The 72,089-nt window shown below is 37.5% G+C and overlaps 5 protein-coding genes across 5 annotated transcripts; 2 read left to right on the forward strand and 3 right to left on the reverse strand.

The window, feature by feature from the left end:
• Positions 1-9,927: 9,927 nt before the first annotated feature.
• On the reverse strand, positions 9,928-11,480 carry LOC109206689 (the record flags this gene model as incomplete). Its single annotated transcript, XM_019369539.1, has 4 exons — positions 11,204-11,480; positions 10,474-11,075; positions 10,146-10,243; positions 9,928-10,075 (listed from the first exon to the last, which is right to left on the reverse strand). Coding segments are annotated over exons 1-4 (1,125 nt in total), but the record flags the coding sequence as incomplete, so codon positions are not given.
• Positions 11,481-13,574, reverse strand: LOC109206690. Its single transcript, XM_019369540.1, has 3 exons — positions 13,433-13,574; positions 11,870-12,513; positions 11,481-11,795 (listed from the first exon to the last, which is right to left on the reverse strand). Exons 1-3 carry the CDS (start codon positions 13,572-13,574, stop codon positions 11,481-11,483), a joined length of 1,101 nt encoding a protein of 366 aa, XP_019225085.1.
• Positions 13,575-15,910: 2,336 nt separating this feature from the next.
• LOC109206692 (heavy metal-associated isoprenylated plant protein 26-like) lies at positions 15,911-19,145 on the forward strand. The gene is made up of 2 exons (XM_019369542.1): positions 15,911-16,205; positions 18,647-19,145. Exons 1-2 carry the CDS (start codon positions 16,122-16,124, stop codon positions 19,028-19,030), a joined length of 468 nt encoding a protein of 155 aa, XP_019225087.1. The 5' UTR covers positions 15,911-16,121; the 3' UTR covers positions 19,031-19,145.
• Positions 19,146-23,178: 4,033 nt separating this feature from the next.
• On the forward strand, positions 23,179-27,160 carry LOC109206693 (WD-40 repeat-containing protein MSI2-like). Its single transcript, XM_019369543.1, has 6 exons — positions 23,179-23,538; positions 24,061-24,384; positions 24,517-24,660; positions 25,720-25,844; positions 26,449-26,544; positions 26,688-27,160. The coding sequence occupies exons 1-6, from the start codon at positions 23,227-23,229 to the stop codon at positions 26,896-26,898; spliced, it is 1,212 nt and encodes a 403-aa protein (XP_019225088.1). The 5' UTR covers positions 23,179-23,226; the 3' UTR covers positions 26,899-27,160.
• Positions 27,161-28,455: 1,295 nt separating this feature from the next.
• Positions 28,456-32,660, reverse strand: LOC109206694 (basic leucine zipper 23-like). The gene is made up of 3 exons (XM_019369544.1): positions 32,416-32,660; positions 30,289-31,126; positions 28,456-28,961 (listed from the first exon to the last, which is right to left on the reverse strand). The coding sequence occupies exons 2-3, from the start codon at positions 31,088-31,090 to the stop codon at positions 28,933-28,935; spliced, it is 831 nt and encodes a 276-aa protein (XP_019225089.1). The 5' UTR covers positions 31,091-31,126; positions 32,416-32,660; the 3' UTR covers positions 28,456-28,932.
• Between the last annotated feature and the right edge of the window lie 39,429 nt (positions 32,661-72,089).

The raw sequence follows: 72,089 nt of genomic DNA on the forward strand, positions 1-72,089 counted from the left end.
TTTCACCGTGAGTGTAATGAATTGCTTTGGTTTCACACATCAATTGTGTGTGATTGTTGATTTTGAGCATAACGGCTTGAGGTGCTTGAGGTGTAACAGTGTTGGGACAGGATCGCGCATTGTAGTGAGGCTCCGGGAGTTATGACCTTTCGGGGTAGATTCAGGAATTTTATTTCTATGATGTGAGACGGGGTCTCAGCCTTGTGTAGTGATGGTATTGTTGAGCTTGAGGTACAGCTCTTTCGTTTGAGTTATTTTTCATGATTTGAGTATGTTCAGACCGTCTCTTATCGGTGCGTGTATTACGCAAGTTGTGGCTTAGGCCTGTATTGAGGTGTCATATCACCAGAGTGGTGTGTTGGATTCGAGGTGATCGTTGGAGTCATTAATGAATACGAACAGATTTGATTTCAGCTTGTTAGAAGGATAATATCGAGGTTTGGCCCGGAAATCTGTTGTGGTATTAGTCAAAAGGGAAACGGTTTCATGAGTGGTTGATATGAGAAATGATTACGGTTTATAGCGTGTCTCATTTGTTGTTGGCAATATATGGAAGTGTTGGGATAAGCCTTTAGCTAATAAAAAGTTTTCTATCGGTATTTGGTTATTGTGGGCAGCTGCTGCGAATAGAAGTTATCGTTTCGAGTGTTTGAGCTATATAGTATATCATGTGATTGAGGGTTATTACAGCTGGTTCGGGCTTATTCGGGATATAGAGGTGAGGTTCTGATCTTGTGTATGATTTCGGAAAGTGCAATGTGGTTCTACGGTTTATGATTTAGATGGACTGTGAAATTTAAGCTATATTGTGTTATCGGACCTATGCGAGGTAGGGTGACGAGGGATCACCCCGGGTTTATGCTTGGTAAAGTTATTCAGCTGTTGGTTAGCTTCTAGGACAACTCTGGGTACGCTCGAGGACGAGCGTTTGTTTAAGTTGGGGAGGATGTGACGACCCGACCCGTCGTCTAATGTGTTACTGCTCCGTTTTCCCCGTTTATTGCTTCTTCATGTTTCGTTATCGGTATGTGGTGTGTGAGAGTTGATTTGGATTAGTTTTGATAAGAAATGAGACACTTAGTCTCTTTAAGGAAGGCTTGTTTTGGAAAAAGTCAACCGGACGTTGACTTACGAGTTAGAAGGTTCGGATGTGATTTTCGGTGATTCGGTTAGCTTCGGGAAGTGATTTAATTTGTGACTTAGGAGTGTGATCGGAATTGATTTTGGAGGTCCGGTGTAGAATTAGGCTTGAATTAGTGGAGTTAGTATTTTGGCGAATTCCGGGTGATACATGAGGTTGGTCCCCTGACTTAAATACATGAGGTTATGATAGATGTAACATGGAAATTGGTTGAAATTCATTAAAAAGGGGTAAAACTAGGGCTTGAGTTTTTGATATTCCAAATTGGGATTTGATAGATCATTTGAGCTCGGATTTGGGAGTTCTTGGTATGTATGGACTCGTGGCGAGACGAGAATCCAGTAATGTGAGTTTTGTAATTTTTCGAGAAGCGGGCCCGGGGCTCGGGTTTTGCTAGTTTCGAGATTTCTGTTATTTCTTGGTTGTTTTCGATTGGGTATTGTTCCCTGGGCATATTGTAATGTATTCGCTCTGATTTTGGTTAGATTCGACGCGCGTGGAGGCTGATTCGAGGGGCAAAGGCGTCGCGGGCTAGAGATTTCGCCGGTTCGAGGTGAGTAATGATTGTAAATGATATCCTGAGGGTTTGAAACCCCGGATTTGCACCCATGGTGCTATATTGAGGTGACTTGCACGCTAGACAGAGAGCGTGGGGTAGAGCACCATTGGGGATTGGGACTTGGTCCGTCCCGGTTGTTGATTTTACCGCGTATTTCGCTATGACTTGTTGTTTTTCACTAGGACTTGGGCTTATTGCCATATTTGGGGCTTATTGTCGACTGTTTGAACTCCCTTTGAGCTATCATCACTGTTTTCCTCACTATTTGAAATATTATTTGAACTCAGTCCATTGTCATTACACTGTTTCATGAACGCAGCTATATTTTCACTCAACCTCGAGTTTTAACTGATATTTGAACTACTGTTTGAGCTGGGCATTTTTGTTTCTTTACTGATCCCGAGGGGCTTATGATTATTTTTGGACTGATTGAGGCTGAGGGCCATATGTGAGGATATGCTGAGTGATGTGAGGAGGCTTTCAGGCCTCGAGTGTATTGTGAGGAGGCTTTCAGGCCTCATGTTGATATGTACAGGCTTTCAGGCCTTATGTTGATATAGCGCTTGGGCTGTAGGAGCCCCTCCGGAGTCTGCACACCCACAGTGAGCGCGGGTACCCATTTAGAATTGGACAGTGGTAACAATGACACTGTCATTCGTGTTTTGGTCAGGTAACAATGGCTGACCAGTCAGGTAACAATGGCTGACCAGTGGTAACAATGGCACTGAAACACGCGTTGGGTCAGGTAACANAGATAGTTTTATTTAAATCTGATCTTGATTAAGGGCCGTCGGATGGAGGTAAAAGAATGGCCAAGATCACCTTTTAACTTTTAAACTCGAAACGACGTAGTTTGGCTACGGTACTACGTTGTTTCAATTGCCTCCTGGTGTGACGACCGGACCCGTCGTCTCAGGTGTTACTGCTTCATTTCTCCCATTTTATGTTTCCTTATGTTTCGTTATCGGTATGTGGTGTGTTAGAGTTAATTTGGATTGGTTTTGATAAGAAGTGAGACACTTAGTCTCTTTAAGGAAGGCTTAAGTTGGAAAAGTCAACCGGACGTTGACTTATGAGTTAGAAGGCTTGGATGTGATTTCTGGTGATTCGGTTAGCTTCGGGAAATGATTTGTGACTTGGGAGTGCGATCAGAATTGATTTTGGAGGTCCGGTGTAGAATTAGGCTTGAATTGGCGAAGTTAGTATTTTGGCGAATACCGGTTGATAGGTGAGATTTCGATCCGAGGGTCGGAATGGAATTCCGAGAGTTGCTGTAGCTTCGTTAGGTGATTTTGGATATGTGTGCAAAATTTCAGGTCATCCGGAGGTGTTTTGGTCGGGTTTTTGATCGAATGCGTAATTCGGAAGTTTTTAAGAAACTTAGGCTTGAATCCGATGTGATTTGATGGTTTGAGCGCTGTTTGAAGTGTTTGAGGATTGGAACAAGTTTGAATAAGGTATTAGGATTTGTTGGTGTTTTTGGTTGAGGTCCCGGGGGCCTCGGGGTGAATTCGGGTGGTTAAACGGAAGGTTTTTGGAGTTAATTGCAGGTTCAACCTTGCTGGTATCTGTTGGTTTCGCACCTGCGGTTATGAGACCACAGGTGCGGTCTCGCTGAAGCGATTGGAAGATGCGCAGAAGTGGAAGTCTTGGCCCTTGCCAGATTCCGCAGGAGCGGAAGGAGGACCGCATAGGCGGCCTCGCAGAAGCGAGCTAGACCTCGCAGGAGCGGAATTCGGAACCCTGGTCAGGTCCCGCAGAAGCGGAGCATTGGATCGCTTAAGCGGTCCTGCAGATGCGATTGGGTACCGCAGAAGCGGAAGGTTGCCTTAAGTGAAAGGTCCGCAAAAGTGGACGATGACCGCATAAGCGGAAGCCGCAAAAGCGGTACTGGATCCGCAGAAGCGAAATGCCTGGCAGTTAAGTGAAATTAATCATCTTCACGAATTTTTGAAAGAACAACATTTTGGACTTCAGACTAAGGAGATTTTGGGTGATTTTCGAAGAGGGTTTCGAGGGCTATCATCAGGTATGGATTATTAGACTTAGATTATGATATTATTGTGTATAAACATGAATTAACATTGAAAACCCAAGGAATTAAAGGGTAAAAATGGGGTAAGTTAGGGTTTGAGAAATTAGGATGTAAAAATGGAATTTGGAGGGTTAAACGAACTCCGATTTTGGTGAATTTTATATGTATGGACTCGTGGCGAGACGAGGAATCCGGTGATGTGAATTTCATAATTTTTCGAGAAGCGGGCCCGGGGCTTGGGTTTTGCTAGTTTCGAGATTCTTGCTAATTTTCGATTGTTTTCGATTGGGTATTGTTCCCTCAGCATATTGTGATGTATTCGCTCTGATTTTGGTTAGATTCGACGCGCGTGGAGCCGATTCGAGGGGCAAAGGCGTCGCGAGCTAGGGATTTCACCGGTTCGAGGTAAGTAATACTTGTAAATGATATCCTGAGGGTTTGAAACCCCGGATTTGCACATCATAGTGCTGTATTGTGGTGACTTGCACGCCATGTATGAGCGTGGGGTAGAGCACCGTTGGGGATTGTGACTTAGTCCGTCCCGGTAGATGAATATACTGCGTATTTGACTGAAACTACTTGTTATCATCATTATTTGGGTTGATTACTATATTTGGGCTTCGTGCCAATTATTTGAATCTTTTAGGGATCATTATCACTGTTTTCATGACACTTTGCATATTAAATGATTTCAGTCCTGAGTCAAACCCTTTTTTGAAATGTGCAGTCATATTGCTAAAGCTTAAAGACTTTAATTGCATTTTTCTGATGTTTTGAGTTAAAAGCTATTACTTGACATTGCCCGAGTGGCTCATTTGCATGTTCTGGACTGAGGATGGATCGGGCTGCACGCCGCAGCGATACTATGATGATATTGCGCTTGGGCTGTAGGAGCCCCTCCGGAGTCTGAACCCCCACAGTGAGCGCGGGTACCCAAATGGATCGGGCAGCACGCCGGTCATATGCATTGCATTGCATTCATGCATTGGTTCCTGTTTGTACTACGTGTCATGACATTTAGCACTCTCATATCATTGGCATCCATGCTATTGCTTGTACTGTTTACCAGACGCCCTGGTGTTAACTGTTTGCGGAGTGCTGTGCCCGAAGGGCTGTCTTATGTGCGGACTTGCACTATCTGATTACGCGTTCATTTGCTTGACTGTTGGAAAAGGATGTTTTCAAAAGAGGTTTTAAACTGAGCCAGATATTTTCTAAAGGATTTTCACGGTTTTACTGTTTTCTCAAAGAGTGGTACTGTCCTATATAGCATGATGGAGTGCTCTTACGTGATTTCTTACCTCGCAGTTATTATTTACTCTTATTACTCACTGAGTTGGAAGTACTCACTTTACTCCCTGCACTTTGCGTGCAGTTGCAGGTATTGTTCACCCGGTAGCGGGTTATTAGCTGATTGAAGGTATGGCTATTGTAGCTGAGTAAGGTGACCGCCAGCGTTCGCGGCACCGGATGTTGTCTTTTGATTTCCAGGATTTTTCCTTACATATTATTATTGGCCCTGTAGTTGTGTTGAGGTTTCTTAGATGCTCGTGACTTGTGACACCCCGGTCGGGTTGTGTTGGGTTGTACATACTGGTTATTATTGTCGTTAAGCTATATTTATCTATACATTTATGTTTAATAATTGTTAAAGAAACGGATTGGGTTAGTTGGCTGGCCTTGTCTTCACGAGAGGCGCCATCACGACCGGGTATGGAAATTGGGTCATGACAGTACTGATTTGGTTGGAATCCGGTAGGTCTTGAAATCAACCAAAACTAATGTTAATCGATTGTTCTTTGTCAAGAGCAATCGATTGGCATAAGCTTTGGCTCAAATCGATCCATCGAACCCGTAGAAACCAGATTAGGAACGGATTGGGGTTTTCAGTTTTCTTCGGAATCTCAGATTTGAGAATTGACAGTGTTAAGGGTGATTTGAGAGGAACTGGTAGTGGATTTGGGAAGAAAGGGCGGTGAGGATCCCCTGGTATGAATTTGGGGTAATTTGGAGGAGTTAGGGTTTTTTGGTTTGATTTCGATCTAAAATTCGAACAAATCGGCAGGGATTTGAGGGAAGCAAATTGGAGATTTTGAAGGGGGAGGTCATGGGGGTTTCAGGGTGTAAAGGTGGTGGTGTTTGGAGTACCAGTGCTGCCGTGGGCGATTTTTGGCGGGCGGAGCCGGTGGGGGAATCCTACGCGGCTAGGGTTTGAATTATTGAGAGAGACGAGTGGGAAATGCGGGGGTAATGGGGGTCTAGGGGGTCCATTCGGACAGTTATAAGGGAGGGGAAGGGTTAGTTCCCAGCCGTTGGATCATGGGAGATCAACGGCTGAGATTAGAGGGCAATAAAACGGTGCCGTTTTGGCCAGTGGGAGTTTGGACCGGGTATATCAATTATTTGGGATTGGGTTTGGGTGATTTGGGAACGGGGCTGGGCCGGATTTAGGTGTAAAATTGACCCATTTTCAAAAAACAAACCCCTTTTTCTTCAATTCTTTCTTTTATTTCTAATTTTTTTCGTTTTCCTTTTAATCTAAAATTTTAAAATTAAAAATACTAAATTGTCAAAAGATGTAAAATTAAACTAATTAACTAATTATAAAAATTATAAACATCACTTAATTCTAAATTAACAGAGAAAAATCAATAAATTAAAAATTAAAAGAAAAAAGATGTAAAATGAGCTATTTTGTGGTTTTTAAATTTCTATCAAACAAATAATCATTGATTAATCCTAAAAATATAAAAATAAAGCCTAAATGCAATGCATGATATTTTTGGTATTTTTCATGATTTAATAAAATTAAACATGCACAAAAATGCAAACAATTAAATAAAAATTTTACAAAATTCCTAAAATGGCAAATAATTAACAAAAAATCTATTTTCTTGGATTCTGTAGGAGTAATTCATATAGGGCAAAAATCACATGCTCACAGCCGCCCCTCTTTGCTCGAAAACACGAAGGGTTTTCGTGCAAAGATAAAATGAGCAATTACGAGGGATTTTTGCCCGTTCGAAACTCCATGAGAAGCATCTTTTTGAAAAAGCCTGACCGAACCTTGCTTCGGAGGTTGCCTACATATCCTTGGCTATAAAGGAATCGGGTCAGTGTAGTTCTGGAAGTTTTGGTAGCTGGGACTACCGGGAAACTGTGATTTCACTGTTGTTGCTACTGTTTCTGCTTGCTGAACTCCTTATTACACCAAAATGAAAAAATAAAAAGCTAAGCTAGCTAAGCCTATCAACTACGAGTTACAAGATTCCTATTTATAAACCTTCTAAAGCTCGATCTTGAGTCTTGGATGGTTCTTCCTGCAGACTCTTATCTGAATCTTGATGTTCGTTAGCTGCAAACGCTGGTTCATTCTTCAGCTTTTCGGATCAAGGCGGGATATGCAAAACTTGTGACTTCAATCATATCTTGAGCAGTCCGCATCTTTTCTCCTCTTCTACACTTGGAGTTCAACTTATTTTCTTGTTCTTCTTTTCTTTTATTTGGGTTGGGACTTCTTCTTTTGGTTATCTCAAACCTTGTGCCTCATGGTGAAAACCTGTTCAGGCATCAAAGCAAACAAATGAACGAAAATTTCCTGCCCCAGTTTTCACTAGGAAAATTTTCTGAGTTATTGTAGCAAAAATCTAAACTATTTCTTTATTTAAAAGCAATAAAATAAGGATTGTGTATCCTCGGGAAAAAGAGATTAGGGAGTGGAGCCCTATATCTACACTAAAATCAATCAGGGAGTGGAGACCCTATGTTGGAAAAGCAAACTAGGGAGTAGGGACCCTATGTCTAAAAATAAATTCAACTAGGGAGTGGAGACGCTATGTTGGAAAGGCGGCTAGGGAGTGTGACCCTATGTCTAAAATAAACTCAACTAGGGAGTGGAGACCCTATGTAGGAAAGGCGACTAGGGAGTGGAGACCCTATGTCTAAAGTAAATTCAACTAGAGAGTGGAGACCCTATATTGGAAAGACGACTAGGGAGTGGAGACCCTATGTCTAAAAATAAACTCAACTAGGGAGAGGAGACCCTATGTCTAAAAATAAACTCAACTAGGGAGTGGAGACCCTATATTGGAAAGGCAACTAGGGAATGGAGACCCTATGTCTAAAAATAAACTCAACTAGGGATTGGAGACCCTTTGTTGGAAAGGCGACTAGGGAGTGGAGACTCTATGTCTAAAAATTAATTGAACTAGGGAGTGAAGACCCTATGTTGGAAAGACTAGGGAGTGGAGACCCTATGTCTAAAAATAAACTCAACTAGGGAGTGGAGACCCTATGTTGGAATGGCGACTAGGGAGTGGAGACCCTATGTCTAAAAATAAACTCAACTAGGGAGTGGAGACCCTATGTTGGAAAGGCGACTAGGGAGTGGAGACCCTATGTCTAAAATAAACTCAACTAGGGAGTGGAGACCCTATGTTGGAAAGAAGACTGGGGAGTGAAGACCCTATGTCTAAAAATAAACTCAACTAGGAAGTGGTCTAAAAAATGAAAAGCTAAAAACAAAACATGAGCCTGAATTGGACCGCTCTTTTATTTAGTCCTCTTTTATTCTCTTTATGCACCAAATGCTTCCAACAACATAGATATATCAGTGATCATGCTAATTCTCTTTAATTAAATTTTACACTTCATCTATAATTGACTTCCATAACTCATGGCCTCACTATAATCTCAAACGTAGGAGATGAACAACATATGAACATCGTAGCTTGCTTCAGGCGCGATTAATAAATAAATCCTCGTGACTGTGGGTACAGTTCCCTTGACATAGTTGCGATACATAAATCGAAATTCGGGTGTGCATTACATGTGATCCTACCATAACTTCGTATAGTAATAAAAATAAACATGTTGTAAATCGCGAGTGCGTTTCACGTGACGCGGTTCGCAATGTGTAAAAAAATAATAAGTGCGCGTCATCGCGACTTATTTAAATAAACTCCATAAATCCTAAAGCAATTAAAACTCTATTAAAAGCGGTTAGAAAGTTAAAAATGCTCAATAGTTTTTTTAAAGCTGTATTAAATCGGATAATTAAGTCAATTATTAATAGTTGAGTGACCGTGCTAAAACCACGGAACTCGAGAGTCCCTCACACCTTCTCCCAGGTTAACAAAATTCCTTACCCGGTCTTTTGCGTTTGCGGACTATAAATAAGAGTCAAAATTTCTCGATTTGGGATTTAAAATGAATGGGTGACTTGGGACACTCTAACGGCTATCCCAAATGGCGATTCTGATTAATTAAATATTCTCATTTTAATAACGTACCTTTAATTAGAAAAATTCCTGATCCCTTCAAGAAAAAAATGTGTGACATCACTAACGCAGCGTATCACAGGAAAGCACAAGAGGAAACATTGATCCAAACTACCGGGCAATAACGTACGTAATTCCTTAGATGTGAAGTCTGTCAAACTTTGAATTTGGATATATACTACAAGTAGTACTATTTAAGTGTGAATGGGAGTGGACAGGGGTGGGGTAAAGATGTGGACTAGTCGGCAATCCCATAAATATTTTCATACTTGCATGTGATATGTTGTCAGTAAGTTATTGGTCAACTTTAAAGCTAGAAGACTATTTTTTACATTCTCTTCCCTCTTCTTTCTCAGAAAAATCAGATTCTCCTCTATGTATATTCAAATACTATATATCAGTAATATTTTACTATATATTTCATAATTACTTGTTCAACTAATTATACAATACGTATATACTAGTTGTATGTGATGTATATAATAGTAATATAGAAGTAATATTCATTGTATAATAAAATAAACATACGATAAAACTATATAACCCTAATTTAGATCTAGGTTGTTTTTGGTAATAAATGTGAATATTACCATAACAATCAAATGCTTTACATCCTAAGAGCATCCATTGTACTAGCTCTTCTAGTACAACAAGACCTCAAACATCAAAACACCTTTCTAAGTACAAACTTTCATGACTTTTGAATTAAAAAACTACAGGATTCCTAACTACATGCTACTTCCTAATTACATAATCTTTGTATCATCAATGGACACTGCTTTACTCTTTTGGACTCTGCATACATGCCTAATCTGTCCACCATCTCCTTTTTAATTTGCCCAGTACAAAATTTCAGATTCAAGCTAATTTGTTTGAAAATTCTCCAGTTCCTCGCTTGCCAAGTGTGGTATACCATTGCTCCTATGATTGCTGCTGCAACCTCCTTCTTTATTTGTTTCCAATGCCTTCTTTTGATCCACCGTAACATCTCTGGTACTGCCATGTTTGGTAACCTTATTGCTGCCCAGCATGTTAGTGCATCTCTCATGTTTTTAAACCAACTGCAATCCCCAAACAGATGTTGTTGTGTCTCAATCACTCCCAGATCACATAGGCAGTATTCAGCATTACCTGTTATAGGGATGTTCATTTGTACTAATCTGCTTTTTGTTTGCATTTTTTGTTGGAATGCCAGCCACAGGACAAATCTGTGTCTTGGCAGCAGTGTCCTACTCCATACCAACTCCATTTCCCTACACCTTGACAATTGTCCTAGCATTGCATTGTAGCTGCTAGATACTGAATACTGCCCATTGTTAGTCAGCCTATATGTACTTCCATGATACTATTGTGCCATATTTTGTTTTAAACTATTTAACTTCTTCCAATACCAACTACAATCAGATGGTGGCCTATGATCCCAGATGTTTCTACATGATTTCATATACACCCCATGTACCCATCTCACCCACAACACTTCTTTATTTGTCATTAATTGCCATAGTAGTTTTCCAACTGATGCTATATTCCAATTTTTACATCCCTTTATGTTCATTCCACCATACTTCTTTGGTCTGCATAGAACTTCCCATGATATCAATGCCATCTTCCTGTGTCCTTCTGTAGTGCCCCATAGATACTCCCTACACTTCCTATCAATTGCTTTTATAACACTTTGAGGAAGTATAAAGACAGCCCCCCAAAAGTTATACATTGCAAACAGTACTGAATTGATCACTTGCAGCCTACCTGCATATGACAGAAGTTTAGCATAGCCTGCTTGGATATTTGTAGTGATCTTCTCTACTAGCTGGTGACATTCTACCTTGCCCCATTTCTTTGATGTTAATGGTAGTCCCAGGTATCTCATTGGTAGTGTACCCACTGAGAAACCTGTAGCACTCACTATAGCCTGTTTACTTGCTTCATCCATTCCTGCTAAATATATGTTTGACTTCTCCATATTTGCTACCAACCCTGACACTGCACTGAAATGATTCAACACTTCCAACATCCTATGGATAGATTGACTGTTACCTTTGCAAAATAACATCAGATCATCTGCAAATATCAAGTGTGTCAGTTTGGTGTTTTTACACACGGGATGAAATTGGAAATCTGGCAGTTCACTCATTTTGTTCAACCCTCTTGTTAGGTACTCCATGACAAGTACAAATAATAATGGATACATAGGTCTCCCTGCCTCAATCCCCTTTTTCCTTCAAAGTAGCCATATCCTGCGCCATTCACCTTGACAGTAAAAGTAGTTTTTGTAACACACACCATTATCAGTTGGATGAATGGCATTGGAAAACCATATCCTCTGAGTACTTCCTCCAGAAATTCCCATCTCACCATATCATAGGTCTTCTTTAGATCAATCTTCATCAAGCACCTTGGAGTTGTCTTCCTGTTGTAGTGTCTTAGAAGATCATGACATATCAGCACATTGTGGATAAGTGACATTTATTCAATGAAAGCTGCTTGATTATCAGCTACAATCATTGGAATAACTTTCCTCAATCTAGTACAGATGATCTTGGAAATGCATTTGTAAATGACATTACAGCAAGCAATAGGTCTAAATTGACTTGCCTGCAAGGGATTCTTCACTTTTGGAATAAGTGTTATACTGGTAGAGTTAATCTGAGTGAGTAGTTCTCCAGTCTCAAGAAATTCCAGCACTGCCTTGATCACATCCTCTCCAATTATTGTCAAGGCTGCTTTGTAAAAACCACTCCCATATCCATCTAGTCCAGGGCTTTTAGTGTCACATTTATGCTGAACATTACTTTTTTCACTTCAGCTCCTGTGTAAGGTCTTAATAGTTGTAGTTGTTGAGTAATTGGTAGCACTTTCCCATTTTTCAGAAACCCCTGGATGGCATGATCCCTGAACCTTCCTTTTGTCCCTAGTAATTTCTGGTAATAGTCTACAAAGATTCCTGCTATCTCTTGCTGCTCAGTTTTTATGTCTCCAGCATTATAAGTTAATTGGATAATTGCTTCCTGCAACCTCCTGTGCTTTATTACTGAAAAGAAGTACCTATTATTATCATCTCCCAGTTTGATCCAGGTAGCCTTGCTCCTTTGTTGAAGATATACCTCTGCCAAGTATGATGATCTTTTGAATTTTTGAAACTTCTGCTTTTCTGCTAGCTGGAGCCCCACATCCACTGGATTTTTATGAAGTTCAGCTTGAGCTGCAGCCAAGGCCATTCTGTCTGCATCAGCTTCTTCTATAATGTTGCTGAAATACTTCTTATTCAGCATCTTCAAATCCTTCTTCATCATTTTTAACTTCCTAACCACTTGAAACATACTGCATCCCTCAACTTCCTTCCTCCATCCTGCCTTAACTATATCTATAAAGTTTGGATGAGATGCCCAAACATTACAGAAATTAAAGGCAGCTTTTGCCCTCCTTGGTGAGTTAACATTTGATAGCTTTAGTGGGCAATGATCACTTATCTCTTCCTCCAAGTAGCAAGCCTTATATGCTAGCATTAGATTGAGCCATGCTGTGTTAATGAAAACCCAGTCTATTTTTGATAAGATCCTATTATCTCCATGTCTATCATTCCAGGTATACCTACTCCCACTAGTTGGCATTTCAAGTAGTTCACAATGGTCTATGCACTGCTGGAAGTCTATTATTTCAGCCAAACTTACAGGATTCCCCCCCCCCCCCTCTATCATCAGTATACAGCACAAAATTGAAATCTCCCATAACTATCCTTGGGCCCCCCCATATTCTTACTCACAGTGTCTAGGTAGTTCCACAAGCTCCTTCTCTCTTCCTTTGTGTTGAAAGCATATACTATAGTCATCATAAAGCCAGTCTGCAGCCTATTATGACTCACCATGCATGTTACAGCTTGATCAGACATGGAGCTCAAAGTTATTTTAAAACAATCCTGTCTCCATGCCACCCAAATTCTGCCATTATAGTGTTCTCTCAGATTTGTTATACTCCCCCATCCTCCAAATAGCTTGTTTGCCACTTGGTTTATTTTATCAGACTTTATTTTGGTTTCTACCATGCCTATCAACCCTATCTCTTCTTTATTACAAAGGAGTTTTACCTCCTTTTGTTTGTTAGGGGCATTCATACCCCTAACATTCCAACATAGAATGTTATCCATTACTCATAGGAGGTGATGTGTATTGGGACGTGTATTCGTATTGAACTTGAGATTTTCCAATAACATGCTCAGTGGATCTGATGTGACCTTGTAACATGTTCGTTAACTTTTATTGAATTAACTGGTATGATTGGCGGCTTCTGGTTTCCTTTGTTATCCCTCCCACATTCCCCTCCCCTTCCCTCAGCTCCATCAGTATCCTTTGACTCAAGTATCTGAAAATTGTTGTACTAGCTTCTATCTCCAGTTTCCCTCCCCTGCTTTGTTTGTCTACTTGTGGTTCTTGTAGCATTGCTTGGTGTTATCCACCCTGCATTATCCTGATTTTCTTGCATTCTTTGTTTCCCTGTCTCCATCTTATTCCCTTGCATTTTGCTGGTTCCTTTCCCATCCTTAATAGCTGATGGTTTGTTCATTTGTTCTGTTGGTTGTTCCTCCTTTTTGCCATTACAGTTAAATTTATAAAAAAGAAAAAAGGATACCTAAGTTAACATTAATATACAATGATAGATCTAGTATACTCGTGCAGGATATAGCACCTATGCCATTGAATAACATTGTGTTGGAATAATTATGGAACAATAAGTGACTCAAGAGTCTGAAAGGAAGCAATAAATAACAATAAATAACATATAAGTAAATAAATGAGCAGGGGTCACCGACAAAGGTGAGATTTTCCACTTGTCCTTCTGACTACGATGGACAATGATAAGCCTTTGAATATTCTGATCTTTCTTAGATCAAGGAGAGAAAAAGATAGATAAAGCTGCAAAAAGGTTAACTTTGTATGTATATGATAAAGAGAGAATTTTCGGAGAATGTCAATGTATTGTTCTTTACAAAAAGTATCCAACCCTCCCCTATAACTATATATCTTTTTATTTACGAGGATACATAGGCTACAAAAACCTAAATAGTACAATTGGGAGGAATACCAACTGGAATATCCTCTAACGAATAGAAAGTCTAGAACTAGTCGTTATTGTTATTCGAAGAGGAGTGTTCGTTCCTCGCCCTTGTCTTCTATCGAGTCACTTCGACCTCGTCGACGCGCGACCTGCTATCCTCTTGTGACGTCGATCCTTTGAAATCAGGTTATAGTTTCTTATTGACGACGCGTGGCAATCTCCAAAAGCTTCGTTCATATTGACCCGGTCAACACGTAATATGATATTTTTCGCCCATACAAAATAATTATAAAATTTAAAATCTATAAGTAATATTAAATTAACTTTTTATTGAAATACATGAACACATTGTACAACTTAAATTTAACTATCGGCAGGAACTTACAAATCAATAAAAAGAACATATCGAGTTGAATGTATATTTCAATTCAAGAAGAGTAGCAATCAATTATTCTTTCCCTTTATTTTTGCTATTTTTAGGGATTATTAATTAGCATCTCTATTTTAATGGAACTGGATGATTTCCGCTCTTTTTTTTTTTTTTTTTTTTGTTTTTTGCTTTTCCTTTCCTCGATTGCGAGAAATTTAAATTCCCAATTTGTTTGGGCCGTGGGCCGTGGCTTTGATTATGGTCTCCCAAACTTACGAAGAGGCATCGAGGTCGGTGCAGCGTTATCCATGTAAAAATTTTGGATGTCTCCAGTAAATGAAACCCACATGGAATTTTCAAAGTTAAATGACAAAGAATTACATATGTATAAATATAAATAAATATAAATAATAATAATATTTAAAAATTCTCTAATAAGATAGATTCTACTCCCGCATATAATAACTTGTTTGGCCAAACTGCAAAAATCAGCTTATTTTGAGAAGTATTTTTCTTAAAAGTGTTCTTTTTCTCAAAAGTATTTTTTGCGAGAAACAGTTTGTATTTGACGAATTAATTTGAAAAACGCTCCTGATAGCAATTGATTTTTGGCCAACTTTTTAAAACTGTTTCTAAGTATATATTTCTCAGAATTGCTTTTTGAAAAATTACTTTTGAAGAGAATTTACCTTTTTTTCTGCTTCTGCTTCTATTTAAAAGTATTTTTTTTCTAAAAGATTAACCAAACACTTTAATTTTTTTTAAAAAAAAGTGCTTTTGACTTTTGAGAAGTTTGGCCACACATTCTATAAATATATTTTACATTATAAGATGAACGGAAAATTATGGCAATTGCTAAGAAAAATGTAATTAGTAAGAAAATAATACAAATAACATATTAAAATATGCTAAAAATATAAAAAAATTACTCTCTTCGGTCCACAATAAGCGACCAGTATTGGACCGGAGTTAGAGCCCGTTTGGCTTAGCTGATTTAGAGTAGGTGATAAGCACTAGGTGCTGAAAAACACTTTTAAGTGCTGAAACTGATTTAAAAAATAAGTAGTTACGTGTTTGGATAAAAGTGCTGAAATTAATAATATGCAGCTGAAGAACCGGGTATACGAAGAGTTTTATTTTAAAAAGAAGTATTTTAGGGATAGAATAGTAAATAATTTGGTCAAACTTAAAGTGCTTAGAAGCTGAAATTTAATAAGTTGGGGGAGACCAACTTATGGCTTTTGACTTATTTTTGGCTTATAAACACTTAACTTATTAGCACATTTAATTTTAACAAACGCGTAGATAAGCCAAAAAGTACTTATAAGCTAGTTTGACCTGCTTATAAGCTTAGCCAAACACCCTCTTAGTACATTATTAACATTAAATCCAAAAGAAAATGACTTATACAGCTGCTTGGCATTAGCAGTATATAAAAGAGCCTATAAGCGACAAAAAAAGCCAGTAATCAGTCGTTCTCATTTGCCAGACGTCAAAGTAGTATAAGATAGGTTAAGTTGGATATTTCTTGCAATTAATCATTACTCTTCTTCTTCTTCTTCTTCTTTTTTCTCTGCTGCTCTCGATACACAAGCTCAATAAGCAGTATATTTCTTGCACTTATATTTCTCAACACATAAATAAAGCAGAGCTAATTTGTTGAAGTAAAAACCAGAAAGAGGAAAATGGGTGTTATTGACCATATCTCTAATATGTTTGACTGTTCCACTGGTTCTCACTCTAAGCACAAGAGACGCAAACAGTTGCAGGTATTTATATCTATATATTCAAATATTCTTACTTACTTTTTATCTGTTTTCTTCAGTTCTTTATCATTTCGTGTATGAGTTTTTCAGGGTTTTGCTGCTATATATCCCTGTTGCCTCTAGTTCTTGAAATCTGTGTCAGATCTGTGTGAAATCTGAAGTTCTGAATCCAAATAAAACTTATCAATGGAAGTATTTTTGCTTGATTAATTATTCAAATAAAATTATTAATTAGTATAAAATTGTGTTCACTACGTTGCTGTCGGCTGTAGCTATTAATAGAGTTTTCTAAATATTAGACTGCATAATAGAGTTTTCTAAATAATGTTAACATAAATTATTGGAGCCTATGGCTTTCGATTGTTCCAGGTCCTATTTTCTTAATATGGTTTAGGACGGAGGTTAAGGAATATTATAGTAATTCAAAAGACTTTTTTTTTTCCTTCTGACATCTCAATCTAGCTGTCTCAGTTTTGTGAGCTGGTTTATGCTATGTACTTAGCAGAGTGGATCCATAATTTTAGCTTTATGGTTCAATTATTAAGATTTTTAGCATTAGATTCATTATATATTTAAAATCATGAGTTTATATTTATTACTTTTTTGTAATAAATTTTTACGCATAAATTTATACTCTGCTGAGTGGCTACATCAGCCTTCTTTAAGAGCCCGTTTGAACATAAGAACTTTTTTCACTTTTTTTCAAAATAAGTATTCATGTCCAAACACATCTCTAATTTTTAAATACCATTTACCGTTGAAATTTTTTTTCACTTACTTTTAGAATTTTACAATTCTTTTATGTCCAAACGCGCACTAAACCCTTTGCAAACATTATCACTTCACGTTCACCTTGTCGAGTTATTTCTTGTTGTCTAATAGGATATTCTGGTACAAAGTTGAAATAGGGTTCCCTGTGTACAAAGCTTGTAAAATATTTTATAGTATAAGTTAATTCCTGAGATAATGCCATCCCCAATATATCTTTTACTCTCTTTCATTTATCAAAGGTCTAACAGCTAGTAGAACGACAAACTTAAAAAAGTTAAGGATTTGTCATTCTAGGATGGTTTTCCCATGTGCACGCTCTCGTCTTGTTTCTAGTAATTCGTCCTTTAACTAACGCTACCATTTTCCTATGAAAGATCATAGTCATCATCTATTGTCTTTATTATTGTCCTTTTGTTTTCTTTTTAAAGTATTTCTTAACTTTTTTCGATAACAAAAGTATTTTCAAAAGCAAAAGTAGAATGTTTCCTTTAAGGGTGGTGTGTTTCAAGGCTTTGCAGAAAGGGTAGTTCAGATTCAGTAATGGCTTTGGACCACCATTGATTTGATGAGGACGTTTAAATCTTGGCTTGGCCATATCCTACTTACTACATGGACCTACCTTATTAATTCTGTTAGTGTTCTTACAAATTTTGAATGGGACATTTGCACAAATGGTTTTATTTTTGAGGTCACTATTTATATTTTCTCCTCGTTAATTTAGTTGGTTGAATTTGTCTGCCATAAATATTCCAACTATTTATAAGGATTTTTTTAGTGTATAGAGGTTATGGAAATAAAATTTAAAGGAAAGAAAGGCCATAAGGGTACAAATAATCCTACTTGAACTAGGACTAGTGGTGGCAAACAAGCGGGTCGGGTCGGATATGGATGGGTCGAAAACGGGTAATGCAACAAATGAATAAATTATCCCCCGACCCAATTAATGCGGATTAAAACGGGCGGATAATTCCATGGCTTCTTGAATATGATCACTTTTGGGAGAATTCCTAGTCTCCTAACTTGAGAAACCCTCAATTTGAGGCTTTACAAATGTAAAAATTAAACTCGTTAGTTATTCATTTGGTTATCTATTTTCTAATAATATAGTCTTATCCATATTTGACCCGTTTTTATAAATTTCATTGACCGACCCATTTTTTATTATATTGTATAATATGGGTGGATAACTGTTTTCTTTTAACCATTCTGTCACCCCTAACTAGGACCAATGCACATTTACCGGGACTAATGCTAGTATGTTTTTTCACTTTATATATTGACTATATATAATAGTTTGCTTGAATACCACCTTGCCTTTTATATATTATCTTTCAATCAATGCATTTAACTAATACTGGCTAACACTGTAATTAATCTTTACAATATTAGTATAATTTAACATGTAGTAGCATGATATTTGCCTTAATTTTTCATGTGATTAATTCTACTTGTTATGAATAGGCATTTCTGATTATCTTTAGGTGATCTGATGGTCTGAGATTCATTTTACATTGTCAAAATATAGAGGTTATACTCTCTTTCCATTAATCATAATTAAAGAAAACATCTGTATACCTTCTGTTAAGCTCAAGTATGTGCCAAAAGTAGTGTAGACTATAAGTTGCTATTTAGTGAATCTAATACATGAATATATGAAAACTATGGATTTCCAGACAGTGGAGGTAAAAGTGAAGATGGATTGTGAAGGTTGCGAGAGGAAAGTGAGAAGGTCCGTAGAGGGAATGAAAGGAGTTCAATCTGTCACAGTGGAACCCAAACAACACAAGCTAACAGTAGTGGGCTATGTTGATCCAGAGAAAGTCGTGGCCCGTGTTGCCCATCGCACAGGTAAGAAGGCAGAGATCTGGCCCTATGTCCCATACGACGTCGTAGCTCATCCTTACGCGCAGGGCGTCTACGATAAGAAGGCACCAGCTGGCTACGTGAGGAGAGTTGATGATTATCAAAGTAACCAGCTCCAACGTGCCAGTTCTACTGAAGTTCGTTATACCACTGCCTTTAGTGATGAAAATCCTGCAGCATGTGTGGTCATGTGAACTTAATATTCATGCTATTATGTTACTACATTATGAACCTTGTACCATAGTACTCGTTATTGTTAAATTTTGTATTGCTTTTGTGAAGTTCTTACTTCTTAAGTTTTGAAATTCATAGTGTTTCTTTTTTTTTTTTTTTTAGGATGTTTGGGGGGGGAGGGGGGGGGGGGGTAGGTATGGGTAACTTTGATGAAGCAGAAGTTCTGCCGTTACTATGTTGTGTTGTTAAATCAATTAATGTCCTGTTGTGAAAACTGGTAAGAAGGAATGGGATCAGAATATGCTGGATTTACTGTTTCCAAATTTTCAGTTTTATTAGTATACCTTAGATTCAAACTTGTGCAAATATAGTTTAAATTATGGTTTTTGTGTCATTAAACAATTATTGCTTCCATTGACATAGGTAATTGGTGACACTGTTGTGGTGAACATTCAGGACTTGTTTGGTACATTGGTGGGATTTCCCGTGGGATTAGTTATCCCATCTTTTATATGGGATAACTAAACCCATCATTTTAGGGGTCGTTTCGTTGTGAAACAAGTTATCTCATGATTAATTATCCTGGGATTAGTTATCTCACCTTTCCATGGGGATAAAAGATACTACAATCCCGTGATAATTAATCTCGGTATTAGTTATACCATGATTTTTTCAATCAAATATGGGATAAATTCATCTCAAATTTAATTTCGGGAGTAATTTTCCCATATCACTCGTACCAAACGAACCCTTATTATAAAGTTATCTCGGTATTAGCTAATACCCCGAACTAAATATCGGATAAAGTTAATCTCAATTTTTATACCAAAATTATTATCCTTATCACATGTACCCGACACTTAATATCCTATGTTGAATTGCATGAACATTGGGGCCTATTACTGTTTGCTTTCAGATTGTTGCTTTTTGTAAAGTAGCAGTATGTACCTACTTTGAGATGATCCCTTTGTACATATCAAGTGGAAATTTGGGTTGGAAAGCAAAAGTGATGGACTACATGGTGTGACAATTTACTTTTGGGGGAATGAATTTTCTATGTCCTCCAATTTTTCAAAAGTTTTTTCATCTTTTCTTGTGTTGGTTCTTTTATTTTATTGGATAAATTTAATTGATACATGCCTTAGAATATCTTACCATGACCCTTTTAGTGATGGATAACTATCTACTGTTTATGTTAAAACAGAACTAAGAAGATATTTTCAGTTTGATACTAAGGTTATTTCATAGATTATTTACATACTATTCTAATCTACCCTATGAAAATCTTAGGAGAATAAACAGTTGTCGTCATTGATCAAATAGCAACAACAACAACCCAGTAATAATTTTACTAGTGGGATCTGGGGAGGATAGAGTGTACGCAAACCTTACCCCTACCCATGAGGATAGAGAGGCTGTTTCCGGGAGACCCTCGGCTCAAAAGCAAAAGATCTGTAACAACAACAGAAAACATACAAATAAGATCAGCACCGTAAGTGACCACAAATAGGTGGGAAGGACAATAGTTATGGCAATAATCAAAATTGAAAATAAACTATAAAATAAAAGTAAAAAATAATTTTAAAAAAAATAGAAAGTGCGATGGAACAATAACCGCTAGCAGTCCTATATAAAACATTGTCAGACTAGTTAGAACAACGAAGAAAAACGCTCAACTACCCCCTAACCTACAACCCTCATGCTCGACCTCCACACCTCCCTATCCAGGGCCATTTCCTCGGAAATCTGATGTTGCGCCATGCCTTGCCTTATCACCTCGCCCCAATATTTCTTAGGCCGCCCTCTACCTCTCCTTGTACCCGTCAAAGCCAACTGTTCACACATCCTAACTGGGGCATCTAGGCTCCTCCTTCGCACATGCCCGAATTATCTAAGCCTCGCTTCCCGTATCTTGTCGTCTATGGGAGCCACGCCCACCTTCTCCCGAATATCTTCATTCCTAGTCTTATCCAGTCTAGTGTACCCGCACATCCATCTCAACATCCTCATTTCGGCTACTTTCATCTTCTGGATATGAGAATTCTTGACTGGCCAACACTCAACCACATACAACATGGCCGGTCTAATCACCGCTCTATAGAACTCACCTTTAAGTTTCAGTTGCACCTTCTTGTCACACAGGACTCTAGACGCTAACCTCCATTTTATCCATCCCACCCCGATACGGTGCGTGACATCCCCGTCGATCTCCCTATCTCCTTGGATAATAGAACCTAGGTACTCAAAACTCTCTCTCTTAGGGATGACTTGCGAGTCAAGCCTCACCTGCCCGCATGCTTCCCCCGACACATCACTGAACTTGCACTCCAAATATTCCGTCTTGGTCCTACTTAACTTGAAACCTTTAGACTCCAGGACCTGCCCCCATACCTCCAGTCTTTCATTAGCGCCGCCTCTCGTCTCATCAATCAGAACTATATCATCAGCGAACAACATACACCATGGCACCTCACCTTGAATATGGTGTGTCAATTCGTCCATTACTAGGGCAAATAAGAACGGGCTGAGCACAGATCCTTGGTGTAATCCCATAACTACTGGAAAGGGCCCCGAATCACCTCCCATAGTCCTAACCTGAGTCTTAGCTCCATCATATAAATCCTTTATCTCCCTAATATAAGCTATCGGCACACCTTTCACCTCCAGGCATCTCCAAAGAACGTCCATAGGGACCTTGTCATACGTCTTCTCTAAATCAATGAACACCATGTGCAGATCCCTCTTCCTATCTCTGTACTGTTCCACCAACCTCCTGATAAAATGGATAGCTTCTGTAGTAGAGCGACCAGGCATGAACCCGAACTGGTTTTCTGATATAGACACTGCCCTCCTTACCCTCCCTTCCACCACCCTCTCCCAAACTTTCATGGTATGACTTAGTAACTTTATACTGTTGAGACTGGTAGTTAGTAGTAGTGGTGCAGTTGTGTGCCAGCTGTTAATGAGCTGGTATTAGTGTAGAATTAAGTTAATAAGTTAGTTAGTTAGTTATGTGTATAAATAGGGAGTATTATCTTTCATTTCTAGATTCTTCCGTAGCTCAGCTTTGATTCAATGAGAATACATTTCCCTCCTTCTCTCACTCGCTCATTTCCTTTTCAATGCATCTCCATAGCTGACCTCCATTATATCCCTATAGTTGTTACAATTCTGGATCCCTTTGTTCTTGTGCAACGGAATCATAGTCCACCTCATTAATCAAATAGCAGCTTCAGAAATTATAAATCCTGCAAATTATATACATTACCATTTGAGAAAAAGCATTAGCACTAATCATAATGCCACGAAGTACCTCAGTAGCGGCTTGGTTGTTCTAACTAGTCGAGCATTAATTAAGATATATAAGAGAGATTAATCACAATATATAAACAAATATTTTTTGAAGAAAATTACTAAATATCTTGTTTTTGAAGGATATATAAAAACATGAAAAGAGAAATAATAAGCACATGGAAGTCATTTCCACAGGAAAAAATAGCGTCCACTAGCCACTTTCATCCTTTTTTAAAAAAAAAATAACAATTGTTCTGGAGTTTCAAAATCTGAGGTTTCACTTGTACTATGTAATATTCTAGAACATTGACTATTTTTAAGTTACAAGAGTTGAAAAGTGGCTATTTGCTAAGTTTATGAATGAAATGGCAGAAATAACATATCATGAGGAGTGGTTTTTAACTTTTAGCATTTGGGGCGTCACATGATTAATGGCCAAACCTTCAAGGTCAAAAATTAAAAGTTTTGTTGGGGTAAAACTTATTAAACGTTAAAGTTTTGCCCATTGTTTAGGTGACTTGCCCTAAATGTTATAAATTAGGGAAATGATATTGTATAGCCACTCTCAAAGTAATAGCCGAAAAGTATATATTTTTTGCACATATATACGTTACGCATATAAAATATAAAAATTATACAAATTTTGAACTCTTTTTTGGCTATTGAATATAAAGAATTTCTGACGCTGGCTAAATGTGAAAAAAGACCTTAAAAATTCAAGACAAGCTCATTTCAAGGTTATTGAGAACTTAACCCCAAGTGATGATATACCAATGGACCTTGGACTACGGCAATAGGCCCAAGCCCACTGCGATCCACTGAAGCAACAGTACCAGTATTTATAGCGGTAATAATTCTCCAACCGCCTCTCGCAGACTCCGTTTTCATTTTTGGCGGGAATCAAAACCCTCATTTCTCATCAATGACAGAAGCAGAAATGGAGGCGGCGGGAGGAACGGAAGAAGAAGTGGAAGAGGAATTCTCTGTTTGGAAGAAGAACACGCCGTTACTCTACGACCTTGTCATCTGTCATGCACTTGAATGGCCTTCTCTCACCGTTCAATGGCTTCCGTCACCTGCCGTCGACAACGGTTCCTTTTTAACACACAAGCTCATTCTAGGAACCCACACTTCCGGTGATTTCCCCAATTTTCTCATAGTCGCTGACGTCCATCTTCCCCGTAACCCTGCTTCAGGAATCGAACACGATCTCAGTAACCCTCAAATCCCTACGGTATGTTAGTGATTAAATTACATTTGATAGTGTGAAAAATACTTACATAAGTTATTTTAGTTTAAATATTGATATCTCCTACAAAAGTCCACCTAAGATTAAATATTCCGAGCCGGTGTATGTAGCTAAACATATATCCTTAAGATGCGTGTAAATGCGTCTTTGTAATGCTTATATATACTGGTAAGAACTGTTTGGTGAAATGTCTAAACGAATGAGCTTTGTCCGACTGAACGGGCTTATGTGTAGGAGGAGCGGCGAATACATGATTTGAATATTATGGTTTCGAGTTCGGGGTTCTATCACTACCCATTTAATTTACTGGATTCTAAAGCTATTATTTGTATGTATTTAGGGATCTCTAACACATGTATAGAGTCCGAGTGACCCATAAGTCCTTAACTGCATCTGCCCAAGTGTAGGAGCCTATTAGTGTTTTATTACAGGAAGTTTTAGTTGCAATATCCTTGTAATGTTAACACATGTAAACAAGTGGTTAAGTCTTTTCCTTAATTCTTACAGGTAGAGATAGTACAAAAGATACATGTTGATGGAGAAGTGAATAGGGGGAGATGTATGCCACAAAAGCCAGCTGTAGTTGCGGCAAAGACCTGTAGTGCTGAAGTTTATGTCTTTGACAGTGGTAAACAGCCACTCGATCATGAAGGGGGATCTTGCGACCCTGATGTTCGACTTAGAGGGCATGATAAAGAAGGTTATGGCTTATCGTGGAGCCCATTTAAAGAGGGTTATCTTTTGAGTGGTTCCGATGATCGAAAGATTTGTTTGTGGGATGTTTCTGCAATGCCTCAAAATAAAGTGCTTTTGGCCCATCATACATATGAGGTAGATTTATCTATGTTTTTCACCCCATTACTTTTGCTTATGTGCTGATTCAACTGTCTTACGTTTGTTAATTCTGGAGGTGAAGTACTTGCTGCGGCAGATGAGATTTTAATTCTGTTATTTTGTGTATAGGAACATGCAGATGTAGTTGATGACGTATCGTGGCATCCAAAGAACGAGAACCTATTTGGTTCTGTTGGAGATGATTGTCGTCTGATCATTTGGGACTTAAGGACAAACAAATCTCAACACTCTGTTGTAGTGCACGAGAAAGCGGCAAGTGTCATTTCTCTTTACTTTTTAGTTTCTATCTACTAAATATTGTACTTAACACTGTTTGATCTGTATTATTGACATTCATCTTGACTATGTTATTCTAATTGCTTGTTTCCCTATTATTGTTCTTGCAACTATACTTTCCCATCAAATATATAACAGGGAAGGTTCTCCTTTATTGAGTCTTCAACCATGTGAATGAGGCTGCACAATACATATTGCTGGCCTCCTTTTATATTGGGCTTCTAAGTGCAGATCAAGACAGGTTGAAATATCAACATATCTCATGCTTGGTTATCTGTCTTGCTTAAATGTACCTCAAGTACTCATTATAGCAAGCAGGGGCGGATTTAGGGTGGCGCAAGGGGGTTCGCCCCCTTCGCCGAAAAATTACACTGTATATATAAGGCAAAATCTGGTTTTTATCTCTATATATTAAGTTTTGAACTCCCTTAGCACAACCCAAAAGTGTAGTTTAGTGGTCAAGGGGGGGTTCAAAACCTTCATAAGGTTACAGGTTCAATTCATACTAGCTACAAAAAAAAATTTTTGAACCCCCTTCGTGGTGATCCTGCCTCCGCCACTGATAGCAAGGCTTCCAACTTGATGTTATGAAGAAACAGAAGAAACCATAATAGGAACAAAAAGTGGATTGCGGTCCATGACTCATGTTCTCTGAAACATCTCTCATTGCTGTACAGAAGACACACTCTGAACTAGATTCGTGTGCAATGTCACGAAACTAGTCAAGGAGTCTTCTCGGGCATGTGAACAATAACTGTTAAATTAAGAAAGCTTCATTTGGAACAATTGGACAGGACAATTCAGATGTTTTGGGTAAATGGAACTAATGGCACCTTTAACTATGGTAATTCTTAAGACATGTTAGTGATTCTATTGTATCTGTTCAAGAGTTGTTAAACTGGTCACCTGATTCACATCCATTAATTAATTGCGAGATCAGAAAGTGAATAACATGTTCACTGTCTGAACAATTTTTTCTCAACATTTTCCCGGTTATGTAGTCTTGCTGATCTTGTTTTTTCTTCCACTTTTCAGGTGAATTGTTTATCCTTCAACTCGTATAATGAGTGGATTCTTGCTACAGCATCATCAGATAGTACTGTCGGGCTGTTCGACATGCGAAACCTGAGCACTCCATTGCACGTGTTTGGTAGTCACACGTATGTCCTTCAGCTTTACATATGAGTTCTCAAATTTAGTGCAGTCAAACTGTGAAGTCATCACTCCCTTGTCTTTATGGCATAGAAACTATGCAAAGCACAGTTCTATGATGCTTGTCTCTGCTGCTGATTGACTTATTGATGTTTGGATCCACTAACAAGCAAAATAAGCTTCTTTTGAAACAAAAGCAATGAAAACTACGACGTATTCATTAAAGTTACTTGAAAATTGAAATGGTGCTGACTTTATGTCCTTGCTGAGTAATTTTTCCCTTGTACATGGAAAATGGTCAAATCTTTGTTGCTTTTGACCCCTGCTCCTCAGCTAATTCCTCCTTTCTTACATGCTACAGCCTTGAGAAAAGTTTATTTGATGACATTGTAATATGATACCTCTATGTTAGTTCATTATAATAATTTTCCAGACTGTGTAACTGTATTGTCACCAATAGCTGGAGATTCTTGATTGTCAGGCGTTGGCCTTACCCAGCAGTTATTCAGACTTTTCTCTTAATTCTCATGCATTCTAAATTGAATGACTGCACTACCTTTTGTTTCTGCAAATGCTAAAGCTTTTCTCACTAAACCATAATGATTTTTGCAGGGATGAGGTATTTCAGGTAGAATGGGATCCTAATCATGAGACCGTACTGGCATCTTCAGCTGGTGATAGAAGGTTGATGGTCTGGGATCTTAACAGGTACCTCATGCAAATGAATCTCACAACACATAATGATAATAACCAAAGAATACTCAACTGCACCTTATTACAAACTGTCTTTGTTTACTCGCCTATCATTCTACTCGAATAACGGTTGATTTGATTTGGTTTTATGTCTTCAGGATTGGTGACGAGCAATTGGAAGGGGAAGCTGAAGATGGGCCCTCTGAACTTCTCTTCTCTCATGGTGGTCACAAAGCAAAGATTTCTGACTTTTCATGGAACAAGAACGAGCCATGGGTCATTTCAAGTGTTGCAGAAGACAATACTGTTGAAGTGTGGCAGATGGCTGAGAGCATCTACCGTGATGACGATGACAATGGCGACTGCTGAATTCCCCTGACTCTGGATGTTTAACTTTTGTGGCATTTTCTCCTCCATTAGTGTGTGGCCATAGTAGTGTCCTGCAAGTTTATGAACTAGAAGAGCGCCGCTGATACTTTCTTGTGTTTGGCATTGCCTATTAAGTTAATTAGGTGCAGATTTATGAACAGTAAATGGCTTTGCATGTTAATTAGGGGAAGAAAAGGCCCGGCTCCGATTCCAGACACTGGTCTTGATTCAGAGTTTACGGTGCATCTTTGTGTTTCTTTTTTTTTTTTTTTTTTAAGGAGAGTTGGGTGACATCAACCTAGGAGGTAATCTGATATCTCCACTAAAGATGGAATAATTAAGGAGAATGGAAGAATACAGAGAAGGAAAAAAGGTGGCAAAAATGTAGATTAGTTGTGGACTCGCGCAAGAAAAATATCTGTCGTTTGGGAAGAAAGTGTTTTACTGAAGTTCCTTTGCTATACCAAAGATCAAATGAACATAAACAAAACCTAATATCATGAATGTCCTCTTATCTTCCAATTTCAATGTCCCATAAAATATATGAAGCTTTTCGTGGCCACTATAGTTGTCAATTGTAACTCACCAAGACCAAAACATAGACGAAAAGCTCTAGTAATATAGAAGAAAACAAATAAGTCTATCGAGCAACGTAATAACAGATAGTTTCGAACAATATTTAACCTATGCAGAATCTCGTTGATGATAATACTAGTTCTATTAAACAGGAAATGCTCAAAAGTCGACCCCCCTCATTCCTGCTCCTGTTCCATGAGAAATCCATATACTTCCCTTTGTATTAAACACTCTATTGGAATGAGAAGTAACAACAACTCCCACCAACTTGTATTTTGCAAAATCTTATATTCAGATGCCATGTACGCCATTTGATACAACACTTGAACAAGTTAAAGGCACCAGACTCAAATCTCAATACTTCGCCCAGCTTTTCACGGGAAATTAAAATATTAAACTTCGCCGTGCACAGTAATTGTATTACTAACTCTAAACACCACAATATTAATGTACTTCAATAGAAATAGCCAAAGGCAGGTCATCAACGAAAGCAACCCATTTGCCTGCTCCAAATATGGTCTAACGAACAACTACTACTACGCCTAGACAACAATGGCTCACTTTCAAGCAAGTCTAGATCAACTATATGGATCCTCACTGTCCATAATAGGTCTAACGGAGCAAAAAATAATTAAACACACAACCAACAATTAGCTATAGCACCATACTCCAACACCTCAATTCTTAGTGTATAATGTGAAGTTGAGACATCAATTTCAAAACTCACATGTAAATTGACATGGAAGAAAGAGATCTTGTTCTTCCCTACCAACCACTCCACGACCCACGACCATGGAACCGCGGTACACACATAAAAAGGACCAAAACCAAACATAGAAAATGAGAAAGAAACACATTAGGGCATATGTAATACTACATATTTCACCACTTATGGTTTCTACTTCATGAGATCTTTGTATTTCAGCTCAAACTACTGAACACAACATGTGGTCCCAGAAGTAAAATAAAGCGAACGGGAACTGAGGAACCAAGCAAATGCACTTCAATAATTTGTCAAGAGTGTTTGAACTTTGAGTCACTCTTAAAAGCAGATTCACGAGCAATAAACAAAGCCACCAACTATTCCAAATTTAGTGGTTTCAAATTCACATAATATAGGAACGACAACTTATCAATTCAAAGATCCATAAGCAAGAGGTGATATTCATCAAAAAGAATGAACAAATACAACACTGAGGAATAAAAAGCTTCCAGATCTTCGCAGAAAACCAAAACTCTTGGTATCCTCTTCATGAGTTCTGCTAGCTATATTCGTTCAATTTGTTCTGCTTTACATGACTGTTGATAAAATAACTACTAGGCCACCAACTCAACAGCCGGAAGGAGATTATAATTGAACTCAACAAAGTAGATAAGCTGGGAAGAAATCCCAAGAGAGAGCACATAACAAAACGTACTTATTCCCAAGAGCAAAAGATGCTTCTCCGACACAGTTCATCAACTTGCTGTTGTTGTACGTGTGCTTCCTAAAAAAGCAAAGCAAAGATCAACATAAAGGAGGACAGTCAGGCAGCTTGAAAAAAAAGATGAGTTGTCATTCTACACTAGTACATTAACCTGTTTCTTGTTCAGCTCATTTGCATTTAAGGAACTAACAAAGTTTACAGGCTACATAGAAGGCACTATAGGTTGCAAACTTTTGCTTTTTAAACCCCCTGATGTCATCATTATTTAGAATTTCAGTCCAAGATAAATATGTCTGGTAATCAAGCAGAGCAAGTTTTTCTTTATTTTTGTGATACGGTTAGCGAAAACTCTTGTTTAAATGGCATCCAGTAGATGCTCTACTTCCAGCAAATATCAGACTCCCTTTAACAATTTTTTGACCTATTCTGTAACAAAGGGAGCTGATGTCTAACGAAACTCATATATCCTTTGAAATCATCTATTACATCCAATTTACACCAAAAAGCTAAAAGATATATGTAGTTTGCTCTCAAGAAATGTATTGATTGTAATTTATCTTCAAAGCATCTTTGATTCCTTTCTTTCAGAATGCACCAGATTATGCACCATGGTATTGTGGTCCAAACTTTCTTGAAGTCGGTCCTTGTCTTCGCTCCACATTAGCAGGTATCAGCGGGGCTCATTTTTTCTTTTGTACACATCTATTTAATTACAAACAATTCCCCGGGACTTGAGGGGAAACATTGAAATTCTTAGCAACTGTTAATTTTGGGGAAAATGGTATCAGAATCTTAAGTTAGAATTTGCATAATTACAACTATTTTACTTTTTACTCTTTTTCTTTTTGAAAGGGAGGGACAAAATCATCCTTTTTATTATTTTAAGCCCAGTATTCAGTTTTGGGTAATGTCAAAATTGTTATTCTCAACTCTTGGCAAGTAATATTAAGCATGTAAGTGTATGCAAATCATATCAAGACAGTGACACCCATTTTATTTACTTGCAAATCATATTATTACAAATAAAATCCCTATAGACATACACAGATAAAATATATTAACAATTTATATATACAAACACCTTCCATCCATTTTATATGAACACGAGATTGAAGATATTCATTTGATTAATGGATTATATTAGTTATAGTAGGAAAAAAGTAATGGCTCGACTAGACGATGTAATGGCTCAACTAGATGATGTTATTGTACACAATAAAGACATCCTTTCGTGAAATAAGGTTACATTAGACATTAGTCCTAGTTCCAAATGGTAACCGTGCTCATGTGAGCTGAAGGACAATGCTCAGTTAAGGTGGTACAAAATACTTAAGATAGTCCAATTTTCAGATGATATTAACTTTAAGAGGAAATGACATCAACTCACCTTTTCTCTTGCTTCGACCAGAAGTGTTGGCAGTAGGAGTAGGTGTGCCATTATCCATAGGACAAGGAACCTCCTCCATTCCAGAGGTTTGATTACCCAAGCATTGGAGAGTCTCAAATTCACAGTTATTGAAGCCTTGTCCATTTAATACAGTGCCGTCTGAGCTTTTAACTTCTGCACCTGGATGGAGGCAATAAACCTGATCATCACATTGTAGGTTGCAAGAGTTCACCACATATGATCCAGGAATGTTAGGATTAACTACGTTCTGATATACATTGCCGCTCTTCATCGGCTTCTGGTATGGAAATGATCCAATTTCCCCTTCAATCCTTCCTCGGATGTCGACAAGCAAGCACTTGAGCCTAGCAACCTCAGCTTCCAATACAGCCTGACCCTGCAGCCTCTTGAATAGTTGCTGATTTATAGCCCTCAATCTGATAACCTCATCCTCTAATGAAGCAGCCCGAGCTTTCTTTTTCTCACGATACTTGCGAACGGCTTCCTTATTACCCACGGGTCGTTTCTTTCCTTTCTTCTCTGAAGACTCTGCAGTATCATCACTGGGGTTCTTATCCTCGTCCTCCTCCGAGGGAGGCACGAATTTGGTGTGAACATGGTAACAAGTGTGTGTATGAGAATTATCAGGGCCAGGCGGGTTGCAAGTGTGGGCGTGAGTGCAGGCATGCGTATCCTTGAGAATATCATTGAAAAAGCTGTCCATGGAACTACTAAATTCACCAAAATTCGAACTTGATAACATTTCTTGGTTAGAAAATTCCAGCTCTCCGTCAGCCATCATAGCAATCCCAAAAGTAGTAACCAGTAAGGTGACAATCTGCAGCAAAGCACTAGCAATTAAGAGACCCTCTTCACAGATTCCATACCCCATTCAAACAGGGGCGGACGTAGAGTTCAGGTTATTAATTCGAACAATGTATGTGTGTTTAAAAATTTACAAAAAAAGTAGAAACAATATCAAGGTTGTAACAGAACTCTGTACTCGAACCTATAAAATTCAAAATCCAAGATCCGCCTCTACTCATTCAAACTAAAATCTCAACTACTAGTCGGGGTCAATAATAGGTTAAACCCCCAGAAATGAAATGCAAGAAAACAAGACATAAAGTTGAAATCTTTAGTAACAAAAGTAGCATAATTATACTTTCTGAGGAAAACCCAAATCTTGAATTCGAAATTCTAACAATAATTTAACATCAAAACCTATCACTCTTCACAAAAACAAGAAGCACGCAAGCCATGTATCCATATGTTTCCAAGTCATTAACAGAGCAGTAAACTTGAATTGAATTAATCAGTTTAAATCATCAAAAATAACTGAAAAAGACAAAAAGCACTTGCACTGAAGCCGAGTCTGATGCCCTAAAAGATTACATACCTCATTCAACCTAAAAACGCCAACAACTAGTCGACTCAATAATAGGGCAAAACCCCAGAAAGAAAATCCAACAAAACAAGGCACAAAGTTCAAAACTTTACCACAAAAAGTAGCTTAATTATACTTTTAGAGGAAAACCCAAATCTAGAAATCGAAAAATCTGATAAAAATTAAACATCAAAACCTATCACTCTTCACAAAACACGAAGCAAACAAGCCATGCATTCAGATTTTACCAAATCATTAACAAAGCAGTAAAATTGAATTGAATTGAATTCATGAGTTTAAATCATCAAAATATAACTGAAAAAGTTGGTGTCTGCTATAGGAATCCTAACTGACCACTTTACTTCATTAAAAATCATGTAATGTGAGGATTCAATGAAATCGGCTAGTTTTAAGAGACCCTCACAGACTAAGAAATCCCAACAACTAGCCCTGTCAATAATAGGGCAAAACCCCAGAAAGCAAATTCAATAAAATAAGGCATAAAGTTGAAATCTTTAGCACAAAAAGTAGCATAGTTATAATTTTCGAGGAAAACCCAAATCTTGAAATTGAAATTCTGATAAAAAAATCAAACGTATCTCTCTTCAGAAAACAAGAAGCACAGAAACCATGTATCCAGATGTTGCCAAATCATTAATAAAGCAGTAAAATTGAATTGAATTTAAGAGTTTAAATCATAAAAAATAACTGAAAAAGACAAAAAAAGAAGAAGCACTTACAGTGAAGCAGAGTCTGATGAAGAGGAGAGAAAAAGAGAGAAAATAGGGTCAGAGATAATGAAAAAAGAGGAACCCTAGAAAGGGCTAAAAAGGGGGAGTTGAGATGTATTGTCAAATCTTTTAATGGCGGAAAAAAAAGAATGGAGGAAACAGAAGGGGCCACTAGTCAAGATTCCACACACACATGCACAACACTTGCTGCTACTGCAAAATTCAGCTCCGTTTGTACCTCTCTGGGAAATCTCATAGACTCAATTTGTTATTTATACCTATTTGGGGGACCGATCGTAAATTATTTTTTCACGGAATGAATTAGCGGTGCATAATGAGCAACTTTGTCTTTTACTTGGCCACTTGGCTGTCTCAGTATGTTTTACTTTTTTTTTTCTTTTTTCTTTGAATTTGTGCCACGTAAAATTTATTAGACTCGATTCTATAGAAATTATGGCTTAAATAATCCATAATTCTATTAAAATCTTGGCTCAATAATGATATTTTTTTCTTTTATGTGCTGTCCTTTTACTCTTTTCTTTCCCTGACTTGCATAGTTATAAATTGTCTTGCTTATTTGATTTTTATTCTTTTGTGTGTGACAGTTGCTTGCCATAATTATTTATAGCTCTTTTGATTATTTTTCCGTTTGAATGTAATAAGAAAATCTAAAAGCAAGAGTTGAAATAGCTTAATTTTGTTCATGATTTTTAGGGTTGTTATTTGTACATCATGCCCTTTTACAATTTTGAATTTAAGAAAATAATCTTTTTTAGATCTCTTAAATGTGAAAGACAGATCTCTTATGTGTAAAAGTAAATCTCTCATGTATAAAAAAAGAGATGAAGTCATAAAACTAAAACTAAATTTGTAAAAAACCAAAAAATCAATTGACCTCATCCAAAAATGGGAATTGTCCATCGAAATTAATATTATAGTATTTTAGATTGAAGTAGGCTTTTCTTTTTTAAATTAGCCAATTTTAATACTTGAGATGTTTAAACAGAATATATGACAAAAATTGCTCCATCTTTCTCATGTTGTTTTGGTCTCAAGAATTTCTGGTTGAAACGCGTACCAGATTAAAATAAGGCGCATCATCGTTTATTTTTTTATTATTATAATTCATTTATTGACATTTTGTCAAAGAATTATTGGTCAATATTATATTGCCTGTAAATGTGCATCTTCTCCTATTCTTCACCAACTTAATATATTTTCTAGGTGCTCATCATTGAGATTCTGTGCAGAGTTCGTATAGATTCAAATAAGCTCCATCGAAGTCGGTACGTTTTCGTTGATTCGATAAATGATGATAAGAATACAATCAAATTATTGTGATAAGACATCGAAAATTAAGTAAATTGTGCATTTCTAAGTACTTTATTTTTTGGGTCAGGGTTAATATATAACTAGACATGCTGATTTCTACAAAAATAATCTGTCGGATATTTCTTTATATAGTCGGTACACATAAATTATATACAGTTATACAAAAATATTAAATCTTCTCACTTTTTTTAAGTATACCGAGTAAACTATTTCATTTTTCAATTTACACTTAAAAAAGGAAGGCAGAATAAACCATTTTCATTTGTTGTGATTCTCTTTCCTTTTTGTTACATGTAGAAATTGATGGAATGAGATGTGATGTTTTGTTTTAGTGGGAGAACAAGAAATATTGGATTGAAATAAAACCCAAGCATAATTAAATTAAGATTGAAATAGAGGAATATTTAGTGATATCTAATACTCCGCCAAAATTAGAACTTTCAAAAGCAGCAAAAGACAAAGGTGATGAACTTACTACACTACTAAATATAAACAATATAATGTTATATCTATAAGATTGATTTGGTAATAGGAACATCAATTGTATACCTATTAGCAAACGGCGAAACGACTATTTTTCGGGGAGTAAAAGTCTTTCAAATTTTTCCTCTCTGAAGTTGAAGTATGAGAAATAATTGAGTGAATGAGTCGAATAAAGAACCCCATTGAGGAAAATACATTTATTAGGCATAAGCAAACAATTGGACAGCATATAGATTTTTCTCCGGGAAGAATCGACTCCTAGAGTTCGAATTCTAGTATTAATTACTTGATAATCGTTGTTGTTGATTTCAGCAAAAATAAGAAGCAATTTGTATTTTATCAAATCTGAGAAACAATTGAGGATGATCCAATGGGTATTTCCCGTGATTCATAGAGAATGGCGAAACTTTGAGCACATACTCATCTCGTTTTAGCATAAATAATGACGAGGCGCCAGTAATTCTAAAGGAAATTCTTCTAACCGTGCTCTTTTTTCCTTTATTTCAAGATTCTCTTTCCCACCAGGACATACTTCTAGTTCAAACAAAAGGCGGATGGCAGAAGGGCGGACTTGAGAATGAGTATTGTGCAGTTTGACAAAGTTGGATTGCTGTATCAAAGTGTTCCAAATTTTAGTCGCATGAAAGACTTGGCAGGAAGACATGTTAGGATGTCGAATACTATGTCATCAAAACAATGCCTCTCCATAAGGTTATGTAGCATGTGTTCTCAATATTTGAGTTGGATTACCTACTATAGTTGTAGGCGAGTTAGAATTGCTCTTTTGATTGTGTTATGAAAATTTAATTTGCGGGTGTCTATTTAGCAAAGGGAAGTTTTCTAATAGGAAAGAAATTGTAATACAACTTTGATTTCTTTCCCGTAAAGTCTGCACCCTTTTTTTTCCCGGGGAATAAGGGATTCTTCTCGAATATTAGAATCAAGCTGCGGTTCTTTGAGAATTCAATATCTAGGATTAGGTCGCGACTTAGTGGAGAGAAGGTATACATTCTCTCTAAACTTCGCATCTTCTCAAATCTCCATCTACAGATAATGGTTAGTTCTTCAAACTCCCCTAAACAAATCTCCACAATTCCACCAAAACCACCAGACATTACTCCCCCATCTGGGGAATTCAACAGCCCCTTAAACTCCTTCTCACATCCAAATGTTTCCTCCTCCCAATTAAAACCCCCACCATCACATTGAAAGACATGTTGTTAGTCAATTCCGAGGAGACCTACATAACTATGCAATAAGAAGAGTCATGTACCCAATTCATGGCAGACGGTACGCCAATGGATGAAATGGTGCGGGCTAAACCCTACACGCATGGAAATGATATAATCGATGAAAAACTTTAGATCATCCTATCCACGGATGACCTTAGGCGTATCTACCAGCCATACAAATATTCTGTCATTTTAAGCTCATGGGTAAGCGTATACTACACCATTATCTCAAGAAGAAAATTCAAGAGCTATGTATACCTACAGAAAACTTTATTCTCATGAATCTAGGAGCAGACTACTTCATAGTAAAATTCAATAAAGAAGAAAATATGATTGTAGTTGGTTCATTAGTGATTTTTTTCTTTCAGTACAAAAATGGGAACCACAATTTGTGGCAATAAAGGCCAAACAACTCTTTTCAGCTGTATGGGTACGCCTACCTCAACTCCCAGTTGAGTTTTAAGACAACATTATCCTACAAAAGATTGGTAACAAAATAGGAAAATTAATAAAAATCGACGCATGCACTTCATCCAAATTAAGAGGAAGATATGCAAGGCTGTGTGTAGAGGTACCCATAGAAACACCAGTTAAACCTTTCATTTATGTTGGTTCCTATAAACAACAAATTCTTCATGAAGGGGAAAACTTTTTCTGTAAAAACTGTAAAAGACTGGGTCATAATATCCAAAAGTGTTCTTATTCAAGTCCTCAGCCTCCCAAGATAAGTCTGCAAGAGTCAGGTCCAGATTCATGCACATAGTCCGGAAGAAGGTGAATGAAAGACAGTATCTTTTGCAATGAAGAAGATACACAATTCACGTTAAAGGTCCACAACCAACACTAACACACCTGCACCAGGTATTAATGCTAAGATTTTCGATGCAGATACAAATAAGTATCTCAATACTCAGAAACTTAGATACATTGAAAAAGTCTCATAAATTCACTGACATAGACAAAAAGAATAACCAAAGTTCTTGGAATACTGCAGGCCCTTACAACACATCCCTAACTACATCAAACCACTTCTCCCAATTAGATAACCTGCCCATAGTTTTGAAGGAAACCACTATCCTTCCGCTGGATATTTTCTATATTGACCAATGCATGCACAATACTATGAACACTTCTAAACAAACTAATTTACATGTGAAAGATGATGGCAAAGCTTTGTTAATAGGAACGCAATCGTTGAGCCCTAATTTTTAATAGAAAAAGACACGCCACCACTAATATTCAGGAAAACCCTCTAATTAAAACTACCCCTATTACCCACTTTAACTCTGGTGTTACTACTTCTTTACCTAAACAAATCAATACTGCTAATAATAAAAATAACATGCACACTAAACAGGTTCATCAAGACTGCCACATGGAAAAAAAGAAAGAACACTTGTCTATGTCCATATCCACCAAAGATATGGATATAAACCATAAGCCACCCCAATCAAATTCCATGCAAACAGACTCTACTATAATAGCAAATCATTCCACTCTCCCCATAATATTTACCAATTCTGTCTACAATATATTAGCCACCAATAAAGAGAATGCCCAGACTCCCATTCACAGCGAGAAGAAGATACAGGCTTGTCCACATTCTACACCAACACAAGAACCAAAACATGGACAACCTTCCTCCACTCCCCCTCCCAACTACCAAACCAACCACTCTCCTTCACCTCACCTTCTCTATCACAGAACTATCAACCAACATCTTGGCTAGAAGCAGGTCTAATAGGCCATGCAATAACCTTCAACATCCAGATCAATGGCTAGGAAATGATGATAATCATCCAAAACACCCGTTACCTATCTCAACTAATCTCGGAGGGAATGCACTTAGCCATGAACAATTACACCAACCAAATGCGAATCAATAACATACTCCATCCTCTAGCCCCAAACATGAACCACACTTTGATCTAAACAATGTCGAACCACTGGAACCTCACTCAAGCTCCCAACACACAGATTCCTCTGAACCTTCTCCCCACCAGAGGAAATTACTCAAATAAACCCAATATTCATACCATGGGGATTGCATGTAAACCAGGATCAAGCCCAGAACATAATAAATATCCTAGCACCATAGAACCCAATCCCCAACACAATGTTCAAGAACCAGGACAAAATCCAACAAGGGTAGAAGAAGAACACCCTCTACAAGGTACGGAATTGAGTGTGGAATTTTCAACCTCAATGAGGTAAAAATACTACTCTTCCAAGAAATATTGAGCAAGAAGTACATATTCACTTGTCCAAGTGCAATGTACAAATGCTCCATGCACATAAGACCCCCACAGAATCCAACAGTGGGGAAAAAAGTAGTAATCCTAGTACCATCCCTGAGAAGGAGCCACAACAATCCTGTAGAAGTAGAGACCATCACCAACCATTTCCAATGATAGAGCCACTTTCATAATTTTCTGGAATGTTCGAGGGGCTAACAATGATGACTTTCGAAGAAATTTTAGGGAATTAATTGACACTCATAGACCATGCATGATGGCTCTCCTTGAAACTAGAATGACTTCCCATGCAACTCTCCTTAATGATTTCAACATCTCCGAAATGATAGAAGTCCCAACTGAGGCCTTGCTGGAGGTATGGCAATTCTCTTTAACCACAATGTGATCAATGTCCAGCACTTCACTAGGAGAGGCAGAGAAATCTATGCAATATTAGAGGTAAAACCCTTTAAATACCACTGACTCTTTAGTTTTATTTATGCTAGCACAAATCAATATAATCGAGACACCATGTGGGATAACTTAACTTTCATTTCTAAATATTATAAAGGTCATTGGATGATAGGAGGTGACTTCAATGATGTTATTAATACATTCGAAAATATAGGAGATAAACCTGTAAATTTTAATAGGTCGTCAAAACTTTGATATTATATTAACAACTGTAACCTAATTGATTTAGGCTTCAGAGGTTGTAAATTTACCTGGTCCAACCATAGGAGGAAAAATAATGGATTGATCATGGAAAGGCTTGATCGTGTTTTTGCTAACGAAGACTGGTTACAAATCTTCCCTAATGTAACAGTTACTCACTTACCCAAAACATATTCTGACCATAATCACATATTAGTGAAATTAAATAATGTCCAACATCACTTCTTAAAACCTTTTGGGTTTGAAAATATTTGGCGTACCCACCCATATTTTGTAAACATAGTACAACTACCAACTGGAAAAATGATGATCTATTAACCAATACAAAAAATTTACTAAGGACATCCAAAGATGGGGGAAAGAAACGTTTGGTAATGTTTTCAAGAACAAAAAAGGTTACTGGCGAGACTTAATGGTATACAAAATTCTCCAAGCTATGGCCACATCCTTTTCCTTCAAAATCTGGAACAAAGTTATTTATGACTACAACAATCTTTTAAAATTAGAGGAAGACTATTGAAAGCTTAGATCCCGTGTTTCGTGGCTTAACGATAGGGATGCTAACACTAAGTTTTACCATATAAGTGCTACTAATAGAAAAAGAAGGAACCACATAAGCTTCTTTAAAAATGATCAAGGATGTTGGGTAGAAAACCACAATGATCTTCTAACATATACTCATAATTATTTTCAAAATATGTTTACAACTATACGCATACTGATTGGCTTAATATCAAAAATAGTCAACCAAGTTTTGATAATTTTGACCTCTCAAATCTTGACAAACCTCTACTCGATTAATTTTGCCATATTTTCCTTCAAACCCTTCAAAGCACTAAGGCCAGATGGCTTACACCCCTTTTTCTATCAAAAATTTTGGCACATTATTAACAAATTTGTTCGTACCCTATGTCACAACATCTTTAATAGGCAATCTATGCCTCCAGATATTAATGCTACTTACTTATGTTTAATTCCTAAAATTTCTAATGCAAACAACTTAAAGAACTTCAGACCTATAGGTCTTTGTAACACTATTTATAAAATAATTACAAAAACCATCTCAAATAGAATCAAGCCGTTTCTAAATAAATTGATTAGTCCTTGCCAATCAAGCTTTATGAAAAATAGAAGGGCTAGTGATAATTTCATCATTATCCAGAAAATGGTCTCTTATTTTAAAAAAACAAAGGGGAAACTTGGTAGTATGTTACTCAAAATTGACTTAGAAAAAGCTTTTGATAAGCTAGAATGGTTCTTTATCCATAGAATGTTATTTTTTTTAAATTACCTCCAAATATCTCCAAACTTATTATGTCTTGTATAACAACTAGTACCATTGTTGTCCTTGTTAATGGCTCAATAATAAATTTTTTTAACCCTAGTAGAGGAATTAGACAAGGAAATTCCATGTCACCATACATTTTTATACTATGTATGAAGATGTTTTCTAGACATATTAACCATCAGGTTGATATCAAGCAATGGCTCCCTATTAAAACAAGCCCAAGGTCCTGCCCTTTATTATTTATTCTTTGCAGACGACTTAGTTTTAATGGGCAAAATTAACAAAAAAAATATGCTCCGCAATTCGCAATGGTCTAGAAATATTCTGTGACATGTTTGCCCAAACTATCAATTATACAAAGTCTAAAATCATTTTCTCAAAAAATTGCTTAAAAGACAGAATTAACAATGCCTCCTCTTACTTTGGTATTAGAAGTAGTAACTCATTTGGAAAATATTTAGGTTTTCAGATATTGGAAATCACCCAAAATTCAAAGACTTTCAATACATTATAGATAACATGCGTGCAAAACTCTCTACTTGGAAAATCAATAGCATGAACATAGCAGGTAGGTTCACTCTAGTCTCTGCCACACTCGCTAGTTTACCCGCATACTATATGCAATATACCCTCCTCCCCTCCAAAACAGTCAAGACTATTGACAGAATACAAAGAAATTTTCGATGGGGAACAAACGACTCAGAATAGAAGTTACACCTTCTTAGTTGGGATATCGTTACTAATAATAAAGAAAATGGAGGCCTAGGCCTAAGGAAAGCTAAATCTCCTTACCAGCCTGTCCTGGCGCCTTATAAATAAACCTCAATCCTTATGTGCCGATATTTTAATCAAAAAGTATATTAATAGTTCTATCTCCTATTACTCCTTTTGTTGGAAAAGTCTTCTTAAAGGATGGTCAATTTGTCAAAAAGGTATTTCGTGGTCTATAAACCGGAACTCCTCCCTAAATATTTGGGACTCTAATTGGATCCCAAATAGCAAAAATCTTAGGGTTTACTTCATTGGGCCCTTAACAAACATGAATCCTCCCTATCAATTAGAGACACAAGGTATGCCAATGACTGGAAATTTGATGTTATATCTTCTCCAATACCTAGAGATCTAACTAAAAAAATCCACTCAATTATTTTCCCCCTCGAGGCTTCATCAGATACCCCAATATGGGTGGTCAAGGAGAGTGGTATCTTCACAACCAAGTCCTGCTATAGTTTGATAGATAAGGATCATGTTTCTAATAAGGACTTCATATGGATTTGGAATCTTCATTGCCCTAATAAAATAAAATTCTTCCTTTGATCATGCCTTCATGGCAGGATACCATGTAGGCACTTCCTCCATAGAATTGGCATCAACATTTATGAATTATGCACAACTTGTAGAAAAGAGCTTGAAAATATCACCCATATTTTTACTAGCTGCCCTATAGCAAAGGATCTATGGTGTAACTAGGGATTAATACCAATAATATTCATATAAATGATGAGAGTTGGCTCAAAAACCTTATTAATTTAAACCCATCCATTCCTACTAATCTTATCGATTGGCTTACGAGGAACAATAACGGTGACTGGGTTATGGGTTCTCAAATGAGAGTCCACTCAAAATCATCCATCCACACTGAATTACAGGCTCTCTATTATGGCCTTCAACTTGTGTGGGAGCAAAACCTATATCCACTAGAAGTGAAAACCGATGCAACACAGGTAATTGACTTTATTAACCATGGATGTGTAACTTACGAGTATCTTATAAATAATTGCAGATGGTTGATACCTAGAATGGGCACGATGGTGATCAGGTATAGCTTCCGACAAGGAAATCAAGCTGCACATCTTTTGGCAAAGGAGGCAGTAAGGAAAGCAGAAGCCAATAAGCTCAGTTGTTTAGCTATCCCATCGGTTTATGTCACGACCAGGATGCTGGTGGACAAATCTGATGATGTTTTTGTTAAGACAATCTACTATAGTTGTATAGGTTTTTAGCAAAAATGGGTAACCTTAACGTTGCCTTTCATCATTATGTATTGATCCAATGGATCATGGAACTGTTGCTACTTAGTATCTATTACAAATATTTCCAATTTATCAAAAAAAGAAGAAGAGAGAATTCAATATCAAGTTTTCTAATAGAGTACTAACTACGGAGGAGTTAGAAGCCCCCACACTTGTCGTAAAACTTGAATTTATTATAAATAGAATTTTATTTATGGTGAATGTCTATATTTTAGAGAGATTTTAGAGATTTACTTGGTGGCTAAGTCACTCTTTCTCTATAAATAGAGGGGTCATATTGCATTGTAATTCATCCCAAAATCAATAAGAATTCTCTCTCCCTTTTTTTTCCTGCAATTTCCTTCTTCTTCTTTTATTGTTTCATAACACGTTATCAACACGAGACTCTAATCAATTAAGTAGAAGCTTTGGGATTGAGCATAATGATTGTCAGTTGTTCCATGAACTTCCTTCATGATTAAATTCTGAATTTAAGGTAAGTATTTTACCGGTTTTTTCTCTTTTATTCTATAATTTGATTTTAAATACAAGCAAAGACAATAAATTTTGATTATAACTCTAATGGAGTTAGTAAGAAATTATAACCACTCGAAGTGGTAAAATTTCTATGTCTTGCCATGATCAAATTTATGTATGATTATGGGCACAAGAAGTGCATACCCGTCCCTTGAATTTGCTTCATTCTCATTCCCTTAAGAGAATATCATAGCAGTATGTGATAAGTCTGAAAGAAGATAAAATTATACCGTGAAGGTATCAATGGACGTGGACGTGGCAATAGACAAAATTATAATCGTCATCATTGTGGTAATGAGAATAATAAGAATTTTCAAAATAATCCTTCACTCTTGTGAAAGTATGTTTGTTATCGATTTGACATGAGATTTTTTAAAGCACATATAGATGATTATGGTTCATTCATGATGTGAATGTGACAACATATGATTTATGAATACATATTCATTCTTGGAAGAATATGAACGTGCTAGTGGTGGTGAATATACCACACTCACCTCTAGAAGGAGGTTTGAGATGAAATAGAAAAATAATTTCTTTATTATGGCATGAATGGTCATTGATCACGTACCTATTGTGATTATGCCAAATATTTTGGCAATGTGATTATTAAAAGACAACGGTAATGCAAGAAATAGATTTTGCATATAATTTGACCATGACCATAATGGTATAACTTTCGCTTTAAAAAAAATATACACCATATGGATTTTGATGAATATGTGGTAGTACCAAATTAATTGAGAGCTCTAGAAGAGCCAATTATTATTATTTTGGAGGAATAAAATTGATATCAATAAGGCACTGTGTTGTAGTAAGTCTCAAAGAAACTTAATTGAGTTTATAAAGTATTCGCGATAGCGGTTGGTCATACTGAGACTATAAATAAAGGAAAGATTTAATATCTTCTATCACTACAACTTGTCGCGGGGTAATATGTGTGTGAAAAGCTACCCGCTTTATTCTCCAGTATGTACTACACAAATAAAAGAATGCCACAATAGAGTAGAAGTTTATTGATATAAAAACCCATATCATAATAAACTTGGAGTTTATTCATAATTGCACACGTCATAGTGTAAACCTGAGGTTTACCAATATTGATAGTTTTTCCAATTGGCATAATTGGTTTAGTCATTAATTTAAGTATGATGTGCAAAATAAAAGAGAATTCACATGGGTAAATATTAAAGAACTAGAAAGTTTTTTACGAATTCTCTTATATTGCTTGTTCTCATTAATTAATAAACCAACTAAAATTGGGATTGAATCCCATGAATGCTGGAAATATCAAAGGTGAATATGGGCCCATTCACCTGCCATGTATACCACATAAGATGCATATATGAGATGGTTACATGTGCGATTATTATTGACCCGCAACCTACTGTTTGCGAGATAACTTGCTCAATAATTTAAAGGAATTTTTACCTCCTATAGCAAAGGTTGATACCTTATTTATTTTAAATAAATACTCTTTAAAAAAATTATATTCTATAGATACCTTTTGATTTTTATAGCCAAATATCTATTTATGGTTACCTCCTACTCTTAAGCCATAAAATACTCTTTGTATTATTTTTCTCTCTCATTCTTTCAGATTTTTCTCCACCCTCTCTCTCTCAACACGCCAATATCTCTCCCTCAACCACCATGGAAATCCATATCAAAACTTCAATCATAGACACTGTACTCTTCCTTCTTCATCCAAAAATCATATCAAAACACTGAAATTTTTGAATAATTTATCTAAATTGAAGACGATGCCGAGAAAAGGAATGAGAACTCTTAATTGGTTTTCTCCTAAACATTCCACAACTGATATTACTTCTCCATCCACTTCTCAATTTTCTTCCCCTTCGCGTTTCGGATTTTCACCTTCTCGGCCGAGTTTTTCAGAAGCGGTGATCGATCGAACTCTGGAAATGGCGAGGAGACCTGTTTTAGCCGCTTTGCTGCAGGTTGCTTGAATAGATCCATTAGGGTTTTAGGGTTTTTCATTGTAATTCAATGTATCTCGTTGTATTCCATGTCTTTCATTGTATTCACTATTTTTTTTCCATTGTATTTCAATGTATCCCGCTGTATTATATGTATTTTATTATATTCACTGTCTCGCTATATGCCATAAATGTATTCATATATTTTTTTTAATTAATATAATTTATGTATTCAGATGTATTATATAATTTTTCTGAAGATTGCTATGTTTTTGGGGTATTTTTCTGTTGAGAATCTTTTTTATAATTGAAAATACAAAATTTGTGTGTTATAATTGAGTTTGTTGAGTTATATTAGGAGTCTATTATGTTAATTGATTCACTTTCCGTTTTAAAAACAGTGTAATCCCCTATTTCACTCCGTGAATACAATCGAATACAGTTGAATACAATAATCTGTCCAGCTGTAATCCCATGTTTCACTCCATGAATACAGTCGAATACACTCGAATACAACAACTGATTAGCTGGACTTCCTTGATTCACGCCTTATTTTGCTACTGTATTTATGAATACAATAGCTTAAATACATCAAATACATCTTATAATCACACAAAAGGTATCTATAATCCGTAATATAGCAAATGATATCTATAGACGGCTAATTACTACCAAAAGATAGTGCTTTATGAAAATTTCTCTAATTTAATTTAGAGCATAATTTCCAGATTTTGTATTCAAGACAGTTTATCCTGATAAGTTGGTTTACATCACAATTAGTTTAGCAAAATAATTATTGAGTACCTGTGCTTAATAGCTAAACTATTGCTTATGAGAAAAAAGTTATGTATATCGGTTTGATATACATTATATACGAAAGTATATTACATTCTCCCCTCACAAATGGTTCATGGTAAGGAACCAAATAATTCCATAATAATAATAATAATAATAATAATAATAATAATAATAATAATAATAATAATAATAATAATAATAATAATAATATTATTATTATTATTAATGTGCAGTGTATATTGTGATTAACATCATAACATAGAAAAGTGGATTTCCAAAGTTAAGGAAGCAAGTTAGTTTTTCTAACATGAGGGGGAGACATGATAAACGGTTGAGAAAAAGTTACGTGGAATGAATTATCATTTCTACGTACAGATCCTCGAATAAGATAATATGAACTTGAAGTTCATAAAAAGATAATTCAACTGCAATATATTGCAAAGCATGTTAGACGTATTTTCTGACCCAAAGAAAGTAACTATATTCTCACTGCAAATGCTCCTATTAGAATAAGTCCTAGAAGGACAAAGTCTATGGTACGCTTAAAGCGTATAGACAAATCGGTTTCAAATGAAATTCTTGATAAAGAAGATGAGCAAATGATCAAAATGATCATAATAAGGAGGCAAGTGATCTAGAAGATCACATGACATAACACTTCGTAAAATCTCAGGAGAGATTCAGGTACTTGAAATATGAATGAAGAGATCTCTATGTTATGTCTTTATGAAAAAATATTGGAGCCGATATAAAATGTTCGTCAACGGCATCTATGATAGCGCTAAATATATATGAGGATCTTAAATTTGGAGAAACAATTTTGAATAGAAATAGTTTCATATAAAAGACATGTAGTTTTGGACATGTAGTTCAAACACTTGACAATATAAAGTCAATGATATGTGCAATCAGTTTTCAATATCTTATTTGTCTAGCATGACATGAAAACTTGATATGCTTCTAATTAAAGTCTATTTATATGGCTTATTTGACTATACTTATATGATAATCCCTGAAGGACTTAAATTGCTTGAAGCATATACAATTCTTGATCTTGAAGTACCATATCCTCAGTGCAATTTGTGCACATATGTATCTTGCTATAACTATAAGCATGATAATGTGATAGCGAAAATACCTTTATGGAGATATTGAAAAGTCTATTCCACGACATTATATGAAGACATTACATATCTATCAAGAATGATGATTTCAAGGTGCAATATATTCATTCAAGTTAATATGGCTGATTGTTTATCAAATCTCTACCAATGATCTTTTGAAGATGGTGCACAAGATTGGGATGCAAAGGATCAAAAATGTGAATTGATGCTCTCATCAGGGGGAGTTAATACGCGTTGTACTCTTTTTCCCTTATAAGGTTTTGTCCCAATGAGTTTTCCTTGCAAGGTTTTTAACGAGACAACCAAAAGGCGAATTGTTAGATATGTGTACTCTTTTTCCTTCACTAGAATTTTTTTCCCACAGAGTTTTATTTTAGTTAAAGTTTTAACGAGGCACATTATCTGTTGAATAGACATTCAAGGGGGAGTGTTATAAATAGAATTTTATTTATGGTGAATGTCTATATTTTAGAGAGATTTTAGGGATTTTACTTTGTGGCTAAGTCACTCTTTCCCTATAAATAGAAGGGTCATATTCCATTGTAATTCATCCCAAAATCAATAAGAATTCTCTCTCCCTACTTTTTTCTGCAATTCCCTTCTTCTTCTTTATTGTTTCATAACAAATTTGATTAAGTTTGACAATTGTAAGAATATTTTTATAGTAATTTAAAAAGAAAAAGAGAATAAAAGATTCTTTCTGCGCACTATTTACTATTTAGGGGTTGTTACTAAACATTAATTGATTCACTTCTAATTGTTTCTCTCAAATACTGTTGTGATTCTCCTAAAAAAGGTAAATTATTTAAATCCGCATATATTATTAATACAATTGAGATGGAGATATAGCAAAATTACTTTATAGGGATACGTACGTAAGGGTAATTTTGCTAAAAAAATTGAATTTTTTCTTGATTATATAAATGGACACTTATTTTGGACCATAATAAAAAGGCAAATTGGTCTCTTATTATGGACCGAGTGGAGTATGTTTTTACATCTCAGTCAATCTTATCACATTCTAATGCAATCCATATCAATGATTTCTTCTGATTTGTTTCTCTTCCTTTTTCTCCTTCGTTTGTTCTCTTTTTCTTTTTGATTTTCCTTTCTGTCCTTAGAAATAAATTTTCAGATGTTGTGTGTCTTCTAAGGCTAATAATTCATAGAGTATATTGAAGCACATGCTCCTATGTGATGCCTATAAATTTCTTGTCTGGTTTTAAGCCATATATCTTGCTACACTAATAAGCTTATACATTTAATCTAATGCATATCATCATATCATATCATACTATATTATAAGCGTGAAGACTTTTAAGTGAAATTATTTTACTAAAATATTCTTCAAAAACCGAATGACTAAATTATCCCTTAGCCAAACAAAATCCATAAAATGCTTATTTACCGCAATCAATCATTTCTAGAATACTCTAAAGTATGTGAAGAGTTGTTCATCTTCTGCTAATTATTCTCGGCCCTGTGGTATCTCAGCTCTGTTTCAACTAATATGGTCACTAATCATTTGGCCAACAGAAAATTAAGTTGTCTGTTACATTGGAACCCTATTAAATGGTAAGTAATTACTACAATGAGCAGTTAATTGGAAAGAATATTTATCAAAATCTATGCTTCTTCACCTCCTAGCTTTAACAGTAACGTTAGCTAAAGAACTTTTGGTTTCATTTCTGATCAATGATCACTTTTATAAACGAAAATGTATAACCCTCACCATTAAAGAAACAATAGATCCGGAAAGATGCAGATTTACTAGGTATGTTCATTTTCTTTTGTTATTTCTGTAACACCCCGGAAAATTTCGAAGTGTTTTAAGACCATTAAGAAGATTGGCAGGTGTTAATTATATTAATTCGGGTATGGACAAGACTAATAATATGAATGATATCAATTGATCATGATAATATATGTATGAGGTGCATTAAGAATGGTTTATGATCTAAGAGGAGCCATAAGGCTAAGCCAAGTTGGAAATTATATGATGGGGTAAAGTTTCAAGTGAGTTCTCACAAGGCCTAACTCAAACGATCATAACTCTCAGGATTGAATATTTATATGGTGTATGACCTATCAAATGAAAGCTATATGTGTCTAGTTTCTAATTATTGAAACCGTTCATCATTTGGATGTTCCTATAAAATGTTATGACCTTTTTACTAAAGGGTGGCAGAACAGCTACACGAGTCTTGCGTAGCATACGCAGCATAGTAGCGTAGCTTACGCGTTATTGCGTAGGAAAATCCAGTAGCTTCAAATTGAAGAGTAAGTGAAGTCCACCCTGCGTAGCCTTTGTGCGTAGCTTACACAGGAGGCTACGCAGCGTCAAGGGTCATGGTGTACTCAGCCTTTAGGGCCCCCGCTCCAGGGCCCACTTACTTTACATGTTTCAGGATGAGGTATGGTACGTGGCATACTGACATGGCTAGGATGACTCTCTTCCTGAGGTATATGGCGAGGCACCACTCCTATTTCGTGGTAGCTATCACGTTATTTCTTAATTTATGTTAGTCGGGTATTAGCCAAGTGTTTAGTTTTATTCCTTGGCATAGAGGCTCCATAGATGACTGTGAAAGGTTGTAGTAATGGGGTTATAATGACATACATGAAATGATATTTATTTTACTAAGTCTCATTGTTATGATTATGAGAAGCTTCATATATGATTTTGAATTGGAAAATTGTTCCATGGTTTAACTTGAAAATATATAAAGTTTTCAAAGAGCTTCCGTAGGTAAATTGATTTTCATGCATATGGTTTGGGTGCATCATATGGGTTGGTTTGCTCGGGTCGGGATAGTATGCCAGATGCCGGTCACGTGGGTTCGGGTCGTGACAAACTTGGTATCAGAGCACTATGTTCTAAGTCGAGTCCTAGGAAGTCTATGGAGCCGTGTCAAGTAGAGTCCCTCTTATCGGTGTGTTGCCGGCCACACTTATATCGGGGAGGCTACAAGGACATTTAGGGAGTTCTACTTTCTTCTTACTCTAGTTCGTGCGTTGTGCCTGAAATGAGAGACACGATTCGCTGCCGTATTGACTACCCGACATGGTAGATACAGAAGTGACGAGCACAAAGCTCAAGGTTCAAGATATTACACGTGCTACTTGAAAAATAGTTGGGAAGGATCAGACTATCCATGAATTAATTAAATGATGGATTAAGGTTGAGAACATATTTAAAATTGATACAGTCAAGATATACAACTGTGGTGAACCAGAATCATAATTCGAATTTTGAGAACTCATGGAAAAGAAAATAAGGTGACGATGTCAGTTAGTACTGTTAGAATGGTGTCAGAACTCACGAAAGATTGTACTGAAGGTTAAAAAAAGGGTAATTCCTGTATAGGAATGTTTTTTAAATTGTAGATCAAGGTATTGAGACAACCATTTGCTATGACAATCGCAGTTTACTAGTACAACAAAGGAATAAATAAATAAAAAGGGAAACACGATGGTTCCAAGATATATGGGAAGGTTGTACCTCAAATTATCGTGATATGATGTCGAGGAATGACAAAAATTAAATTGGTAAGAGAATGTGAATCAACCAAGTTCATACCGAGCACATTGCGACTCATAAGAATCAGGACCAATTTGGGATAATGTCAAGAATGACCAAAAGTATCTTTTAGAAAAGAGGATGTAAGGAAACCTTCATGATTTATAGAAAGGTGAACAAGGAAAAATGCAAGAGATGACCCTTAGTCTCACAAGAGATTGGGAGACTCTCCACTTGGTAAGTGTCACGACCCAAAAACCACAAGTCGTGATGGCACCTAACTCAACCCGCTAGGTAAGCCAACTAACTGAAAATACAATTCAACTGAGATTATAAGAGAATAGAAAATAGATAACTGGACATTTACAAATTCACCAAGACCAGGTAGTACGAATCACGAGCTTCTAAGATTTGGAATTTCAAAACTGATACAAATAAATATGCATTCTGATTGAAGGTTACGTAAACAGATTAGCGAAACCTAAACTACCAAGAACAAGTGGTAGCTATATCCAAATGCACAAACATCTTCCGAATCAGCACCCGACGTCGCCTGCAACTCCGCTCCAAAATCTGCACGGGACGTGCAGAAGTGCAGTATCAGTACAACTGACCCCATGTACTGGTAAGTATTTTGTCTAATGTCACAACCCAAAAACCGACCCGGTCGTGATGGCGCCTATCGTGAAACTAGGCCAGCCACTTAGTTTCAAAGTACTCCATTTTTCAATTAAAAACTTAAGATAATTATATTTTTAGCAGAAATCCAATAAGAAGAAAGTAGAAATCCAAAACATGCGGAAAGAAATACAAGCCCGACCTCGGGTGTCACTAGTCATGAGCAAAAGTACTACAACTATTCGAAATAAACAAGACTACATAGTCTGAGAATGTCCAACAAATATACTAAGAGGAAGATAAGGAAGGAGAAGGCGGAACTGCGATCGCCAAGCAGCTACCTCGCAATCTTCAAAGAACAGTCCACAACGATATGATCAGCAGCCGCTACCGAGACCCGAAATACCTGGATCTGCACACACAAGGTGCAGAGGGTAACGTGAGCACACCAACTCAGTAAGTAACAAGTTCAACCTATGGACTGACAGGTAGTGACGAACCAACCTCGACAGGTAATAACATTTAACGGTACAAAAAAATAGGCATGCCTACAGTTCAAGTAAAACTCAACAATAAATAAATGCAAAATGAACAGTACGGAGTATAAAACTCAGAAATTCTCTATGTACCCATGAACAACTAGCATGATCAACGTTCCATGAACCTTCACTCACAAGTGTACAACCACTCGGTACTGTATATGGCCATCCGGCCCAGGGAAGATCCATCTCGAAATATATATCACTGACCGCAGTCACCCAGTACCGAGGACACAGGCCAATCCAGCCTCATGGAGAAGATCTATCTCCCGGTATAATACTTCGGACAAGATCCATGTCCAGGGAAGATCCATCCCTCAATATCATCAACTGCTATCACTAGGGTGTAAAGACTCCGGAAGGGCTTCTCTCTTTAGCCCAAGCGCTATAACAAAGCCAACGAAGGCATGTTCAATATCTCGCTGCGGCGTGCAACCCGATACCATACTGCCACTCAATATCAGGCTCTCGGCCTCACTCAGTCATAACTCTCTAGTCTCACACATACACGGGCTCAAAATGTCATGTTACTAGCCCGGACAATAGTATGATGTGACAAATAACAGTAATCAAGACTGAGGCATGATATAATATGCATGAATAGAACTGAGTACAGAATATCAATAAGGCAAATGATATGACAACAAGAAACGACCTCTCGGGTCTCAACAGTATTAGCGTGAAGCCTTATCATGATAATTAGCATGATTCACAACTCATTAACTTAATCACATAATTATAACACAGATATCAACAAGAAAGAGTCACAAAGCGGTGCTCCGGAATGATCCAGGCCGCATTTCTCATGGTGCACGCCCACACGCCCGTCACTTGGCATTGCATCACCTTCATAATAAATCATAGAACATATAGTTCGGGGTTTCGAACCCTCAGAACCATGATTGAAAGCGTTACTTACCTCAAGCCAAGCCAAACTCTAGCCCACGACGCCCTTTCCTCTCGATTCGGCCTCCAAATGCCCCGAATCTAACCAAAATCAGTATATAACCATCAATATACGCTAAGGGAGTGAAACCCATACGAAAATAATAAAATTACATCACAAATTCCGAAATTGGCCAAACCCGACTCCCGGGACCTCGTCTCGAAACCGATAAAAATCACGTCAATAGAACCCTTATCCTCCTACGAGTCCATACATACCAAGAATACCAAAATCCGACCACAAATGGCCCCTCAAATCCCTAAATTTATGTCTCCAATTTCCAAGCCCTAAACCCCCAATTTTAACCACTAATTACCACAAATTTCAAGCTTAAACAGTTAGAAACCATCATAGAAATAAGTTTAGGTTCCAAAAATCTTACCTCCACGAAATCCCCTTGAAATCCTTCTTCAATCTGCTCCCACAAGCTCAAACCCGTATGAAAAAGTGATGAAATAACCCAAAAATTTGCGAAGGCATCTATTTATATATTCTGCCCAGCGATACTGCACCTGCGGTCCATTTACTCGCACTAACTGTCCCAGGTGCGCACCTGCGGAAACCATTTATCCACCCAAAATCGCACCTGCGCTCAAATACCCGCACATGCGCCTTCGCAGGTGCGCTCCACTCTCCGCATCTGTGGCTCCTGCCCATTTCACCTGTGGCTGCATCTGCGGCTTGATCTCGCTTCTGCGGTCATCGCACCTGCGGTCCCTTAACCGCAGGTGCGGTTATGACAGAACCTCAGTAGCTGAAGCTGCTCAAACAAATTTCCAAACTCCCCGATAACCATCCGAAATCATCCCGAGGCCCCCGGGACCTCAACCAAAAGTACGAACAAGTCATATACCACTATTCAAACTTATACCAATCTTCGGAACACTCAAAACTACGCCGAAATGCCAAATCACCCTCGGATTCAAGCGTAAGGATTCCAAAACTTCCGAATTCCGGAAATGATCAAAAAGTCTATCAAACCTCCTCCGAATGACTTGAAATTTTGCACACACGTCACAAATGACACAACAGACCTACTCCAATTTCCTGAATTCCATTCCGACCCCGATATCAAAATTTCCACTACCAACCGGAAAGCGCCAAAATTCCAATTTCGCCAATTCAAGCCTAAACCACCACGGACCTTAAATTATATTCCGATTACGCTCCTAAGTCCCAAATCACCTAACGAAGCTATTCGAACCATCAGAATTCATATCCGAGCCCTTTTTCACATAAGTCAACGTCCGATTGACTTTTCCAACTTAAGCTTACTCAAAAGAGACTAAGTGTCTCAAACCTCTCCAAAACCACTTCGAACCCGAACCAACTAACCCGATACAACATAGTACAGCTGAACAAGACATAAAGAAGCAGAAATGGGGGGAAACAGAGCGATAACTCATGAAACGACCGACCGGGTCGTTATATCCTCCCCCTCTTAAACAAACGTACGTCCTCAAACGTGTCAAGAAACATACCTGAAGCCTCAAATAGGTGAGGATATCTGCTCTGCATCTCCCGCTCGGTCTCCCAGGTAGCCTCCTCCATGGGCCGACCTCGCCACTGAACTTTCACTGAAGCTATATCCTTTGATCTCAACTTTCGAACCTAACGCTCCAAAATAGCCACTGGCTCCGCATCATAAGTCAAATCACCATCCAACTGAACCATGCTAAAATCCAAAATATGAGACAGATCGCCAATATACTTCCGGAGCATAGAAACATGAAATACTGGATGCACACTCGATAACCTAGGTGGCAAAGCAAGCTCATAAGCCACCTCCCCAATCCTCCGAAGCACCTCAAAAGGCCCAATGAACCGAGGACTCAATTTGCCCTTCTTCCCAAATCTCATAACACTCTTCATGGGTGAAACCTTCAGCAGAACCTTCTCCCCAACCATGTAAGACACATCACAGACCTTCCTGTCAGCATAACTCTTCTCTCTCGACTACGCTGTACGAAGCCGCTCCTGAATCACCTTCACCTTTTCCAAAGAATCCTGCACTAAGTCAGTACCCAAACGCCTAGCCTCACCCGGCTCAAACCAACCAACTGGAGATCTACACTGTCTCCCATACAAAGCCTCATATGGAGCCATCTAAATACTCGACTGATAGCTGTTGTTATAAGCAAACTCTGCGAGCGGTAGAAACTGGTCCCATGACCCTCCAAAATAAATAACACAAGCGCGCAACATGTCCTCCAATATCTGAATAGTGCGCTCGGATTGCCCGTCCGTCTGAGGGTGAAAAATTATGCTCAACTCAACCTGAGTACCCAACTCTCGCTGCATAGCTCTCCAAAACTATGAAGTAAACTGAGTACCTCTATCTAAAATGATGGAAACTGGGACACCATGCAAGCGAACAATCTCTCGGATATAGATCTCTGCCAACCGCTCTGAAGAATAGGTAGTACACACAGCAATGAAGTGCGAAGACTTGGTCAGCCGATCCACAATCACCCAAATAGCATCGAACTTCTTCAAAGTCCGTGAGAGTCCAACTACAAAGTCCATGGTGATCCGCTCCCACTTCCACTCTGGAATATCTATCTGCTAAAGCAAGCCACTGGGTCTCTGATGCTCATATTTCACCTGCTGACAATTGAGACACCGAGCTACAAATTCCACAATATCCTTTTTCATTCTTCTCCACCGGTAATGCTGTCTCAAATCCTGGTACATCTTCGCGGCACCCGGATGGATGGAATACCGCGAGCCATGGGCCTCCTCTAGAATCAACTCCCGAAGTCCATCTACATTGGGCACACATAACCGGCCCTGCATCCTCAAAACCCCATCATCACCAATAGTCACATCTCTGGCATCGTCGTGCTGAACCTTGTCCTTAAGGACAAGCAAATGAGGATCATCATACTGGCGCTCTCTGATGCGATCAAACAAGGAAGACCGAGAAATCACACAAGCTAAAACCCGACTGGGCTCCGAAATATCCAACCTCACGAACCAATTGGCCAAGGCCTGAACATCAATTGCAAGAGGTCTCTCCCCAACAGGAATATACGCCAAACTCCCCATACTCACCGCCTTTCTACTCAAGGCTTCGGCCACCACATTGGCCTTTCCCGGATGGTACAAGATAGTGATATCATAATCCTTTAGCAGCTCCAACTATCTCCGCCGCCTCAAATTGAGATCCTTCTGCTTGAACAAGTGCTGGAGGCTACGATGATTAGCAAACACCTCACAAGACACACCATAGAGATAATGTCTCCAAATCTTCAATGCGTGAACAATGGCAGCCAACTCCAAATCATGAAAGGGCAGTTCTTCTCATGGGGATTCAACTGACGAGAAGCATACGCAATCACTCTACCCTCAAGCATCAAAACACACCCAATACCAACTCTCGAAGCATCATAATACACCGAATAAGAAGCTGAAGCTGATGGCAAAACTAACATTGGAGCTGTGGTCAAGGCGGTCTTGAGCTTCTGAAAGCTCGCCTCACACTCATCCGACCATATGAATGGAGCACCCTTCTGAGTTAACTTGGTCAAGGGTGATGCTATAGATGAAAATCCCAGAACGAACTGGCGGTACTAACCCGCCAATCCAAGAAAGCTGCGAATCTTTGTGTCTGAGGACGGTCTAGGCCAACTCTGAACCGCCTCTATCTTCTTCGGGTCAACCTGAATACCCTCACTGGACACCACGTGCCCCAAGAAAGCCACTGAACTGAGCCAAAACTCACACTTGGAGAACTTTGCATAACGCTTCTCCTCCCTCAATCTCTACAACACAACTCTCAAATGCTCCGCGTGCTCCTCCTGACTACGCGATTATACCAGAATATCATCAATGAACACAATGACAAACGAGCAGAGATAAGGCCGAAACATGCTATTCATCAAATGCATGAACGCCGTTGGGGCATTGGTCAGCCCAAAAAATATCACAAGAAACTCGTAGTGACCATATCGGGTCCTGAAAGCCGTCTTAAGAATGTCCGAGTCCCTAATCTTCAACTGGTGATACCCTGAACGGAGATCAATCTTGTAGAATACCCTCGCTCCCTGAAGCTGGTCAAATAAATCACAATGCGAGGCAAAGGATACTTGTTCTTAATTGTAACCTTGTTGAACTGCCTGTAATCAATGCACATCCTCATAGTGCCATCCTTCTTCTTCACGAATAGAATAGGCGCACCCCACGGTGAAACACTAGGCCGAATAAACCCCTTATCAAGGATTTCCTGAAGCTGCTCCTTCAAGTCCTTCAACTCCGCTGGTGCCATACGATACGGTGGAATAGAAATGGGCTGAGTGCCCGGCACTAGATCAATGCCAAAATCAATATCCTTGTCCGGGGGCATGCCCGGCAAGTCTGCAGGAAACACATCCGGAAAGTCCCTCACTACTGGAACTGAATCAATGGTAGGAGTCTCTGCATTAACATTCCTCACGAAGGCCAGATAAGAAAGACAACCTTTCCCAACCATCCGTTGGGCCTTCAAGAACGAAATCACCCTACTGGGAACAAAATTAGTCGAACCTCGCCACTCAATCCGTGGCACACCCGGCATAGCCAACGTCACTGTCTTAGCATGACAATCCAGAATAGCACGACACGGAGATAACCAATCCATGCCCAATATCACATCAAAGTAAACCATACTAAGCAATAAGAGATCCACTCGGGTATCCAAACCCCCAATAGTCACTACACACGATCGATATACACGGTCCACAATAATAGTATCACCCACCAGAGTAGATACATGAACAGATGAAACAAGAGACTCGCGGGGCGTATCCAAATAATGGGAAAAATATAATAACACATATGAAAAAGTGGAATCGGGATCAAATAATACAAAGGCATCTCTGTGTCAGACTGAGATAATACCTGTAATCACAGTATCTGAAGCAATAGCATCTGGTCTTGCTGGGAGGGCATAGAAACGGGCCTGACCACTACCTGATCGACCTCCCCCTCTAGGGCGACCCCTAGCTGACTGACCCCCACCCCGAGCTGACTGAGCGGGTGGGGAAGTAATTGGTGCTGAAGCCGAAAGCTGACTGCTCTGCCTTCCATTTGCATGGGACTAAGCCATGTCCCGAATCTTGCATGAGACTAAGCTCTGTCTCCATCTGCATGAGGCTAAGCCCTGCCTCCATATCTGCATAAGGCTAAGCTCTGCCTTCCATTCGCATGGGACTAAGCCCTATCCCGAATCTTGCATGAGACTAAGCTCTGTCTCCATCTGTATGAAGCTAAGCCCTGCCTCCATATCTGCATAAGGCTAAGCTCTGCCTTCCATTTGCATGGGACTAAGCCCTGTCTCTAATCCTGCATGAGTCTAAGCCCTGCCTCCATTTTACATAAGGCTAAGCATTGCCTTCCATTTGCATGGGACTAAGCCCTATCCCGAATCTTGCATGAGACTAAGCTCTGTCTCTATCTGCATGAGGCTAAGCTCTGCCTCCATATCTGCATAAGGCTGCCTTCCATTTGCATGGGACTAAGCCCTGTCCTGAATCCTGCATGAGGCTAAGCCCTGCCTCCATTTTGCATAAGGCTAAGCACTGCCTTCTATTTGCATGGGACTAAGCCCTGTCCCGAATCTTGCATGAGACTAAGCTCTGTCTCCATCTGCATGAGGCTAAGCCCTGCCTCCATATCTGCATAAGGCTAAGCTTTGCCTTCCATTTGTATGGGACTAAGCCCTGTCCCGAATCCTGCATGAGGCTAAGCCCTGCCTCCATATCTGCATAAGGCTAAGCTCCGCCTTCCATCTGCATGGGACTAAGCTCTATCCCGAATATTGCATGAGGCTAAGCTCTGCCTCCTATTTGCATAAGGCCAATCATCGCCTTTATTTGCCGAGACTAAGCATTTTCTCTCCGGCACTATCTATTTGCTTCTCTTTCGGGAAAAGCTCTGCCCTCAACCTCATAAAACTAATCCTTATCTTGTTGATTTTAGCATCATATTATTGCATCTCATGGGCTGAAATATCACCAACTTGTCTAAAGGCGTCATTGTCTAAAGGCATCATCCTTATAGCCAGAAGACACCATGCCATGGCCTGAGGATCTCTCAAATTTGCATATCATTATTCAAAGGCTTCATGGTTCGGAGGCACCATTTTCATGGCCCGAGAACATCATTTCATGGCCTGCGAATCCCCCACCGAACAAATCATGGGCCAGGACATCATGGTCTAAGGACGTCATCCTCAACCGTCCAAAGAAAATCTTTCGTGGTCTAAAGGGAATTTGCATTATCTATATACTCGCATGCATTGTATTTTAAGTTTTGCAAGTAATCCAGGAGGTAACCGTTCTTCGAGCAGGAGCATCCTTCGCTCCGATTTCCGCTCATACCATTTTTACTTTGCCAATATAACCGATTCCCATCAATTAGTCACCTTACTCTGTGATATCCAGCTATCTGCCCTATAATACATGCGTTACACTCCAGACTAACAACCATAACTCCGTCTGACATTACCCTTCGCAAAAGAACCTTTCCTAAAACCGACTACTATTCCTATAACAATTTCATCGGTTTCAGTCACCGTTGGGTCCAGAACTACACATGGCCTGATTCCTGTAAAATCAGGGATATGTAGGCAGCTCAAAGACCAGGGTTCGGCCTCTATTTTTTAAACATCCTATTTGGTCAAAATTGGTCATCATTTCTTTACCCGAAAACTCTTTCATCCTTCCCGGGTAAAGAGGGGCAGCTGTTCATACCCAATTTTTCCCTATAATATTTTTCAAAATGCATATATACCGCCAAAAACTATGCATTAGCATCAATTAATATTTTTTCATAATTTCTGCATTTTTAAGGGTTTTAATTATTTATCCCAGTATTTTTATTTATATAAACAATTACTAATTGCATCACAAATAGTTTTATAATAATTTGGTGGCTTAATTTTATCATTTGCATTCGTACTAAGTTTTAATTATTTCACAAATAGCCATATTTGCATTTTTTGGGTTTATAATTGCGATAACTTTACAATTATAGCCCATGCATGCATTATTATATTATTTTACCAGAAAATAGCTTTTTTTATTTTTTAAATACTAAGTGATTGTTATTTCTAGGCATGAAAATCATTTTTTATAATCTGTTCATTATTTTTTAAAATTGTTTTTATCAATTAAATGGGTATTTAACAAATAGCCCTTTTTATTTTTTCGGACCTAGCCTATTAAACCAACCCAATTTCAATTCCCAAATCCCAATCCAATTAGAACCAGGCCCAAATCCACCCCAGCCCAAACATAAAAACTCTACCAGGCCCCAAACCCCTTTGATCTTGGCCGTTGATCACAGAGATCAACGGCCACCGTTTCCCCTTTCCTTTTTTAGTCCAAAAGACCCCTATACCCTAGTCATTTGGCACCACCGGCCGCCCTAAAACCCTCTCTTCTCTAGTTCTCTCTGAGACCAAACTCTAACCCTAATCGCTGCCACCTAAACCTAGCCATAATCCCTTCGATTCCTACCTGTTCTATGAAGTTCCACGATTGTTTCAGACCTCCATTGGTCCCTACTTCTTCTGGTTATTCGAATTTGCTATTACATGAAAGGAATCCCAAAAGATCTAGCCCAGATCTTGTTTGAGACTCTTTAAGAGTCCGCCTATGTTTACCTTCGTTTGTGAGTGCTACTCTCTCGATGTTTTATGGTTCAAATCTCTGGTTCAAAGCCAGATTCTCTTTACCCCTCCCCTTTTCCTCAAAACCCTAATCTTTGAACATGAATCCGTCCAGATCGTTGTAGATCTGGAATGATTCAGAGTTCGTCAATGACTTTTCTTTAAAGATCTCTTATTTCTTTGTTGTTAATCGATTTTTAGCACTGTGCTACTTTAGGGTTTTGGTTTCCTTGTTATTTGTTGGTCGAATCTCTGTGTATCTGAAGTGTTTTCAAGTTTCCATGACCGTTTTCCTTAAGAATTTTCTAATTCCCTACTGTTAATCAACTCTAAGTATTTTTTAAAATTAGGGTTTCTGCTTCGTCTATTTTTGCAAAGGGTTTTCTGAATTTTCTCATGTTTTTGTTTAATCTTTCTGTAATGACTACGTTCCAGACTTAATTGTTTGACTGTTCGTTGTTCGCTTCAACATTTTTGTCCGTTATTGTTTTGAATAATTGACTGACTGACTCAGTTATCTAGGGTTTCATTTTTTGCTGAAATGATTTACTGAATTTCTGCTTGCTTTCCTTAATCCTGAGATTCCTAATTAACGTCTCTTGCCTATTTAGGGCTTGTTTGACCCCCAGAATGGCCTCTAATTGCTCAGGTTACCTTGTTTGTGTGATTGATTGCTTGATTTATGGGTTCTAACCTTAATTGGCTATTAGACTCACTTCTTGCCTTATTTGAAACTCAATCCGAGTTATTTATGGGTATAATTCCCTGATTTTCTGTCATGTCAAGCTTAAGTGATTATTTGATTGCTTCCCTTAACTTATTTACAATATTAAGCCGCCTTGACTTATTTACTTTACACTACTCGATTCCTATAAAAGACATGATTCTGTTTTCAAACACACACACACCCAGACCTAAGCAAAAAATACTTAAAATTCCTGCTCTCTCTCTATTGCAAACTGTTGTCACTTGTCTACTGCACTATCTAGTCGGCTGGAAGCCAAAGACTAGATCTTGGATCCTCTTTACTTCACTCTTTTATTGCAAATTTCCAACTGGTATGCCTCTACTACTGTCATTCAATTAATACATGTGTTTATCAGCTTGTTTACTTTTGTTTAAAACCATATGTTTACCAGCATGTTTACTTCTGTTTAATCCATGTGTTTACTAAGATAACTGCTTCTGTCTAATCTACATGGTTACTTCTGTTCAATCTGTATGTTCAATAGCATGTCTAACTATGTGTTTCCTAGCATGTCTACTAATGTTCAATCTATGTGTTTACTGCACTAGCATGCCTACTGCTGCCCAATACATGTGTTTACTACAATAGCATGTTTACTTTTGTTTTTAATTAGAACTATGTGTTTCTACTTTCAGCAAATTTGCATGTTTACTTATGTCTAAATTAGATGTGTGTTTTGTCTACTTCCCTACCAGCATGTTCTCCCTATCCAGATGTTCACCTTTCACAACTTTGCTCCTCAACCCGCACTGCTCCTTTGTATGTGATCGTTTCATCCTCAGCATGCCTTGTCTTTGTGTTTGGTCACTTAGTAATAGATAACCTAAGCAACCCCATTTCTGAATGCTGTTTGTTTGTTGGAACCTTTGCCTAAGTTCCAGGAATTGAATGACTCTGTTTGCTTCTAGTTTCCTAAAAGTCTAAAACTGCTTTTTCTCAAAACTACTCTTGTAAATCACTATCCACTTCAAATTCTTAGAACATCTAGGGTCCTGCCCCTCCAGTGTGAGCATTGCTTTGGAGTCCATGAGACCCCTCTGAACTTTGACATACTGGGGCTGGCTATTCCATACTGCACAAGCTGTTGACCTTTAAAGGGGGCCTTGGTGTGAGCACTGCCCTGGGTCCTTGAGGCCCTTGGGAACTTTGACACACCAAGATACCCTCTGTGGCTCTATGAGATGTGGCATTTGAGACTGTTTGAAGGCCTGGTTCCCCAGGTTTCGCTTTGGGCCTATCCAGGCTCCCTATAGTATAGTGTTGTTTATTCCTGTAATATTAATTTCTTTGTAAACAGATATTGGAGAAATTAGTAAAACTGGGAGGGATTATTATACATATTTTTGTTGGGAAGGGGTAGATATCATGCCTATAGGTTTTAAAATCAGTGTTTACATCCTAGAAGCCATGCTTATAGGACATTGCAATGTTCATCACTTGTGTGCATTCTAGATATCATGTCTATAGGGTTCAAAATCAACTTTTGCAATCAGAAATCATATCATTGTGCTATTTGTCTGTTTGTGTGCATTCTAGATACCATCCTATAGGTTTAAAATTAATCTTGCACTTTTAGATATCATGCCTATAAGTTTCAAGTCGATCTCCTGCATTTGGGAGTCATGCTAAATAGGATTTCAGCATATTCAGCATTTAGAAACCATGCTTATAGGGTAAAATCAATCTTGCATTCTGGACACTTTTCCTGTAATTTAAAATCAGTCTTTTCATGCCAACGAGGTTTTAAAACTAATTGCTGCATTTAGTTTCCATTGCCTAAAATCAACCCTCACATCTAGACAGCATGCCTATAGGGTCTAACGAACCAAACTGCTTGTTCAAATTGTTTACTGGTTTATTGTACTTCTGATTAATTAGATACCATGTTCATAGGACATCTCTGATACACGCCTAGGCAAGCCTGTAGGGCGATTAAAATCCTGCAAACTGTCAAATTGTGCATTTGTTAATTATCCAGATTCAGCAAGCCCCCTAAAAATCAGTAGGCAAACTGATTAGGCATTTATTGCTTCAATTAACACAATGTTGCATATGTTCTGATTTGTGCTCACCTAGATGTCATGTTATTAGAACTCCTTTAAAAGTATCTGAAACATTGCTGTTTGAGACGTGCATTTGCTTGCTCTATTTGTGGAGGTAAAATGTGAGCCCTTTTTATTGTTCTGTCCTTGGTCCAGTCCTAATTGTTTTGTTTGTCGCCTAGAGTTTTCTCCTTTTAATTACTGTAGGAGAGTCTAGATCCACCCTAACTAGAAGTCTTAAATGCCTCCGGGACTATATAAGTAAAGGGACGGGTAGTGCGCGCATAGGATACACCTTAAGGTTGCTAGAACGCTTTAGGCTATGACCAAGGGGAGGGTAATTGGGTAGTAAAGGATATGACCTGTGCGCTAATGCCACATATAACCCCTCTAGTTGAGGAAGGCTTACCGGGTATTGTACAGATGTGATCCTGTAGGATATAAAACCTAGGACCCCTTTTACCCCTTGTTTTGAATATAATTTGTCTAATTTGCTTTATCTGTTTATAAGACTAATTCACATAATATGAGTTCGGCTGGGACCCACCGTTGTGGACCGCAAGGGTGCCTAACACCTTCCCCTCAAGGTTATTTCGAGCCCTTACCCAAGTCTCTGGTAATGCAAACCAGTTTCATGAGTTATTTGCTCTAGGTGCCCTAACGCACCTTAAATTCGTTAGGTGGCGACTCTTCAAATTCAAATACCGAACTCCCAAAAGGAAATGAGTTGTTCCCAATGAATGTCGAAACCCGGGCGCGACAACGACATACATGACATGATATTAATTTGGCTGAATACATATGGAGACACTTAAAGTTGTCACGAATTTTCAATTAGACACCTGAACTTAGGGGTGTTTCTAATGAGCACGTACATTACATGAACTTTGTTCCAATTAGGCATTTCTTGCTGAGTTGGCACATAGAGTGAGTTTCACCCAATATAGGCGCGTGAACATCCCAAAAAACAGATTTTTTCTTCTTCTTTTTTTGTCTTTTTTATTTACTTCTCTTTTTCTTTATGTCCACCACCATTTCCACCATTGCCTCCTCCACTTTCACCATTTTCTTCTTCTTTATCAGTGTCACTACTCATACCCAATTGAAGATTAAAGCAATTAATTTAAGCTTAAGCTCTCAAATTCAATCATCTTTCCGTTACAAAACTCTCAGTTACCAGCTAGCTTAGGGACAGAACTCCAGGAGCCAACACCAAATTTGGTGATATAATTACACCATTTCTAATCTTCTTCTGGTGACCATAATCCTTTCCTTAGCTTCTGCTTCACACAACAAGAATGGCGCCCCATTTATTTGACTGTTGCAGCCTTGGAGTATTTCTGCACCTAGCTTTCAACAGATACTACTTGTCTTATAGCTGAAAATTTCATCGCCACCAAATCCTCCGCCACCCTCCTCTCTAACCCCCATCGCCGAATCCTTCTTCTTCACCCCATCCATCTCCAGCTGTCACTCTTCTCCAGGAGCAGCCCCCCTATTAATTAAAACTAAAATGAGTCTTAGTTCTTCATTTCAAATCGAAACACCATTAATGGGGTCTTTAAAAAGCTTGAAGGTTTAAAACGGGTTAAGTGATTTGATGAAAGTTTGTGAAATTAATGTTGGGGTTGCCTTCGGGGTCGACTTTGGAAATCTTTAGATGAAGTTATAACAAATTTGGAGGAGTTTCTCTTAAAAGTTTGGATTAAAATCTTGGTTGGAACAAGAACACACATGAAGATAGTGAAGAACACCAAGAACACACATTAAATAGAATTTAACATAGTTTTTCCTCTCTTTTTTAACTCAAAAAGATATATGTCATCATTTTATTCGCCATTTGCCACACCAGCAGCGAGTGTACTGCACATACTTTGTAAGTTTCACTAATTGTCAAAAGAGTGTCTAATTGGAACAAAGTTCGTGTAATGTACGTGCTCATTAGGAACACCTCTAAGTTTAGGTGTCTAAATGAAAAATCGTGCCAACTTTAAGTGTCTCTATATGTATTCAGCCTATTTATTTTACTTAGTCTCATTGTTATGATTATGAGAAGCTTCATATATGATTTTGAATTGGAAAATTGTTCCATGGTTTAACTTGAAAATATATAAAGTTTTCAAAGAGCTTCCGTAGTTAAATTGGTTTTCATGTATATGGTTTGGGTGCATCATATATGTTGGTTCACTCGGGTCGGATAGTGTGCCGGGTGCCGGTCACGTGGATTTAGGTCGTGACAATTTCTGGTCATGACACTATATATTTTTGTTTATGCTAATTTTTATTTAGTATCACTTTGAAATGTTATTAGTTATTTCGCCGGATAATAAATTGCAGAAGTATCAGCTTTCGTAATCAAGCAAATTGACTAGCTTATGAGTTTTTGAGAAATGATTTCTTATAATCAAGCTAATCGATTAGCTAATAAATTTTTGAGAAATTTGGTCTTTGTAAAATAACGAGCTTTATTAGAATTTTCATGACATTTCTTTTTCTTTTTTTTTTCTTTTTTTCCTTTTGCGAAATGAATTTCAAATTCTTGGGAAGAGCATGTTGCAAGGATTGAGTGTGCAATTTACCGTCACTATTTTTTTTTTTATAATAATTATCTTTTTTATTGATCTTTTTCTCGCTAATTGACCCATTTTATTGATGGATTGATTCTATATAGATGTTTATGTTTTCCCACTACTCCTCTCTTGGCATAAAAATTTAAAAATAAGAAAAAAGAAACAAGATTTTGCTTTGTTAATGGTTAATAAGGAATGAGCTAATTTATGGCATTTTGAAAAACATAGCAGTCAGTAGTTACGCATAGAAACCGGAACTGTTACATTACACTTTATGCAAGCTTATATAACACTGGACTTTACATCATATCACTTTGTTATTGTGTTTTGGAGACTCTCTTTCGGTGTTTTTTGTGACAAGAAGGTGCCACCGAAACTTAAAGGTAAGTTCTACAGAGTGGTGGCCAGACCAACGATGTTGTATGGGGAATGAGTGTTGGCCAGTCAAGATCGCTCATATCCAGAAGATGAAATGAGGATGTTGAGATGGATGTGCAGGCACACCAGGTTAGATAGGATCAAAAATGAGGTTATTCGCGACAAGGTGGGTGTGGCCCCTATTGAGGACACGATGCAGGAAGGTGGTTTGGTCATGTGAGGAGGAGGAGCATAGACGCCCCGGTGAGGATGTGTGAGAGGTTGACATTGGAGGGTCTACGGAGAGGTAGAGGTAGGCCAAAGAAGAGGTGGGGAGAGGTGATTAGGCAAGACATGGCGCAGCTTCAGCTGACCGAGGACATGACCCTTGATAGGAAGGTATGGAGGTCGAGGATTAGGGTAATAGAGTAGGTAGTCTAGAGTGTTCATAACAGTAGTATTGGCATGCAGTCTCGCTTTCTGTTGGTAGTAGATTTTTGTGACTAACCGTTGTTTTATTTCATTGTTAATCACCTTACTATCTTGTTATTTTAATCTGCTTTTATATGACTTTTTGGTACTGTCCCTTCTTGGCTATATTTTCATTAATGTGGTGCTTATGCTTTCCTGAGTCGAGGGTCTATTGGAAACAACCTCTTTATCCTTACAAGGTAGGGGTAAGGTCTGCGTACACACTACCCTCCCCAGAAACCACAGTGTGGGATAATACTGAGTAAGTTATTGTTGTTGTTGTTGTACTTTGTTATTGTGTTTACTCTCTTTGTCAGAACATAGTTGCTCTTTCAAGCGCGAAAATGAATATTTTATATTTATTATATAAATTAGGCAATTGCTTTTACTGGAGTAGGTACTTCAAGAATATTATCTATAAAGAAGTATTAGATACGATTAGAGTATATTTCATGTTTGCCCCTAATAGCATGAAAATGTACATTTTACATGCCTAACTAAATTTAGTTGTTTAATTTTGCACAATATCTATTCATGTGTCGTTCAGCAAAGACGTGCTTATCAATTTAAGTTTTGTTATGAACAATAAAAGAAGAAGAAGAGTATTGCAGAGAAAAGTAGAGAGAGAGAATTCTTATTGATTTGGGATAAATTACAATGGAATAGAACCCTCTATTTATAGGGAGAGGGTGACTTAGCCACCAAGCAATGAACCCTAAAATCTCTCTAAATATAAACATTCACCATAAATATAATTCTATTTATAACACTCCCCCTTGAATGTCTATTCAACAGATAATATGCCTCGTTAAAAATTTAACTAAAATAAAACCCAATGGGAAAAAAATTTCTAGAAAAGGAAAAAGAGTACACATATCTAACAATACGCCTTTTGGTTGCCTCGTTAAAAACCTTGCAAGGAAAACCCAGTGGGACAAAACCTTGTAAGGGAAAAAGAGTACAACGCGTATTAACTCCCCCTGATGAGAGCATCAATTCACATCTTTAAGCATTTGCATTCCAATCTTGTGCACCATCTTCAAAAGATCTTTGGTAGAGATTTGATAAACAATATCAGCCATATTAATTTCAACGAATTTGTTTCACCTTGAAATCATCATCCCTAATAGATGTATTGTCTTCATATGATCTTGTCGGAATCGTCAATTCAATATCTTCACAAGAGGTGAAAAATCTTGCTATCATATTATCATGCATATAGTTATAGCAAGATACATTTGTGCACAAATTGCACTAAGGAAGTGGTACTTCATGACCATGAATTTTATATGCTTTAAGCAATTTAAATCCTTCAGGGATTGTTAAGTCATATAAGCCATATAATAGACTTTAGATGCATATCAAGTTTTCATGTCATGCTAGACATATAAGATATCGAAAACTGATTGCACATACCATTGACTTTATACTTTCAAGTGTTTGAACTACATGTTCAAAACTACATGTCTTCATATGAAACCAAATTCTACTTGAATTGTTTCTTCAGACATAAGATCCTCATATATATATTTAGTGCTATTATAGATGTCGTCGACAAAAATTTTATATCGGTTCCAACCTCCTTATTTTTTATAAAGACATGACATAGAGATCTCTTTATTCATATTTTCAGGTACCTGAATCTCTCCTGAGATTTTATGAAGTGTTATGTCATGTGATCTTCTAGATCACTTGCCTCCTTATTATGATCATTTTGATCATTTGCTCATCTTCTATATTAAGAAGTTTATTTGAAACCAATTTGTCTATATGCTTTAAGCGTACCATAGACGTTGTCCTTCTAGGACTTAATAAGAGCATTTGCAATGAGAATATAGTTACTTTCTTTGGGTCAGCAAATGCGTCTGGCATGCTTTGCAATAAATTGCACATGAATTATCCTTTTATGAGCTTCAAGTTCATATTATTTTATTCGAAGATCTAGATGTACAAATGATAATTCATTCCACGTAACTTTTTCTCAACTGTTTATCATGTCTCCCCCTCATGTTAGAAAACTAACTTGTTTCCTCAACTTTGAGAACCCATCTTTGTGCGTTATGATGTTAGTCAAAATATACACCGCACATCAATTATAATAAGATGGAATTATTTGGTTCCTCACCCTGAACCACTTGTGAGGGGAGAATGTAATATACTTTCGTGTATAACCTATATCAAACTGATATAGATGACTTTGTTCTCGTAAGCACTTGTTTAGCAATTAAGTAGAGGCACTTAATAAATCATTTTGCTAAACCAACTGTGATGTAAACCAACTTATCAAGATGAACTTCTTGAATAGCAAATCTGGAAATTATGCTCGAAATTAAATTAGTGAGCAAGTTACCTCGCAAACACTGGCCAGGTTGCGGGTTAATAATAATCGCACATGTAATCATCTCATAGATGCATCTTATGTGGTATACATGGCAGGTGAATGGGCCCATATTCACCTTTGATATTTCCAGCATTAATGGGATTCAATCCCAATTTTAATTGGTCTATTAATTAATGAGAACAAGCAACGTAAGAGAATCCGTAAAGAACTTTCTAGTTCTTTAATATTTACCCATACGAACTCTCTTTTATTTTTGCACGTCATACTTAAATTGATATGGCTAAACTAGTTATGCCAACTGAATAAATTATCAATATTGATAAATTTCAGATTTACACCATGACGTGTGCAATTATCAATAAACTCCAAGTTTATTATGATATGGGTTTTATATCAATAAACATCCACTTTATTGTGGTATTCTTTTATTTGTGTAGTACAAATTGGAGAATAAAGCGGGTAGCTTTTCACATACATATTACCGCGCTACAAGTTGTAGTAATAGAAGATATTAAATCTTTCCTTTATTTATAGTCTCAATATAATCAACCGCTTTCGCATATACTTTGGAAACTGAATAAGTTTCTTTGAGACTTACTACAACACAATACCTTATTGGTAATCAATTGTGTTTCTCCAAAATAGTATAATTGGCTCTTGCAGAGTTCTCAATTAATTTTGCAGTACCACATATTCATCAACACCTATATGGTGAATATCTCTTTTAAAGAGAAAGTTATACCATTACGGTTATGGTCAAAATTATATGCAAGATCTGTTTCTTGCATTGCCGTTGTCTTTTAACAATCACAATGCCAAAATATTTTGGCGTACAATAGGTACGTGACCAATGACCATTCATGCCATAATAATGACATTATTTTCTTATATCATCTCAAACCTCCTTTTAGAGGTGAGTGCGGTATATTCACTACCACTAGCACGTTCATATTCTTTGAAGAATGAATATGTATTCATAAATCAGATGTTGTCACATTCACATCATGAATGGACCATAATCATCTATATGTGCTTTACAAAATCTCATGTCAAATCGATGACAAATATTTTTCACAGAGTGAAAGATTATTTTGAGAATCCTTATTGTTCTCATTACCACAAATGATGACGATTATAATTTCGTCTATTGTCACGTCCATATCCATTGATACATTCATAGTAATAATTTTGTCTTCTTTCAGACTTATCACATACTGCTATCACATTCTCTTAAGGGAATGAGAATGGAGCAAATTCAATGGGACGGGTTTTCAATTCTTTGCCCACAATCATACGTGAATTTGATCATGGCGGGCATAGAAATTTTACCACTTCATGTGGTTATAATTTCTTACAAACTCCATTAGAGTTATAATCAAACTTTGTTGTCTTTGCTTGTATTTAAAATCAAAGTATAGAATAAAAGAGAAAAATACGGTAAAATACTTACCTTAAATCCAGAATTTAATCATGAAAGAAGTTCATGGAATAATTGACAATCATTATGCTCAATCCCAAAGCTTCTACTCAATTGGTTAGAGTCTCGTGCTGATAACGTGTTATGAACAATAAAAGAAGAAGAAGAGTATTGTAGAGAAAAGTAGAGGGAGAGAATTCTTATTGATTTGGGATGAATTACAATGGAATAGAACCCTCTATTTATAGGGAGAGGGTGACTTAGCCACCAAGCAATGAACCCTAGAATCTCTCTAAATATAGACATTCACCATAAATATAATTCTATTTATAACAAGTTTGTTCTTTTTTCCTTAAATTTTATATTACTCACTACACTTAGTTTTAATGTAATGCATATGTCATTTCGTTCAGCATTATTTGCACAGGACACAAACGTGCAACGCACGACGTTTAAGAACTAGTATGTACAATAATAACTGGCTGAAACTAAAACTGAATAAGAACAAAAAACATACTAGTTTACAGCTCTCTGAATAAAATAAAATAAAATACCATTAATAGAAACTAAACAAATCTTTTTCAAACTAAAGACGATAATGAGATAATGTTCTCAACAAAGATACTAACATTTCTTAACAGAAAAGGATTGGGAAACACCAGAGAAACTGGTGCACTAATAATGCTTGCTGTTGCTAATAAAACATCTGATAACGTCATCTTGTCAATCCTTTCTGCTTCAATCAATGCAACCTTCTCCTCCAAATCGGGATAATTAGAGTTCTTCAATCTCATAAAAATATTGTTAATGTCATCGTATAGCAAATTGCGATTTTCACGTCTCCCGTTATGGTTGAAGCAGCAATGTATAACCAATTTTCCCCGTAGTGCAGTTTGCATTTTATTTAGGCGAATGAGACTGCAATATTTTGGGGAAAGTTTCCCAAAGTTGTCCGTTCTGAAGTTGAAGTAGTAGATACAAATACAATTCAATGAATAATCAGTTGAATAAATAACCCCGTTGAGGAAAATACATATCTTAGGCTTAAGAAAACAATTAGACGGCATATGGATTTTTCTCCAGGAAGAGTCGATTCCAAGAGTTCGAATTTTAGTCTCAATTACTCCATTACCGTTGCTTTTTCCCACAATAATATGAAGCAACTTGTATTTTCCTGATATCGAATCAAATCCCAGAGAAAGTTGAGGATCCAATCGGCGTCGCACGTAAATTTCTTGAGTCGTAGAGAGCGCGACAAAGCTTTTATCTCTCCTGTTGTGACATTATACAAATAAGTCTGAGTATCTTTAAAGCTATACAAGCAAACAAGACCATTGCAATAATGCGAACAAACACTCATTTGATAATAGTTGAAATAATGGCGAGGCGCGAGTAGTTGTAAAGAAAATCTTTCTAATTCTGGTCTTTCCTTTTTTATTGAAAGATCGCCTTCCATACGAGGACATACTTCTACTTCAAACAAAAGGAGGCGGGTGGTGGAGGGACGGGCTAGAGAACGAGCATTGTGCAATTTGACAAAGTCGGGATCATGTTAGGATCTGGAATACTATGTCATCAACACAATGCTTCTCCATAATTGATTATGGAGAAAGAGAAACAAAAGAATTTTTTTGGATGTTTTCACACAAATTAAGAAATCCACCTTTTGGCATTAATTAGCAATGGAATTGACTATATTAACCTTTACTATCTCACATAAACACTCCTAACACATATTCCAACACCATTTACTTCAAGGACAATGGAGAAAAAAAATAATTAATTCATTCTTGAATCTGAAAAAATCACTTATTTTGGACCACAAGAAAAAGGCCAAAAAATCACTTATTTTGGACCGGAGGGAGTATGGCTTTAGGGCAAGTTTTCAATATTAGGGTTGGATCGGACTCACTAGGACTCTACGGCAAGTTTTCAAGTTTCGTAATTTTGTTACTGTTTGGACTGTTGTGTTATTGACATTAATAATTAACTAATGAAAAATTCAAACGGTTTTAAAATTATGATCTTGGTATGAAATTTATAATTTGTGGTTATGTATTCCTTAGATGAGGTTAAATATAAGAAAATTATTCTAGTAGGAAAGAAATTGTATAGTAACTTGATTTCTTTTCCTATAAGTTAGCACCTTTTTTATGGGAACACAATCAACTGATCCGAATTCTTTCCCCGATCCTGCGTGCACTCCTAATGCCTTGTACACTCAAGTGATCCTGATTAAGCTGTGATTGTTTGAGAATTAGATATCAAGTCCCTTGGTACTAACTAGCCAATACCTTGCGTAAAAGCAGGGGTGTCAACAACAACAACAACAGCCCAGTGAGATCCTACGGGTGGAGTCTGGAGAGGGTAATGTGTACCCAAACCTTACTCCTACTCCGGAGGAGTAGAGAGGCTATTTCCGGTAGACTCTCGAATTTGGGGTGTCAAATGGGCGGGTTTGGTCGATTTTGGGCGGGTCAAAATGGGCTGAATCAATAATTGGGTGGGTCAAATAACCCGCCCAAAAGTTACTTGGGCTAAGATGGGTTGGGTCAAGATGAGCTAAAATTCGGGTCATAACCTAACCCACCCAACTCTTATTAAGCTCTAATTAATATGTGTTGTTTTCTTATTAATTGTAATTACAAAATAATTTATTTTTGTTTTTGTCATGGTCATATATAACATATCAAACAAAAAAAAAAAATTTATTTCTAAGATATTTTGATAAAGTTAATTACTCATGCATCAATTTGGGCTAAAAATTAGTCCAACTTTAAGTTGGCTGAGATTGGTTAGGTCAAAATT

Source organism: Nicotiana attenuata, unplaced genomic scaffold (genome assembly GCF_001879085.1).
Source record: "Nicotiana attenuata strain UT unplaced genomic scaffold, NIATTr2, whole genome shotgun sequence".
Taxonomy (NCBI): domain Eukaryota; kingdom Viridiplantae; phylum Streptophyta; class Magnoliopsida; order Solanales; family Solanaceae; genus Nicotiana; species Nicotiana attenuata.

Coding starts and splice junctions, on each gene's coding strand:
- LOC109206690 (XM_019369540.1), bottom strand. CDS start 13,574: ATGAACAAACCATCAGCTATTAAGGATGGGAAAGGAACCAGCAAAATG. Junction 12,514..13,432: donor CAATGCTACAAGAACCACAA/GTAGACAAACAA, acceptor ATCTAATGCTAG/CATATAAGGCTTGCTACTTG. Junction 11,796..11,869: donor GGTTTCTGAAAAATGGGAAA/GTGCTACCAATT, acceptor AGTAATGTTCAG/CATAAATGTGACACTAAAAG.
- LOC109206692 (XM_019369542.1), top strand. CDS start 16,122: ATGGGTGTTATTGACCATATCTCTAATATGTTTGACTGTTCCACTGGT. Junction 16,206..18,646: donor AGAGACGCAAACAGTTGCAG/GTATTTATATCT, acceptor ATGGATTTCCAG/ACAGTGGAGGTAAAAGTGAA.
- LOC109206693 (XM_019369543.1), top strand. CDS start 23,227: ATGACAGAAGCAGAAATGGAGGCGGCGGGAGGAACGGAAGAAGAAGTG. Junction 24,661..25,719: donor TTGTAGTGCACGAGAAAGCG/GCAAGTGTCATT, acceptor TCCACTTTTCAG/GTGAATTGTTTATCCTTCAA. Junction 25,845..26,448: donor CACGTGTTTGGTAGTCACAC/GTATGTCCTTCA, acceptor TGATTTTTGCAG/GGATGAGGTATTTCAGGTAG.
- LOC109206694 (XM_019369544.1), bottom strand. CDS start 31,090: ATGATGGCTGACGGAGAGCTGGAATTTTCTAACCAAGAAATGTTATCA. Junction 28,962..30,288: donor TGGTCGAAGCAAGAGAAAAG/GTGAGTTGATGT, acceptor TTGCTTTTTTAG/GAAGCACACGTACAACAACA.